At 42.2% G+C, this 72,089-nt stretch overlaps 2 protein-coding genes across 2 annotated transcripts; one reads left to right on the top strand and one right to left on the bottom strand.

Annotated features, from left to right (window-relative positions):
* Nucleotides 1–14,388: 14,388 nt before the first annotated feature.
* On the top strand, nt 14,389–29,811 carry LOC306928173 (thrombospondin-2-like). Its single transcript, XM_079508098.1, has 15 exons — nt 14,389–14,451; nt 18,494–18,571; nt 18,720–18,896; nt 20,943–21,109; nt 21,243–21,395; nt 22,638–22,856; nt 23,252–23,359; nt 23,933–24,059; nt 24,945–25,063; nt 26,525–26,759; nt 27,272–27,499; nt 28,043–28,314; nt 28,707–28,804; nt 28,954–29,093; nt 29,261–29,811. The coding sequence occupies exons 1-15, from the start codon at nt 14,409–14,411 to the stop codon at nt 29,266–29,268; spliced, it is 2,172 nt and encodes a 723-aa protein (XP_079364224.1). The 5' UTR covers nt 14,389–14,408; the 3' UTR covers nt 29,269–29,811.
* A 10,575-nt stretch (nt 29,812–40,386) lies between these two features.
* On the bottom strand, nt 40,387–59,502 carry pou2f3 (POU class 2 homeobox 3; the record flags this gene model as incomplete). Its single annotated transcript, XM_079509038.1, has 10 exons — nt 40,387–40,437; nt 41,609–41,773; nt 42,746–42,879; nt 43,188–43,329; nt 44,034–44,210; nt 44,927–45,015; nt 46,353–46,452; nt 47,879–47,983; nt 53,414–53,448; nt 59,451–59,502. 10 exons carry the CDS (start codon nt 59,500–59,502, stop codon nt 40,387–40,389), a joined length of 1,050 nt encoding a protein of 349 aa, XP_079365164.1.
* Between the last annotated feature and the right edge of the window lie 12,587 nt (nt 59,503–72,089).

Raw genomic sequence — 72,089 nt, 5'->3', positions numbered from 1 at the left:
GGGATTGTGGAAAGGTACAACAATACACTTTCAATGTCTCCCGTGACGTCACCAGATCCATGAATGATCTGGAGATTGAAATCGGCATCCACAGGTGACCTCAAATACAAAAAGGCCGTTTTGGCTGACCTGCTGGGCTCTAAGGCGCAGGGGGTGCTGGTCCGGTCCCGGTTCCAGAGTGAAACTCTAATGGACTCACCATCTAGGTTTTTTTTTTCAAAAGGGGCAAAGCAGATTTATTCACGCTCTGCGCTCCGATGAAGGACATTTATTGACTGACAGCAGCGAGATACGGAAGAGGGCTGTGGACTTTTACTCTCATCTGTACAGAAGCGAGTACAGTGAGGATGAGGTGGCTTTTAATTCTTTCTGCAGTGGGCTGCCAAAGGTCTCTGAGGGGACTAACAAGGAACTGGAGGCTCCTCTCACTCTGGAGGAGGTCTATGCAGCACTGCAGAGCATGCAGGGGGGGAAGGCCCCTGGCATTGATGGATTACCGCCTGCATTTTTTTAAGTGTTCTGGAACGAACTGAAAGGACATTTTTGATGTTTTTACTCTTGTCTACCTCAGAGCTGCAGGAGAGCAGTTCTGACTTAGAAGGGTGACCTGCAGGACATTAAGAACTGGCGACCAGTCTCTCTGCTATGTACAGACTATAAAATGCTGTCTAAAGTCCTGGCCAATAGGCTGAAGAAAGTGATGGACCAGGTCATCCACCGGACCCAGACATACTGCGTGCCCGGCAGGTCCATAGTTGACAATGTGTCACTAATTCGGGATCTTTTGGACGTCTCCGGTTCTTTAAGCATAGATGTTGGTCTGGTTTCGTTGGATCAAGAAAAGGCATTTGACCGCACTGAGCACTGTTACCTCTGGAAAGTGTTACGGAGGTATGGCCTCAGTGATGGTTTTAATGCCAGGATCAAGGTGATGTATGAAGACATTGAAAGTGTACTGAAATTCAATGGGGACCTGTGTAAACCTTTTAAAGCTACACGAGGAGTAAGACAGGGATGTGCGATGTCGGGCATGCTCTACGCAATTTCCACAATATTGTGCAACAAAGTTGCACAATATTCGGAATCTCATTGATGGTTTCTTTTTATCAGATTTTAATGCACGTTTTTATTTGTCTGCATATACAGATGATTTAATTGTTATTGTACAACATCAAGATGATGTAACTAAGTTAACAAACATAGTTGAGACATTTGGAAAAATATCATCTGCAAGAGTTAATTGGGCTAAAAGTGAAGCTTTAGCAGTTGGGAAATGGTCCACAGGTCTACCTCAGTTGCCAGGAGGGTTATTGTGGAAAAGGGGTGGTTTAAAGTATTTGGGGGTTGTGCCGCCCTCGTTAGAGTGAATAGTTTTATGTTAGTATTGTTGACTATTGTTTCACTATATTAAATAACATGTAACATGGGAGAGAACGACTACAGTTCCCAAAAATGTTATGCGTGTGAATAATACACTAGTAAGTAATTTCCTGGTGCCAGAACATCAACCCACTTGTTGTGAGGCCAGCCAACATGGTGGCCCCAGGCCCAGCCCCAGCTCCAGGCCCAGCCCCAGGCCAAGCCCCAGCCGACTGCCCGGGGTGTCCACCAGGAACAGCAACCGGGTGTTCAGCCCCTAATTGAAGTCATTTTCTGGTGTTCTTACAAAATAGTAGAAAAAGCTTTGTTTTTATGTTGTAGCATTTCTTGTACATCCTGGTTTATTTTGAAATCCTGAGAAAGGAGAGAGGAGATCCGCACACCATTTTAAAAGCTCATAGTCATTTATTGAAGATAGAGGGTGCAAAGAAATAGGCCTACAACGTTTCGCTAAAAGACAAAACTCTACATGTTGCATAACTGTACTGCTTTCATCAACTTCCAGTTTCTTATTCCATTTGATCTAAACCATGTCTTTCTGTGTTCACTCTGCAGATCTGAAGAGACGGAGACCACTTTTTTTTGTTTTGTTTTTTGTTGTTTTGAGGTCTGTTCTGTTATGACCTCCATGCATGTTCATGCATTGTTCTGTTCTTTTTTTGAGCAATACAAATGTTCATGTTTATCCTGTCTCTTTTGCAAATATACATATGTACAAAAGGCAGGCTGTGCGACAGTGGGCGAGTGGGCTGTTCGCCATTCAATTCAAAATGTATTTTGCTGAAGGGCCTTATATAAAAGGCCAGTTGTTTTACACTATAGTCAGTATGGAGCGTTTTTGTGCCCTAAATATCTCGTGGACATTTTTGGTTGCAAATTAATTAACACAGTGAAAGTGAGTGGATCAGTAAATCGATTGTGTGTGCTGAGAGGTCACTGCTTTTTTTGTTCTGTTCTTGTTCTGTCTGAGCAATAAAAATGTTCATGTTTATCCGGTCTCTTTTGCAAATATAATTTTACCTGATTAGTTAAAGTTAGGGTAATTTCTTTTTTAGTGTTAAATGGCTCTATACTGACTAATCAATAGACTGTTAAGTAACATATCTCCAGGTTTTTAATAAACCTAGTTTTATGAGTATGGTTAGTGGTTTACCCTTTATTGCCCTTGGTGAGGGGATTGACTAAAGAACAGAGGATGTGATAAATCATAGTTATATCATGTTAATCCACTAGGTGGCAGCAGAAGGTAATTGTATAATCTATAATTGTACTAGGCCGCCCTAAACCTAACTATGAAAGTAACACTAGTGTTTTAACCAACTCTGGGTTTTAACTGTAAAAAGACCAAGTGAAATACTGGCATACACCAGTTATATTGACCGGATATATCCTAGAAGTCGAAAATCCTTGAAATATTTCACTGCGGACATTTTTACCACCAAATGGGATCCCCCATTGTGTTAAATTCTCGTTTCCTCTTCTAGAGACCTTTCCTCGGCTCTAGAGAACTATATAGTATTTACCGTTGAAGGTCTGGAATGTTTGAAGTGCTCTGGAAATTTATTTGGCCATGCAATGTTTTTCGGCTATCAATTTTGTTTAATCAAAAACATTATAAAAACCCCACCACTCTAGGGGTCCACAGCCATACATATCCTTGGCACTAACGTTTGAGAACTACTTAATCTAAGCCGGCATTGGTAGAATCAGGAGGACAGCACAATTAGACGGAAGCACCTGCCAATGACTTAGCCCTGGGCCCTGGCACTGCTCTGATTCACGCCAGTCACTCTCATGCCATGCACTTCAGATCGGTCAATCCACTGAGGAAATGAGTGTGGATGAGGACAGAATGACTAATTTTAAAGTAGAATTAAACTCAGGAGTCAATCAAGAAAGAAAGATAACCAAAAGTGACTGCATATGTCAGCCAATAAGGGAGCAGAAAGAATAAGCAGCAGTGCTTCGTGGGTCCTTACATATAGAAAACATTAACATGTGCTCTTTGGAGTTTGTTTTAGTTTCAGGACAAAACAATCAGTGGGAAGAAAAGGGACGGTGCCAAACTAAGGTCCAAGGCAACTCCGTTCAGTTCAAGTAGAAACATCCTTACACATGTTGCCTGAGCAGGGTTGATTTTGACAGCAAAGTCTGATTTAGTTTTAGTCATAGTCTTGAGTAAAATGTAATTTAGTTTTAGTCATCTGAAATGTTTTAGTGCTAGTCTAGTTTTAGTCGACTAAATATCACAAGATTTTAGTCGACTAAATCTACAGTTTACTAAGATGTGTTTTGGTGGTGCCTTGATGGTGTCGCAATGGCTGATACACTTGGTTGCATGCTGAAAATAGTAATCTACAAACTGAGCTTGAAGATCCGCTATTTTCAGAGCGTAACACCCGAGGTGCAACCAAACATAAAATGACTTGTCTTTTAGTTCTACTGGATCTCTTCTCCACTAGTCTAGTTTATATTTGTTGACGAAATTGTATTATAAATTGTATACATTTAGTCTTAGTCATCAACTAACTAACATATAGCCTAGTTATTTTGTTTTTAGTTTGTCAGTGAAAAAAGGTAGTAGACCAACATATTTCGTCATATTTTTCGTCGACAAAATCAAACACTGTGGCTGTAGTCTGTTGTTGAATGAGGGGACTTGAGAACATTTAGACCAGGGAATACTGTTGCTTTAAGAGTGACTATCCAGAATGTTTCTTTTTAGAGTTGCTTTAGTCTGTCCCCCAGGACTAAAATGACCGCAATGATAAGTGATTTGAAATGTTCGCTTTTTATACTATTTGTTGTTGTGATTGTGACATGTCCAACACACTGCTCTGCTAACTAAAGTGTGTATAATAGCTGATTAAACAAAACAGTTATTTGATAAAACGGACAGAAAGAAACATTCTTCCAGACTTTGACCACACTGGTCCAGCATACTACTTTAACCCATTAAAACCGGGAAAGCATCTGTCTTTTGGGATAGCAACATAATGATTTTCAGAAAACTCTTTACAACAGTGCATGGCTCTGAAAAAATAGCCGTTGTACAAGCTCACAGCACTGCACTGAAATTAAGGCTGTAGATCGGCTATTGTTTAACTTTTTCTTTCACAAACTATGTTGAATATTGAATCAATAATGCTCACTTCTGGGGGGTCCCGGCACAAATATTCAGATGGGGGGTCCACAGCCATACATTTTGAGGGTCCCTTGGCACTAAAGCTTGAAAACTATACTGAAGGCATTGGTAGAATCAGGACAGCACAATTAGACAACTGGAAGCACCTGCCAGTGACTCAGCCCTGGCACTGCTCTGATTCACTCCCCACTGCAATCTTGAGTTTACCAAAAAACTAATGCCAATACATAGATTTTTATGGATTTAATTTGGGCAGAGTGAAAAAGATGTCTTAGTCACTCTCATGACATGCACTTCATTCAGAATGACTCATTTTAAAGTAGAATTTAAACTCAGGAGTCAATCAAAGAAAAATAACTAAAAGTGACTGGATATGTCAGCCAAAACGGAAGAGAAAAGAAAGGAGAGGAGCTAGGCAAGTCCCACATAGGACCATTCTAACCACTCCTCAACTAAAAACCACTAAACTAAAAATCACATGAGTGTAACAGGACAATGAGGACATGCCGCTGTTCTGTGCTGCATTGACTGAGTGAGAATTTGAGAAAGCAGGAGTGTGGTACTGGAAGGCTTTTATAGGGGTGTTGGGCGGGGCAACACCTGCAATCAGGAATGAACAGCAGGTGTGCAGCCTAATGAGCAGCACAAGCTAGTTAACCAGAATTTAACCCTAGCATGATCTGTCAGTTGCAATGTTTACAAGTTTCAAAGGGTTAGTTTTGTATTTGTTTCTCCGGCTTGGAGTATACTATAGCACTGAACCACATACACTAAGAAAGGCCTTTCAAAGACGCGTCTGATGCCATGAGTGTGATTTCATATGGACTTGTACAACTTTGTCGAAAATTCAACAAAGGCCACAATCACATGGTCAGAACGTGACCAAAAGTCATATTTCTCTGCGTAACACTACTACTAACCATAGGGTTAGCTTATTTAAAATGAAAAGGTCTGAAACACGTGCTTCTAAAGGTGCAAGAGACATATTTCTCCGACGTTTGGTTCAAGAGATTCAGAATGTCTTTGTTTAATGTTAAAACCCACTCCCAATGGGATTTCCTTTTTTCAATGTCCACAAGTCTCAGAAACTGTTCCTAAACCCCCAAACAGGTGTCTGTGAACACCCTTATATTGGGAATTTTGGCCTCTGACCACTAGAAGTGGGTGAAAGTTTGATTTGATTTTATTAAAAAAAACTGTGCCTGTAGTTCCGTCCAGGAGGGAGCGGATAAACACGTTTTTAAAACAAACATTGAACTAAAAACAAACATTAAACCTGCGCCCCTCAAAAATCACACCAGTGTGAAGTGAGGGGCGATGTTATCATTATACATCATCATACATCATCTCACTTTTGTTTTGTTTGTGTTTACAAACGCCAGGATCCTGTTTGTAGACTTTTCCTCTGCTTTTAACTGTATGCAGCCCCACATCCTCTGCACTAAGCTGAAAGAGCTCCAGGTGGATCCACACATGATCCTCTGGATAATGGACTTCCTCCTCAAGAGGGAGCAGTTTGTTAAGATCAACACCTCCTCCTCTTCAGTCTTGATTACATCTACCGGTGCCCCCCAGGGGACAGTGATTTCCCCAGTCCTCGCTCTATACCAACAACCTGAGGGGCTCGGACAGTGCGAGCATGGCCGTGAAGTTCGCAGACGATACTGCTCTGGTCGACACCTCAAACAGCCCTGCTCACTTTGAGGAGGAAGCAAAGAAGCTTCACCAGTGGTGTGAGGAGCACTACCTTCAGCTGAATGTGAAGAAGACCAAGGAGCTCCTCATAACCCCCCGGAGGAGGGACGACCTCGACCCTATTCCGCAGCTGACACTCGGTGGGGAGGTGGGGGAGAGGGTCGGCAGCTACAAGTATCTCGGGACCACTATTGACAGTGGGTTGACCTTTAATGACAACACACAGGCCATCTTCGCAAAGTGCCAGCAGCGGACCTACCTCCTACGGAGGCTGAGATACATGGATGTTGCCCCCCCCATCCTCCGCAGCTTCTACATCTGCCATATAGAGAGCCTCCTTATCTTTTCTTTCCTGGCTTGGTATGGAGGGCTCTCAGAGTCCAACAAGGCTAAGCTGCGGAGGGTAACCCACGTGGGGTCTAAACTCTGTGGGATGCAGTGCTCTGCCCTTCAGCATCTCTACAACCAGAGGACAGTGAAGAAAGCAGGAAAGATCGCGAGAGACCCAACTCATAACCTCAGCACCTGCTTCAAGGTCCTGCCCTCGGGCAGGAGATACACTGCATCGAGATTCAAGAAGGCAAAGGGCAGTGCCAGTTTCATCCCCTCTGCCATTAGGCTCCTTAACAAACACAAACCCCCAATACCTGATTCACCTCAACTGGACCTGCTTGCCAGTGCCCCCGGCGCACGCATGCACACACACACACACACACACACAAAGGCAGATGAACTGGACTGAGCGCTGATAATGGACATGCGTGCACGCACGCGCGCACACACACATTATGAGTGTTTCATGGTGTGGAGAGAGACTTTGCTTTCTTTTAAATAGCTTTAAAAATGTTACTAGTACTGTACTTTGCTGGGTGTTTTATTGTATTGTCCTGTATGTATTGTCCTAAATGTATGCATTGACCTGAGCAAAACAATTTTCCCTTGTGGATAATAAAGACATCTAATCTAATCTAATCTAATGGTTGTGTTTACACAAACACTCCAAACTGTCCATCCATTGTCAGCCATACATATCATTTTGGGGGTTCCTTGGCACTAAAGTTTAAGAACTATACTGAAGGCATTCTGGCATTGGTAGAATCAGGACAGCACAATTAGACAACTGGAAGCACCTGCCGCCAGTGACTTAGCCCATGGCACTGCTCTGATTCACTCCCTGCTGCAATCTTGAGTTGACCAAAAAACTAATGCTAATAAATAGATTTCATGGATTTAATTTGGGCAGAGTGAAAAAGATGTCTTAGTCACTCTCATGACATGCACTTCCTTCAGAATGACTCATTTTAAAGTAGAATTTAAACTCAGGAGTCAAAGAAAAATAACCAAAAGTGACTGGATATGTCAGCCAAAATGGAAGAGAAGGAGGAGAGGAGCTAGGCAAGTCCCACATAGGACCATTCTAACCACTCCTCAACTAAAAATCACATGAGCGTAACAGGACAATGAGGACATGCCGCTGTTCTGTGCTAGCCTGGCTAATAAGCCAGACTCAAATCACACTGTGTGGTATTTGAGTCTGGAGATGCTGTGTATGGATCTTGTTTCCCGGGGGGCAGGTTCAAACATTTTCTCTTTGACGCAATTGGTCAGAGCTACTGTCAGTTAAAGGTCTCAAGCATTGAACGTCACTGTACCAAAGCCCGCCCATATTGCATACCGTGTCCCGATTGGCCACACCAGTTCTCTGGTGTAGGAAATGGGCGTACAATTGAGCCTCTCCAGACCGTAATCCGCCGGCACGTAATGTCTGACGTAATGAAATCACACCCGTGTGAACTAGGTGACCATAGCAACCATGCTCATTTTTTGGTACGAACAGACACGTAAACTCACTTTTTGGTACGAACAGACATGTAAACTAACAAAGCCAGTTGTAGGAGTGGTTTACACCACTCAAAAATCACAAGGAAGAGGAAGAACATCCGCACACCAGTTTGTAGAGCTCCGAGACTTACTTTATTTAAGGCAGCATTTAATTGTTGCCTTAAATAAAGTAAGTCTCGGAGCTTTACAAACTGGTGTGCGGATGTTCTTCCTCTTCCTTGATGTTTGCCTTGATGCCTGATATCCAGCACCTGGCCTGAATAATATTCAATATCTTTTTATTTTCACAGATTGTGTGCACATCTCAATGCCTATATTATAGGCATTGAGATGTGCACACAATCTGTGAAAATAAAAAAATCACACCCGTGTGAAGTGAGGGGCGCTCTTATCATCGTACATCATCATGACATAACACTAAATTCTCCTTTCATTGTCAATGGCATTTAATGTTTGTGTTAGCACAAAAAGCCGATTTGCTCATTATGACGTAAATTCACCCTACATTGTGTATTGGCGAGCCATTTATTTATTTATTACTTGCGCAAGCAAGAGTGTGCAAGTAATATTTTTTGTCCGGTGCTCCAATGCGTATGTCCCGTGGCAGCGTATGACGTAATGATTAATTTGTGCTTGATATGGTATTGGTGTCAGATTACATACACCATACGCATCAAACGACCCAAGTAACCACAGTATACTGCTAATAAATTTACAAATTACATGTATACATAGGGCATTACATTTAATCCACCCGACATTGAAACATATCATTATTACGTCACCATCGAGAGCCAGAGCCCTGGCATTGGTACATACTGTATCTTCATCACGTCATATGCTGCTACGGGACATACGCATCAAACGACCCAAGTAACCACAGTATACTGCTAATCAATTTACAAATTACATATGTACCAGTGGAGCAATGCGCTGATTATTATTGATTATTGATTATTATTGACTCTGAGTTTGAAAGTAAAGAAGAGTTGTGTTTAAGCTGTCATGGTCCACTGATTCACAATAGTAGCTGAAAGATTCCACGTAAATTGCACGCTGCCTTCATGATTTTAGTCATTTTCAAAAATCCACCTGTCTCCACGGCTCGGGGCGAGCCGTCATCACTTTTCGAAATTCTGTGGCAAGCCGTCTTCACTTTTCGAAATTCTGTGGCGAGCCGTCTTCACTTTTCGCGGGGGCGAGTTGGAAAAGGGGCGAGACGACCTGGTACCCCTTCATCCAGGGCGCTTTACATAGATTGTGCATTACATTCACCCGTTCACATACACATTCATACACCGATGACATGGCAGAAACCATGCAAGGCACCAACCAGCACATCAGGAGCAATTAGGGGTTCAGTGTCTTGCTCAAGGACACTTTTACACTAACTCTGAGGGAGCCCGTGTTCGAACTGGCAACCTTTCCAGCCACTCTACCCCTGAGCCACCGCAGGAAAAGTGGAACTCAAGTGGAACCCATAAAAATTGGTCTGTGACCCATGGGTCCCCTATCCATTGGTGTTTGTCTTGCTGCTATTTCTGCATATCAGACGAAGACTGGGTCTGGGTGTTAGGCATTAGGCTTAGGCTTCACCAATCACCACTATTCTGCTCCTGCTGTGACTGAAGGACAGTGGCATCAGGTTAGTAGTAGTAATACTAGTTGTCACGGGGCAACCTGTGCCCTATAGTCACTGAGGGGCGATTCACACTATGGTCCCGGGTGCGCACTCGGGACCACTTGGAAGATGTTGTGGTAGTGTGAATGATGCGTACCGTTCCCGGGAGCGGATCGCCCAACCGTCCCCGGGACCGCATGGGGGGGCGGGTCTCTGGACCGTTGAAGTGTATTCAGATACGGATCGTTCCAATGTGAATGCATGCGTACCTATAAGTGGACTGTGTTTTTTTAGAACGTGACATAATCTCTAGTCGACGAGCCAAGCGTCAACAAAAAAAAACACACAGACGCTGCACGACGCGTAACACCAGCGCATTTCTCAACGCCGCCCGTCTGCTGTTGAATCTGCGTATACGCGCAGCACCGCAGTACGCACTGATGTTATTCTGCAGACTACACGTGGCTCTTGGGCTTTGCTTGGCATAGTTTCCAAATTAAAACAAAATAATAATAATGCTAAAGTAGAATCCATAGCAAACTAATATCAAACACGACACTGGAGCACATAACTGACTGACACAGTGAATAGCAGGCAGGCTGACAGTGAAGTAGTATAACGGCAAAGAGCCAAAGAGGCAATGCAATGCAGTGTGTCTGGATTTATTGGAGACAATGTCGCAGAGTTGATGGTCAGTGTCTGTGCCCGCCAGCCATCAAGCACACCACCATCTGGAGGATTAAAGTGTGTTATATGCAAGTGTACCCGGGTGCGCTGTTGTGAATCATGGCCATCGGGGACCAGGCAACCGTATTCGGAAACGGTTCCAATGAAACAGATTCAGTCCCTCTTAGTGTGAATCCCCTATAAAAGACCCCCCAAAGTGTGAAACTGACATGACAAACACACTGCACAGCTGTATCCATTAATTGACTGTCATCAAGCTGGCCTGGAGGTGTTTGCCAGGGATGTTTGTTGCCTATAATGGTATCTGTGTTGCCAAATTCTGTTATTGTTTTGGGATTTATTTGATGCCTTGAAATACATTCAGAGTCTGTTAAGGAAGTGGGTAATTGTCTAGTTAGTCTAACTCTGACATGGTTTACCTTGTTTGAGTTGATTATGCCAATTACTAATCATTGTGGGTGGGTCTCACTTGGTAGGCTATATAGGCCTAAGGGACTGGGAAATGCTCAGTTAGATTGAGAGGGTGTTTACACAGAGACGATCCGCAGTCAAACCGCATAACTTTCTAATCGTTTTTCCCTTTCATCTACACTTTGCCGACCAAAACGGTGAATGAATCCGTTCATTTTTTAAACCGGGTCCCAGAGTGGATAAATATGAAACCACAACTTTTGCGCCACTGTGTAGACATCCAAATCCGCATATTTCCTGAACCGATGACGCAAAAGCCCACATGTGTTTTAAGCATGCGCCACCCCCAAACAATAATAAACAAAGATGGCAGCACCCAGCGTTGTATTCATTGCATTTGTCCTGCAGAAAATAGTTAATAGTTAGGGCTTTTACAGCTAAATGTACTGCTCCTACACACCACCACCATCGGCAACAAGTGGACATGGAGAATAGCATTCTCCTGTCTGTTTTTGTTTACATTGGATCGGCTGCAGTGTTGCCAGATCGTGTGAGAGAAATAAGCAACCAGGTCTATGAAAACGAATACAAGACAACTCACCCCGGTGCCTGCCCGTTTTTCCTCCCGGAATTTTCCCCAGCGAGGGGGATAACTTTGTAATATGCTATTGGCTGTTTGTATTCTTTTTGGAAAAATATAAAAAGATACTCCTGTGGAAAGGCTATATTATTTTACTTATATTGACCCTATAAACAATTTAGTATTATTTAGTATATGTAAGGTTTTTCCCACTCAAATGGTACCTCGTCAGATAATACCCACATAGCCTACAACAACTTCTGTGAGCAGACTTCACTGTAGTAGCTTTTCATAAATATATTTGTACTTAGGCTGTCTGCTGTCGTGAATGTTTATAGTTAGAGAAACACACAAAATCTGCTCTCCCACCCACGTCATGTGTCCGTTTATCTCCAGCCGTACAGACTCCATTTGACGCGTCTTATCTACTTTAATACCCACATAGCCTACAACAACTTCTGTGAACAGACTTCACTGGAGTAGCTTTTCATAAATATATTTGTACTTAGGCTGTCTGCTGTCGTGAATGTTTATAGTTAGAGAAATTCAAAGTCCAGCCGTCTGCTGTCCAGCCTCTCCCACCCCTCACTGGGGAAAATTCCGGGAGGAAAACGGAAAAGGGGTGAGTTGTCTTGTTACCTATGAAAACAACCCCAAAAGCGACCAGGTTATTTGACAATAGCAGATCTACAAGTTTGCGTCGTGTTACGACGCGTTGTGAGCTTGTAGATCTGATATTTAAAAATATATATAGTGGAAAACAAAGTGACAAATGTGGAATATTTTTGAAACAGAACAACAAACGTTCTGATTGACCAGATGACAATACATGTCTTCTTCTCTCTTTTTGGGGTTTTGTGCCAGCTAGTGCTACAGCACCACCTACCGACTGGCCATATATACAACAGGAGCATTCAGGGCCGGTGGCCGTTTTGGTTGTTGTAGTGTAGACACATAATTGATTCGATGAAGTGTATACGGTCAACTTTTTGACACAGACTCCGTGATATCTTTTAAAACGTCTCTGTCTAAACAGAGTCTGAGACTAACATGTAGTCAACACCAAGGGAGAGCTGTATGGGTTAGCGCCCCAGCCTGCATCCTCCGTAAGGAGGAAGCCCAAAAACCTTCGATGAGGCCTTTAGGAGGGCAATTCGGGCCGCAAGTGGAGCCTGCAGAACCATTGCGGCTCAATAATCCATCACTCCTGAATGAAGTGTCTGGTGCTGGGAGTCTGGTGCAACACACAGGTCCTCGCTATACTCCTGGTGAGAGCAGGAGTGGACCTGGTGAGACGTAGGAGGGGCCCGGACAGGAGGCAACCCACAGAGCCTAGACCCTCCACATACCAGAATTGTACCTCTCAGTCCCGGCATAGTAGTTCCGGAGTTGTTCCAACGGATTGTGTGGCCCTGGTCTTTCCCTAGTGGGTCTGATCGAGGGTAACTACTGGGACGTAAGTCGAGACTTGATCACCCCGGCTGGGTCACCTGAGTGAGGGGTATGATGTTCGCGAGACCCGAAACCCTGATGACCTTGGGATACATCACTGAGGATACGTCCCAGTTGCATCCATGCGATGTATGTTCGTTCTGAAATACGAAACATCTACATTCTTGGACTTATGAACTGTTCTTTGGAGCCTTGACCACTCGGCCAACTGTTACACTAGTTATTATACACAACACAAAATGTAAATGGTTATTAGTTCTCTGAGGTTTTGTCTATATTCCTTCTAAGTACTATAAGTAATGTATGTTGTATTCCACCAATTTGCAACATTTAAAGGCCATTTAATTCTCTGGAGTTGCTTTTAGTCATAATGTAACCCACGTCGTTATTTGGAAATAATAGCGACAGTGGCTCAGGGGTAGAGTGGCCAGTAGAACGGCCAGATCGGAATCACAAGGTTCCCAGTTAGATCCTGGACTCCCCCAGAGAAGTGTCCTTGAGCAAGACACTGAACCCCTATAATTGCTCCCGATGTGCAGGTTGGTGCCTTGCATGCACATTATACAACAGGTCGTTTCGAGGAAGAAATCTAATTGGTTGAAGTAGCCATCTAGCTGATAATTATGTGCTTAATTTAAATGGACGCCTTTCCATTTGATTCCATTTGTACATTCCCAGAGTTAAATAAACAGATATGAAGATATTTAAATGGGTGTTCATGGCCTATTATCAAACCGGAGGTCCTTGAAATGAAAAAGGTTGAGAGTCATATAGGGCTAAAGGAGCTTTTCATCTACAATGCAAAGGGGACATGCAGGTCTTCAACACCTAGTCAGTGGCTATAGGACGTCTACAGTTACATAATGACACAGCCTGACACAAACTGTCCGCCATCAGGCCTTAGGTGTTCCTTTGAAGAAATAGGCACAACTTTTTGTGTTTCTCTTTTGTTTTTTACATTCTGAGAAACGACCATAATGTTTGCTTTTAGAAGATGCTGATCAGAGCACCTTTTCTGGTCATTGGGGGAGAGGATGTGGTCACAGAGCAGGCTGTACATCATGTTTAGGTGTGAAACCTTCAACCTGACGACAAGCCTGAGCCTGGCAAAAAGCACCTGCCTATCTGCAACCACCATCTCTGCAGGTATCTGCACAAACATTTGTGTGTGTGTGTGTGTGTGTGTGTGTGTGTGTGTGTGTGTGTGTGTGTGTGTGTGTGTGTGTGTGTGTGCGTGTGTGCGTGCGTGCGTGCGTGCCTGCGTGCCTGCGTGCGTGTGTGAGCGAGAGTGAGAGAGTGTAGTGGATTCATTGACATGTACAGATGTATATTGTGTGAATTATGCTCACTGTGACAGCTCACATACGGTATGTAAAGTTCATGTTGTCATCATCATGTTTTGACAGGAGGAGCTTTAGCTTGTTGTCCACTAGAAAGTTGTGAATTTACATAAAAAGCCACATCCCAGAGATATGATGAGCTGTCACTAATAAAACACACAGACGACAGAGAGTGTTGACCAGAATCCCAGCCAGAACCAGTCGGTGCAGATCGGTGAAGTTCCAGTTGAGAATCCAGTGTGCGTGATTCCAGACATGGATGAGACCGTGATAGTGTTCCTCCTGCTTTGGAGCTCAGGTAAACCAGCTTGATGTGGTCCTGAAAATACACTGAGGCTCAAAGCTAAGAAAAGTAATTGTGTGTGTGTGTGTGTGTGTGTGTGTGTGTGTGTGTGTGTGTGTGTGTGTGTGTGTGTGTGTGTGTGTGTGTGTGTGTGTGTGTGTGTGTGTGTGTGTGTGTGTGAGAGAGAGAGAGTGAGAAGAGAGTGTAGTGGATTCATTGACATGTATATTGTGTGAATTATGCTCACTGTGAGAGCTCATATATACGATGTTGTCATCATCATGTTTTGACTTCTTGTACAGTTTTGTTACGATGCTCCTGAAACTACGTCTCAACAGTGTGTGAATTTTATATTACAGCGCTGCAGCCGCTGCTGCTCAAAGGTTTTATTTTATTTCAAGGACCCCCATAACTCTGAGTACACGTGCAACCAAATGAACCCTTTTGGTTCCATTTGTACACTCTCAGAGCTACTGATCCGTAAGGGCCCATTCGGTTCCAACTGTAAGTGTCAATCATTTGGCTGGGGAGCCTACAATTATAGGCTATAGGCTGGGTGTGGCTGCGATCACTCATTTATTGAAAATCTCCATCCATTTATTTATCGAATCAATCCATTTCTCCATAGTGATGTGTACGGCTCTAGGTCTTGGCATGTTATAGTTTGTGAATCACAAACCAACGGTGCTTGTATTGACAGCCCTGTAGACTAGAGAGACAGGAAACAGGTGCAGCAAAGGAAAGCTCCCGCTGGGCTCTGGAACATCACCTCGTACCCACTGGGTACGTTTACATGAGGTCTTTCAACCCCTCTTAATTCCGAATAGAAGTTAAATCCTATTAAACGTTGTCATGTAAACACCTACAAAAACTTAAATCCGAATGAAAATGCTCGATGCGATTTAAAAACCATTCCGATGTCACTGGCCGGATTATTCCGATGTTCAATGCGATTGAAAGAAAATTGGACTCATGTATACACTGCTTCGGATGTAAATTCATTCTGGTCTTTCTGAGCATGCTCATTTCCAAGGCGCTCCAACTCCAAGGCGCTCATATCCAAGGCGCGCCGAGGAGTTTGCACATAGAGCGCGTTATTTCGTGCATTTTGCAGATCCGAAATCTGTGAGTGTTCAAAGATCCAACCGTCCCGAGTTGGGTATCACTCTGATAATTTTCATGTTTCATGTTTGAAAGGCCTATAGGTTATATAGCCAGCCTATATGTATCTGGATGCTTCATGCTACTGTAGGCTAAGTGCATCGGGGGACTCACAGAAAGACGGAGGAGAGAGAGGACGAAATCCCGTCAGTCCGCTGTTCAGTAATCTCTCTCTCTCACACACACACACACACACACACGCACACACACATTCCCAAGAATACGCTATTATCGCTATCCTATGTGCATCCTATCCCTTTAAACTTTTATAACTTGCCTATTCCAAGTTGCAACCAAAACGTCATGAAACATAACGGCTTTGCAGTTTAATTGTATTGATGACCAGCTGCCTGCAATCAATCTAGTATTAAACACCCAATTGGTAGCCTACTTTATGCCATAATGATGCGGCGATGGTGTATCGTGCAGATAAGCTATGCATTATATGCTTTATGCGATGTACAGATGGGACACGTTGTCAGCCTGTAGATCAGCGCTTACAACGCTTGGCGTGTGTTGTAGGGAGAGGGCACATATGGGGCTAGGCGTGTGTGTGTGTGTGTGTGTGTGTGTGTTCAACAGTCTCTCTCTCTCTCTCTCTCTCTCTTCACGTGAATTAACATGTATCATGTCTTATATCACATCTCCTTGTAAACGCTCATTCAGAATGACCATTTCCCATGTAAACACGCAGCAAAAAACATTACTTCGGATGCATTTTATTCGGAAGTATTTATTCGGAATGATCAGCCTGCATGTAACCGCGGCCATTGTCAGTCATCAGAGCATGCGATTTAAATAAAATAGCAGACCTACAAGCTCGTATAGCGCGCCACTCGGTGGCGCACTATGAGCTTGTAGATCTGCTATATTCCTTGACAAGTACAGATGTATATTGTGTGAATTATGCTCACTGTGAGAGCTGCGTATGTACGTTCATATTGTCATCATCATGAACACCATGGAATATGTTTGTTTTGTTTTGTTGTGATGCTCATGGTTGAAACTAGGTCTCTACAGCAGTGGTTCCCAAACTTTTTCCACGTCAAGGACCCCCGAATTGACACTTATTAGCCTGCGGACTCCCATTAGAAAATATATGCCAGTCTAATAGTCTATGGCTGGCAGCGGCGTCAACTTTGGGAGTGCCTGAGGGCTTGGGCGCCCACTGAAAAAATAATAAGCCAAATAGCACCCACTGAGATTAAGGCTGAAGATCCCCTCCCCCTGGTCATTTTGTCACGTAGGCACACACCTTTACGGTGTTCACAGAACAGGTATTCAAATGCTAATACGGTGGCTTTGTTCCAGTGACCGCACGGTTCATTCACACTCCGTCTCCTGCAGCAACACAACACTAACACAGTCAGCGGAGAGGCTGCTGTCTGTGTACCGTCGGCCCGTCTGTAAAGAGCTTATATATATACTCTATGGTAAAGAGCCATGACTTGAGACTTGACAAACAGAGCCATCTCAGCCAAAATATCCCAAAGCAATGTCCGGGGAACTGTTCCTTTTCCTCAGACTACTTTTACTTTAATTAAAAGGTAAGATGCAGTGGCTGTAATTGGGTCAAGGATCTTGCTTTCGTGAGCAATGGTGTACGAGATTGGTAATAAATTGGTCAAATCACGACATTGTTAGACCATCTGGGGGAAATAAATAAATAAATCTGCGTCGTCGTCGTCCCACCTAGCTAAAGGTAAAATCCACCCGCCGCTTATGGCTGAAACAATTTAATTATTTACTGTTGATCATGCTGAAATGTTGAAACAAGATGCTGAAACAATGTAATGTGTTCGTTAATTGTTGTGAACTGAAAGCGTGCACCACTGTATTTATTAGCAAACTGTAAATTATAAAGTACCAAAAAAATGTTTTTTTCCCCCGCTGCGGCGGGGGGGGGAGGGCAGGGAGGCGGGGCGGGGGGCACCCACTGCCGTTAGAGGAACCTGCCGCCCCTGATGGCTGGAACACATTACCTTAATCACTTTCATTGTGATTTAAGATAATGTGGGTGTGTTTGATATCCTACTACACCAAGAACAATTTTCCTGTCACTCGTAATGCACTTATATTCCTTAAATGAACCAGCTGGAGAGTTTGCTTGAGGCTCGTGATTGTTACTGGTTGGCTTACATTATCTTTTTGTTGTTGTGGTTTTTTTCAGCCATACCGACTGATACCATGACCCTGGAGAATCTCAATTGCTCCTCAGCAATCAGAACAGAGCACGCTGGCAATAAGACTAAAGGTAAACACTGCTGCTGAGGCTGTGCCATGTGAATTCACACACTGTTCCTCAGCCAGTCTGCTTCTAACCTACCTGACTCCGCCAGATTGCGGCAGTACTGAGTTCCCTCCACTCAGCTGGCAGAATGCAAATGTTGTCCAGCAGGGGGCGTGGTTCTACCAGGCTACTTCTAATCTGGAGTAAAGACAACAGTTAACGTATAACTGACCACACTAAGCCCAAAAGTAAAAATAAAATGAATAGTAAAAATCACACCCGTGTGAACTGAGTGGTGTAAGGTATTATATAGCCTGATCAGCTGTGGTCTGATCAGGCTATAATGTCTGACGTAATGAAATAATGTCTGACGTAATGAAATCACACCCGTGTGAACTGGGTGACCATAGCAACCATGCTCATTTTTTGAGCACAGACAGACTAACAAAGCCAGTTGTAGGAGTGGTTTACACCACTCAAAAATAAAATAGAACACAAGTTCAACAATAAGCAAGAACGATTTACTTTTGAAATGCACATGTCAACCAAGCAATCACCAAGCAGTGAAGCACTAACGTGTGTGTGTGTGTGTGTGTGTGTGTGTGTGTGTGTGTGTGTGTGTGTGTGTGTGTGTGTGTGCGTGCGTGCGTGCGTGCGTGCGCGTAGATCTGCAGATGGTGTGTGGCTTCTCCTGTGAGGACCTGGCCGAGCTGAAGGGAATGGTCAAAGAGCTGTCCAACCATTGTGAGTTAAACATGCGAACCCCACTCACATCCACGATGCAGTCACTGCTGTTACTGAATTTGACCTCACTTTGCACTAGCCCTTCCAGACCAGTCTGTTCCCTCTGACTCCTAATCTCTGACCTTCGACCTGTTTTTGTGACCTCCAGTCAAGCAAGACGGCAGCTGGAGCCACTGGTCGCCATGGTCGTCCTGCTCCGTCACCTGCGGCGCCGGCGGCATCACCCGTATCCGCCTCTGTAACTCCCCCACCCCCCTGCTGGGAGGCAAGGACTGCGAGGGAGAGGGCCGGCAGACTAAGAAGTGCCAGAAATCTCCATGCACCAGTAGGGCCCCCTATTGATTTAATTTAACTCAGTGATGATAACTCAGTGATTCCCAATTGTCTTTCATTTCGAGGAGTTTCAGGTAATTTTAACTCGGAGAGTACACTCTTGGAGTTACAGACCTGTAAGAGTCCATTTGGTTTCCAACTATCAATCATTTAGCTGGGAACTCCCTGGAACCTGTTGAGAACCACTGATTTAACTTATTTACACTCGTTTATATTCCTGGGTTGCCCAACCAGCTGCATTCACATGTTCAGCATAACAGATTATCATGTCATATCTTCCTCAGTCAATGGCAACTGGGGACCATGGTCACCGTGGGACACCTGCACAGTCACCTGTGGAGGTGGGGTCCAGGCACGTAAACGTCTGTGCAATGACCCTGGTCCCAAATACGGTGGCAAAGAGTGTGTTGGTGATGCCAAGGACACCCAGAACATATCCACAAGCTGTCACAGCCATGATGTGCATAGCTTGTAGGCCTATGTCTCTATTTTGTTAAGTAACTTGCAGTGTTCATTGGAAAGTCATTACAGCGGCGCAGCCATATGCTAAGGGAGGGAGATATACGCACATCATCACTTCATTTGTTTCTGTTCTAAGCATGAAAAACAGCTGTAAAAATCTTTATTCTAGTTCATTTGATTCATAAATGAATAACTAAGCCTTTGAAATGGCACCTACCTATACCTTTCAGATCGGAATGGAACTGCGAGTAGATACGCAGCATTGGCTGGCAAATTGGCAATCCATGCGTAATGTTCCCAGAATCGTCTAACCCCCGAACATACAAGTTCGTTTGATATTGTTTAATTCGATAAAAATAGAACCATATACCATACAGCGAATGAAAGCAAGATTCCTAAGGAATGTGGGGATTTTTACATTTTAAAAAACGGCTGAGAAATGAGAGAACCATGAGTGTTTATAATATCAAATATTATAAGAATAATATGAAAGACAAACGGGCTGTGAAGAGCTAAGCTCACCATCCCGACAAGGAGGAAATATAGCCTATAGTGCATGCACGTATATGCACTGACTGTTGCACACACGCTATTTATTTGTTTCTATTGAAAAACACCAGTAAAATAACGTTTATTTTATTTTATTTCATTCGAGTCACGACGAAGGAATGAGTTGAAATGCCATACGTGCGCCATGCGTATTGCTGCGGCCCCAATGTTATGGTCTTCGCTCGTAGCATTTTATTGAAGAAGAATTGAGTCGGGTGTGATACAGCGTATGAAAGCAAACTACCCAGTGATTATGGAGATGTTTTAATTTTTAAAAAAGGTTTAGAAATGAGCGATATATAACCCTTTATAATCTCAACGAGAAAGCCAGAAAGCTCGCTGTTGCCATGTCTCATAGAAACAAGTAAATAGGTCTATAAACATACTCCCAAAATAATCGCATATAACAGGGGTCTACAACCTATTTTAAATGAAGTGCCATGTTTTTATTTTCTAGATAGTGAGTCTGCCATATCAAGATTCCTTTTAATGACACCACATTAAAATTTCCAGCATATTTTGATTGTCCACAAATATAAAGTTCTTCCTTCTTTTTACATATTTTCTTGCACATTGTTATAATGATCATTATAAATATATATCCCCCTGCAGTCAGAGTTCATTGTTTTAATGAATGAATGTGATGCATTGTGAGCTGGTAGATCTGCTATTTTCAAAAGTAATCTTTGAAAAAAGTGACAATAAGAATATTTTTGAAAAATGTTATTGAAACATTTAAAAACACAAATCTGTCATGGGGGTCACTGGCTTAGTTGGGCAAATGCATTCATCTGGGGTCCTTGACATGGGAATGTCGCTGTGTGAGGATCACTGGTTTAAACAACATTAGGAGAAAAGCCCAAATAAGCACTTTAGAAACAAGAAAAGCAACCACAACTACCAATATTTACAAGCAACTTTGCAGAAAAAGAAGCCGCTTATAATAAACAGCAAACAGACATGGCAACACTCCAGCAGCACTCCAGAGCCGCTCAAGTGTAAAATCAAACTGCTTTTTGCTTTTAAGACGTGGTCAGATCCAGGCGGAATCGGTATGCGCTGACAGACGGGTGTCTGTCAAATCCGTGCTTTGCTGGAGCCAAGTGCACCAGCTTACCCGATGGTTCTTGGAAGTGTGGGGAGTGTCCGGCCGGCTATACCGGCAATGGCATCGAATGCAAGGACATTGATGAGGTGAGATTTCTTACACTTTCAATTATTTGTTTGTGTAAGTGTATTTGTCCCCCTTCGTTATTTATTTATCTATCTATCTATCTATCTATCACTTTGTGACAATGCAATCTGTGGTTTCTAAACACAAAAACAGTGCAAAGAGGTCCCTGACGCTTGCTTTGAGTTGAATGGTGTTCACCGCTGTGAGAACACCATCCCTGGTTACAACTGCCTGCCCTGCCCGCCCGGTTACTCTGGATCCCAGCCCTTCAGCAAGGGAGTGGAGGAAGCTGCTGCTAAGAAACAGGCATGTACCATTCTTTCTGTCTGTCTGTCTGTCTGTCTGTCTGTCTGTCCATCTTGTCTATGGAGCCGTCTGTCCATCAATTACATTGATTAGTCTGATCAACCACTTAGTATTGTACTCTGTGGTGCAATGGTGGCGACAATAGAGCGTCGCAGTCCCGCCCCCTACCATGGACCAGGAAATGAATCCCAATGCATTTTTCCCATAGACATTTCTTAAAGTATTTATTTAAAGACGGTTACGCCGCGGACAAAGCCAACTCGAGTCGTGACAACTCATGACAACACAAACAATATTTTGGACCAAACAAATAATTAAAAAGAAGAAAAACAACAAAAGAAGTGTTGTAACCTGCCGTTTTTTTCTTCTTTCTAATAATTTTTTCGGCCCCAAAAATTGTGTTTGTTGTCATGATTTGTCACGACTCGAGTTGGCTTTGTCCGCGGCGTAAACGTCTTTAAATAAATACTTTCTGAAATGTCTATGAGGAAAATGAACGGAGAATCATTTCCTGGTCCATGGTAAGGGGCGGGACTGCGACGCTCTATAGCACCGGTCTACAAGATCCCATCATGTAGCATCACAACACGTTGTGAAGGTGTAGATATTTCACTATTTCAAAAAATAAGAATCGTTCAATTAACGTACTGAAGGCAAACGTTTGAAATAATTGTGATACTAATTTGACCTACACAAACTAATAGAATACGCACATCACTTAGTAGAGGTGCTGGGCTCAAAAATGACATTAGAATAAGAGAAGAGAACCTGCACACTCATCTGCTCCAAAAGTTATACTTTACTGACGACGTTTCGAGCCAAGGCTCTTCATCTGGTCAAACTCGAGATGTGAGTGATCCACCCATTTAAATAGACACCCACGGGTCACGTTACTAGTCAGTGGGTGGAACCAACACAACATGGTCATCAAATCAACTAATCAAATATCACTATATACATTGTTTCACATTTTACAAATCCACAACAGTGGAAAAAGCATAAATGGACATCATGATTAATAGAATCTATATAAAATAATGATTCACATAATCAGGTATTATTACTTAGGCACTAATTTCAACTCACATCGCCCAAGCCTAGTTTATGCAATGGTGGACAGATATAAACCTGACATAGTGCCCAACACACTCCTTCATTTTGATCAATGGGTACTTCTCAGAGCCAAGAACAGAATGCTCTGGATCTGAACCCTCCGTAACAATCCTTCACCTCATCTTCCAGGTGTGTACGCCCCGCAACCCATGCCTGGACGGAAGCCACGACTGCAACAAGGACGTCCGCTGTAACTACCTGGGACACTTCGCTGACCCAATGTTCCGCTGCGAGTGCAAGCCTGGCTACGCCGGGAACGGACACATCTGTGGGGAGGACACTGACCTGGACGGATGGCCTAACGCTGACCTGGTGTGTGTGGAGAACGCCACCTACCACTGCAAGAAGGTATAGCTACCAATGGTGAATTTACTCAAGTATGGTACTTTAAATGTCAATGCCACTACATCTCAGAGGAAAATATTGCACTTTTTACTCCACTACAAGTATTAGATAGTTAGAAGGTAGACACTGTAGATTTTAGTGGCAGTGGTGTAAAGTACCGTAACTATGTAATTAGGGGTATGGCGAGGTTTTCGCCCCAGAGCATTTTAGGTCTGAGTTAAGTCTAGGAGAGTCAGATAGAGACAGGCTTTGTTTTCCTTAAGGTTAAGCCAGCAGGCCAAAGCTGTCTATTGAGGGTTAATGGTTAAATGCGCTTTACAGAATATAAATGATATATGTCTGTTATAATGTCTGACTGTGACACGTTACGTCTAACCTGGTGTTTTCCTCTACTCCAGGACAACTGCCCCAACCTCCCCAACTCAGGTCAGGAAGACTATGACAAGGACGACATTGGAGACGCTTGTGATGATGACGATGACAACGATGGCATCCCTGATGACAGGGTAAGCAGCTATTGAATAGTCAAGTGATGATAAAGGTTGGGTTTAGTCATTGTCGTGTGTGTGTGTGTGTGTGTGTGTGTGTGTGTGTGTGTGTGTGTGTGTGTGTGTGTGTGTGTGTGTGTGTGTGTGTGTGTGTGTGTGTGTGTGTTAAGGTTTTGGCGTGTGTGTATGGGGTGGGGGGGGGGGGGGGGGGGTCGTTGGGGGGGGGGGGGGGGGGCATTCTCCCCCTCCCAGCTGTAAAATAGAGCCACAGCAAGTGACGCGCACCGAAACCAGAATCTGGTGTGATTCCAACCACATGAACCACTGCGGCCCTATTCTGGGGCGTACATTCGGCAGAAATAGCCATTCTACAAGCTTGCAACGTATCAGACCAAGTGGCTGAAGGTACAGAGTTGAGTTTGAAAGTAAAGTATATATAGGGTATAAGATGTTAGGGGGCGGAAAGTGTGAAAGTGCACGTCCGTTAATTCTCTCCCTGGCTGAAAGTCAGCCATCTGCCTCGTTCCCCGTCACTGTCCAAACGACTTAACCTTGATGTCTTTTACATCACCCCGTGTCCCTCCAAAACAGGACAACTGCCCGTCCATCTACAACCCCCGGCAGGACGACTACGACCACGACGGTGTGGGCGACCACTGCGACAACTGCCCCTACAACGGAGAGGGAGATGCCTGCGCTGTGGACATTGATGGAGATGGTGAGGATGATGTCTGTGTCTGTGGACATTGATGGAGATGGTGAGGATGATGTCTGTGTCTGTGGACATTGATGGAGATGGTGAGGATGATGTCTGTGTCTGTGGACATTGATGGAGATGGTGAGGATGATGTCTGTGTCTGTGGACATTGATGGAGATGGTGAGGATGATGTCTGTGTCTGTGGACATTGATGGAGATGGTGAGGATGATGTCCTGTCCGTGTCTGTTGGCAAGGTTGATTTGCTTGGGGGGGGGGGGGGGGGGGACACTGACATCGCTGATCAGACTATATAAGACCTTGCACCACTCAGTTCACACGGGTGTGATTTTTAATTGCTGGTTGATGGTTATTTTTGCTATTTGTATAGAGCTTAAGTGTTATTTATTTTGTACAAATCAAACTCTGTTGGAACCAGTGTTGTAACATGTAACAATGTATAACACCAAAAGAGTGAATGGATTTTCAAAAACTGAATAACTTCTTCCGTATGAACTACTTTATCTACTTTACCTAGTTTAGATCAAATCAGACAAATAATTGCTGCATATCATTCAATCTGACCCTGGAACTAATATGAGTCAAAACTAAAACTGAATCTAAATTATATTACAAACCGAGACAGAAATACAGTATGTTATAGCCTGGGTGGCAGTGGACATCTGAGAATGAGAAGGTTCCCGGATCGGCCATCACTGCTTCCGATGAGCAGGTGGTGCCTTGCATGGTTGCTTTTGTTGTCAGTGTGTGAATGGGTGACTGTTACGCTTTGTAAACCACACTGAAAACTAAAATAATTATATAATCATTAAAGGTATAATAATAGTGGGTGGAACCACTGAGTAACTGTGTCTGTTTTAACATAAATGCTATATTTATCCGTCAGGCATTCTGAATGAAAAGGACAACTGTCCAAATGTGGACAACATTGACCAGAGGGACACGGACCTGGACGGGGTTGGAGACATATGTGATAACTGCCCCCTGGAACATAATCCTGACCAGGTGTGTACACACACACAGGCAGGCGCGCACACACACACACACACACACACACACACACACACACACACACTCCACCCTTCTGTTTCATTCCGGTTCACCCGCCTTTCTCTATAGCTCAGCAACTCTCTCTTTTTCAGCTGAAAGGGAGCACCAGATTCATACTCACACTAGGTCTGGTATTTTTGGCATGCGACAGAGCATACATTAAGCATTACTGATTGGCCCTGTGTAGCCGATTAGGCTTTAGCATGTTACGTGGAAGGTTGGCGCAAATCCCATGCGAAGCCCAAGGGCACATCAGTTCAATAAGGCGTGCTAGGGGCTGGGGGACCTTTTCAATGGCCCATTGACGTTAGTTGATGTTGCCAGAGTGCGAGAAGAGGTCCTTGGCTGGTTATTGACCATAATCAGACAAGGTAGGGTGTCCTGCAGCCCCCAAGCATGACAAAAGAATAAAATGTCCACCACATGAATATGGTAAATTGCTGTGGAAAATGATGGCCTTGTGCTGTGTGCATGGTCCATCGGCAAACTATGGCCTGGCCCAGTCCACCTGTGCCACGGTACACTGAAGAGTAGGAATGCTGGAACAGTAGACCTCTGTAAAAAGAGGGGGGGGGGAAACTACACACGTGTAGTTTCAAAGGGTTTTGTTCTTTGAAAAGTACATGTGTGAAATATCTTGTCCAAATGTTTTGGCCCTTTATAGACAATGCCCCTCGCAACACTCTCATTCCTTCCCTCCATCACTTAACCCCAGCTGCATTACACCGGGGGTGGGGGTGTGTGTGTGTGTGTGTGTGTGTGTGTGTGTGTGTGTGTGTGTGTGTGTGTGTGTGTGTGTGTGTGTGTGTGTGTGTGTGTGTGTGTGTGTGTGTGTATGTGTGTGTGTGTGTGTGTGTGTGTGTGTGTGTGTGTGTGTGTGTGTGTGTGTGTGTGTGTGTGTGGTTCTGCATACTTGTAGTAAGGAGGCTTCTATTGCCAAGAAAATTGTTGTAGGAGAAGCAAGGAGTCGTGTGATGGTGTCAAGAGATACATTAACCCATTTTGGATTGAGGCCGATTCTAAAAATGCCTTGAAAACCTGACTTATGGGTGCAGTACTTAGTTATACCAGCATCAAATATTTTTAATTTTGTAATACTGTACATACTGTACAGAACCCCAAGAGGGGTTCCCGTCCAACACCAAAAGGGGTTCCCGCCCCGGAATGGGTTAAAAGTCCATAGACTTGGCTGCCATATGTCGTCATTTCAAACGCCAGACGTTGCTCAAAAAGCATCTGTAACATAATTAATCTCAAGGGGAAAAAAAGAGCAGGGAAATACAGAGCCGACCCCCGATTGACTATTAGTTCACTAAGCATTTAAGAGTACTAAGAGAGTTTAAGTGGTTAATCACCAATGCCAAAGTAACTCATTTGGTTGTGGTGATGGTCTCTCCTCTACTCCCAACGTCTCAGGTGGATTCAGACGACGACCGCGTGGGAGACAAGTGTGACAGCAACCAGGACATCGACGACGACGGACAACAGGACAACCTGGACAACTGCCCCTACATCCCCAACGCCAACCAGGCTGACCACGACAAGGACGGCACGGGAGATGCTTGTGACCACGATGACGATAACGACGGCATCCCCGATGACAAGGACAACTGCAGACTCGCCTACAACCCTGACCAGCTGGACTCTGATGGTGAGTTGGAGTTAAGCTATTGTTGACCGACGAGACTCAGCAGGAGACGCCACTGGTCATCAAATCATTGGCTTAGGAATGCGACAAAAACATATCCATCAAGTCAAGGCTTCATGGGATGTGTAATTGATAGAAAATATGTTGTTTTTTGGGTGAACTACTCCTTTAACCCATTTTGGGCGGAAACCCCTTTTGGTGTTTTAAACATTATGTTATAATTTAGCTATTGAAAAATAGCAGATCTACAAGCTCATAGCGCGCCACCGAGTGGCGCGCTATGAGCTTGTAGGTCTGCTATTTTTGAAAAATCGTGAAAATATTTATTTCAGAAAACGAAAAGATTTAGAAGATTTTTTTTAATTTTTGAGGTCAGGCCTAAATGGGTTAAGTATATTAAGTATTTATGTTTAGTACATGAATTAGAGTAAATTGGACACCTCCTCAACTCTTAGGATACCAGCGCAGAGAATATATTTAATGAATATACTACTGTAATTATGTAACTTTTACAGGTGACGGCCGTGGAGATGCTTGCAAACCTGACTTCGACCTGGACAACGTGCCAGACATCTACGACGTGTGTCCGGAGAACGACGACATCAGCGAGACAGACTTCCGCAAGTTCCAGATGGTACCGCTGGACCCCGAAGGCACCTCCCAAATCGACCCCAACTGGGTGGTTCGCCACCAGGGCAAAGAGCTGGTCCAGACGGCCAACTGTGACCCTGGCATCGTCGTCGGTAAGGCCGATTCTACAAATGTCATGTCAAGGACCACTGAAATGATTTGTATTTGACCGCAGATCAAAGTCAAAGTATAAAATAATAGTTAAAGTGGTTCAAATCTAAAAGACACTCCCGATGCATTCCCGGTTTTAGTCAGTGGATAAACTGAGTGATTGATTCTCCAATCAATATATCATTACTTTGCATTATACAGTCAACATTCCCTAATCAGACGATACTAGTGTATTACAATTTACAAACTGATCACCCAAAACAAGTTGACTGACAAATTATGAACACAGTCAGACAGGATGCAAAAAAGGGGCATGTTTTTTTTGTGACAGTGATATTTGTTACAGACACACAAAATAGCTCTATATTCCCATAGTAATCATTAGAATACAGTAACAGTGAAGAGATCTCCCCAGCTCTTTAGTAAACAAAAATCCATCCAATCAGGAGAGAGAACTCATACAGAAACAGTACTGAATACAGTACAAACAAGTAATGAAACAAAACAGTGTCATGTTCTCACCACTGTTGGTTCTCTCTCACCAGGTTACGACCAGTTCAACGCAGTGGACTTCAGTGGCACCTTTTTCATCAACACTGAGCGAGACGACGACTACGCTGGCTTTGTGTTCGGCTACCAGTCCAGCTCTAGGTTCTACGTGGTCATGTGGAAGCAGATCACTCAGACCTACTGGTCCATCACGCCCACCAAGGCACAGGGTTACAGGGGCCTGTCCATCAAGGTGGTAAACTCCACTACTGGCCCAGGAGAGCACCTCAGGAATGCTCTGTGGCACACAGGCAATACCCCAGGACAGGTATAAGACACAGTCTATATAGTCTAACTATAAATGCACCACATCTCTGTACGTCTGTACATGTGTACGTCTGTAATGCATGTACAACGTAACTCGAGAACCGTATATATATATATATATATATATATATATATATATATATATATACGGTTCTCGAGTTACGTTGTACATGCATTACAGATATAAAAAGAAAAGAAAAAAGAAAAGAATATATATATATATTTTGTTATATATATATATACAATACAATATATATATACAATATATATATAAAATATTTGAAAAAAAGAAAAAAAGAAAAAGAAAATCAATATTATTTTTGTAATAGTGTAACTGTGTTGGAATCATAGTGAATAAAAATCAACGTTGTCCGGTCATGTCTCCTTCCTTAGGTGCGCACTCTCTGGCACGACCCGAAGAATGTTGGATGGAAAGACTTCACCGCCTACAGATGGCACCTAATCCACAGGCCGAGAGCGGGACATATTAGGTGAGCTAGAGGCTAGCGCTGGTTCCATGTAGTTGGGTGAAAAAAAGATTATGAGAGATCCGAAAAAAAATTACTTCACACTCATTATTCAAGTCGTTATGTGATTCCGTGTAATTTCACACAACATGTAATGTGCTTTACTTCTACAGAGTTGTGATGTATGAGGGTAAGAAGATCATGGCAGACACTGGTATCATCTATGACAAGACATACGCCGGTGGGCGACTAGGCCTTTTTGTCTTCTCACAAGAGATGGTATACTTCTCTGACCTCAAGTATGAATGCAGAGGTAAGGATTATAGGTTTATATTGATATTGTGCTACATTGGTCATGTATAATTTATATAACAAAAACAACATGCTCATTATACTGGCCATTAAATACTCAATAAAATGGCAATCAAATAGATCATGACTAAAAAAATACTTTTACTAATTATACTTTTTTCCTCACAGATGCGTAAATGCGCTGCACAGGACGCTCTGAGGAATGCACCTTTCTGTATAAAGTATGAACTCGAGGTATTCCAATGTAAAGGCCAGGGACAGATTTATCTCCGTAAATGATACGTAGCCTGCGGAGTTAGTTCAGTCAGATATACTCGAGGGGTTCATGCCGTGCTCAAGGGCGCATTCATATACTCAAGGGGTTAATATGCTGTGTGTGCAAGACCCACATGTAATTCGCTGATGTGGCAGTCAGCTGACCAATTGGGCGGGCTACTTAAGCTCACTAGACTGCATGCTCTTCCTGCCTTCCTTCTGCTTATGGTTCCTGGTTGCTGTTATGTGATGTTTGCTCCCAGCACCACCTCAGCACCACCGGTGGGCTCTGTTATTTATGTTCCCCATGGGGGGTTTTATTGTATATCTATCTCCCTGCTCTTAACGTTTAATGATGGTGTTTGATTGTGCCGAGCAGGGAGAAAAATGTAGCAGAGCCGAACGCCAAGATAAAATATTATATGCACACATTCTTATTCTATAATAAATATTGGTTATATCTATTCGTGAGTTGTCTGACTGAAGTCTTTCTTCTGCGAGCACGCACACACACACACACACACACACACGGATGAAGCGAATATGGGCACGTGTTTTCTGTCACAGAACACTTTTTTCCTTTTTTTAAGAACCCATTAGGAGTGAGCAAGAATTGGAGGGAACATTATGTTGCGTATGTTTGTGTGTATGACTGTGTATGTGGAAGAATGGTTATAAATGTAACATGAAACCTGCTTGCTTTGACCCATCAGGGCAAGAATAGATATAGGGAAGAGTTTGCGGAGAATTATTAAAGTAACATGGACATTTGCTTTTAAGTGTTTTTGAAAACATATCAGGCTTTCAGTATCACTGGCTTTGTGGCAGATATTAGAATGATCTATGTTGGTTGACTGAACAGTATTCTCAGGGTGAGATGGAAATAACCATCTTAGCATATAAAACCAGTACAGAGAAAGAAAAAAACAAATGTTTAACAAGACAGACACGGAGCCGGTTATATTTAGGCCTCTGAAACACTCCCCCCGACTCAGACATCAAATAAGGGGCATCTCCCTCAGCTCATGAGGCTTTGAATTTGAAAATATGTAAATAAATGTAATTTATTAACTCTTGCCAATGTACAATGTAGGCAGCAAAATAAATTTGAATACTTAATTTAAAAAAAAGTGAGACTCCCCCAAAACCTCATGTTGAACAGTGACCCAAATTCAGGTACAGTCAGCCATAATGGTGTCATAAATAAGAAGCACGCTCTGGACAATGTCTACCGTTATCATAGGAGGCCTTTGCTATGTTTCACCAGTTTCAATTGAAACGGGCCTCCACCCTCAAGGGGGCCTCCGAGTTACGACTGACCACCGGACGTCATTCAACCCTCCACCACCCTTGGCCCTCTCTCTCTCACTCACTCGCTGCCTTGCTCTCTCCCACAATGTTAAAGTTATACCTATTTCCTGGTAATTACCTGGGTGAAATGTGCAGCATTGGGAAGACAACAGAATAATTAGGTATATATGGGGGCCCCATTTGGTCATGAAACGGGCCTCCAGATTCCTAAGGCCGCCCCTGACCGTTATCATATCATTCTCTACAAATTATGGTGATTCTTAAGGTAGGTCTACTTAGTGTAATACGTATGTGACCTGTGTGCCTTTTCTTCAGAGAGAGATGGAAAACAAAGGATACTTATGATGTACAAATATTACCTCATTGCTGTTATATAATTCGATCAAACAAAACAAAAAGTACTTTTATTCATTAGCCAAAATGATTGACATCTTACTGCTACTGTAACATGAGCTGTAAATAGTATTATGTTTCTTTTAAAACCCCCACTTCCTAGTTCCTACCCCATGACCCACTGGTGTGGAACGTACAATATTTTGCTTTGTGAGATACAGTGGAGTTGAAATGTAAAAAAAAAAAAACATTTTTCTCAGGTACAGCACTTGCGTAAATGCACTTACCGGTATGGTTATACTTTCCACCACAGAGATTACCATCTATTCTAATTATAGATTTCCTCCTCTCTGTGAAACTGCTTACTGTCGGTAAACAGTGGTATTGGTGACACACATAGGAGGAGATATGTGTTTGTCTGTGCAGGCTGCAAAAAAAGAAGAAGAAAAAAAAGAAACTTGGAGTCAGATTTGGTTCCGTTGACAATTTTAAGATGTATTTCTATTATTTTTTTCATTAGAGAAAAAAACATTAACATTAAAGAAAAAAAACATTAATTTCCCCAATGTCTTAACTTCTAATAATAATAATAATAATAATCCATACCAACTTTTCATACAGTCAATAGAAAAAGCCAGGTAAAAGTGGAAGTTTGTAGATTGCTCTGGGTAGGCTATCATGAACTATAACCCTCAGGAATTAAATGATAGATCAAATAATTAATGGGATGGGTTATATGGTCCCTTTAAAGTTATTTCAGTGGGTAAATTAACAAACATTTTATATTTTAAAATGTTAAGTTTAAAATGTAACTTTCCAATTAAATTAAATAATTTCATGCATGGGGGGAAAAAAAGAGCAGATGAAGTTTTGGGTATAGTTCCGGCAAGAACTTGAAGCTAATTTCACCCTTGACTATGAGAAGCTAAAATTAAATGCATTCATCCGTTTCTGTGCATTTAAGGCTGCTCTGGTAACTCTGAGAGTGTACAATTGGAATCAAATGAACCCAAGTGGAAGCTTTGCTCCCCACACACTTGGCAAACGTGGCCTAATCAAATTTCACGGGAACAAATGATGTTGAAAAAGGAGGACATGATGATAAAGCAGTATGGGTTATGTATAATTGTATAATTGATACCATTGCTAAACACTGCTTTGGTGCTTAGTACTAAACACATGTATTAAACACATGTAGACTAGATATGTATAGCCCCAGGCCCTGTCCAGGATCCCTGCAAGAGTATAGATCTGGTCAGTTGTTCCACGGCCAGGACGGAATCCACATGGCTCCTCTTGAAACTGAGGTTCGACAGCCGGACCCTCCCTTCCAGTACCTTGGCGTAAACTTTCCCAGGGAGGTAATGTGATACCTCTGTAATTTGGCACACACCCTCTGATCCCCCTTCTTGAAAAGTGGCACAGTGCCACTCCCTCTGCACTGTCCCAGACTTCCACGCAATGTTGAAAAGACATAATGAACCAAGGCAGCCCCTCAACACCCAGAGCCTTCAACATTATACACTTCTCTGCCAGGTCATAGTTGACCGGTAACAGCACAGATGTCACTGGGGGGGGTCAGCATAATATCATGAATGGAGAGGTCGTGCCAGGATTTTAAAGTGCCTGCTAGAATGCATAGTATGATTACACCATATAGGCACTTGGCACCAACACTGTTCAGGGGTCTGCCATCAGAATAGTCATACATGGGGCCACGTTGGGAGCCCCCGGGGGCCACAGGTACCCCGTTGCTCCCATCTGCAACAAACGCTATTCAGGAGTGTGCCATGAAAATAGTCACAACCCAAAAGAACAAATTGCACACATATGGGGCACTTCAAATGGCCAAAGTATTCCCTAAGGAATCATCACGTTTTGTTTTGAGTCATGTCTTCTTCCACTGAAAATGTACTCTCTCAATTATAGTAATCTAATAAAAAATTTACTTGAAGTTCCTTAAGTTATTGAATCTTTATTTAGTCAGTTAGTTAGGCAGTTGTTTTCCCACTCCAGTGATGACAGTTGACTATATTGACATTGACAGAACATTCAGTTACGGTAGTTAAACGGAGCTGTATGTGCGGGGGTGTAGAGGACAGCATGCACTAGAGCAGAGGATGTGGTCACAGAGCAGGATCTTGTTTAATGACGAGAAATGAAACGTGTGAAACCTTCAAGCCGACCACAAGCCTGAGCCTTGCTAAGAACACCTGCTTCTCTGCAGATCTCTGTACAAACGTACGCTGCACACACGCTCACTGATAAAATCATCATCATAAAAAAACTTGAACAGGTAAGCTCTGTTACTGACTGTCACTCACTGCAAGAATGTGATGTTATTAAAAAGAAGTTCACCTAACCTGATTATATAGATGCCCTTGTCTTAAATAGTGCTTGTACTTGGAACTGTTTGGCCGCTGTAATAATAATAATAATAATAATAATAATAATAATAATAATAATAATAATAATATGATACTATTTAATACAAATAATTATTTTTGGAAATCTATATGGGAAATATGAATGGGGTCTGGAACGATGGCACCAGAAAATGGCCACCACTGCTATATGCCCTATACCTTATTGATTTAAACTAGAATAGAGAGCAGAACATTTCCAATTATATCTGGTTTTGAATGCTAGATAGATGTATCGTTTACAATATAGGACATAGCCTACATGTATGAGCCAATATTACCATGCAAGTCGCTGTGGATTTAGAGCAGATTGATTGAGGAGAAGTTACTGTTACTGTGCCTTATTGTATCATTTTGTCACCCTCGGCAGGTGTGCAACCCCTTTTTTCAGTCAGTATCATGACATCATGGTCACTATCGTGGTCACTGGTCAGTATCATGGTATAGGCTACGTGGCATGGTCAGTGGCCTTGTGGTTAGAGTGTCCGCCCTGAGACTGGGAGGTTGGGGTTCGATCCCCGGCCGGGTCATACCAAAGACTCTAAAAATGGGACCCAGTGCCTCCCTGCTTGACACTCAGCATCAAGGGTTGGATTGGGGGTAAGTCCCTGCGACATACTAGCGTCATGTCCAGGGGGTGTACTTGTACATCAAGCTGCCTCACGCTACAGAAACAGGAGATAGGCTCCTGCCCTATGGGCCTCATGGCTTGGCAAGGCTACTTACGTGGCATGGTCAGTATCATGTCAGTAAGTTTTTTTGAGGAGCCCCTATAAACCACTTGAAAATAGAACAATTCAATTTCAAAATGCAATTTAGTAGGGCAAACATTGTAAAACAAATGTAGGACTACTTTAAGGAATAAGTCATTGACATTGAAGTGGTCCACATTCGGCCCCAGGGCTGTGAGCTCTGCAGCGTCCCAGGTAGTGTTTGGAACCCATTCTGGGCGGGAACCCCTTTTTGTGTTTTAACTAAGCATTATGTTATACTTTAGCTATTGAAAAATAGCAGATCTACAAGCTCATAGCGTGCCACCGAGTGGCGCGCTACGAGTTTGTAGGTATGCTATTTTTGGAAAAATCATAAAAGTGCGGCACAAATCTTTGAATATCTATTCTTTCAGAGCGAACGTTTTTTTTATTTCGACGTCAGGCCTAAATGGGTTAAACGTATAGGAGGGAGCTGCCTAGTTGTCTAGTTTGACAACCTGTGGATATTTATTACAAGGTAAATAATATTATGAGGGCAGATTCTGCCAATGCATTTCAATGGGAAAGGAGCAGTTTGCTGCCATTTGCAGATTCCTGCAATACATAAATAAATACATAAACGCTCCATTCCCATTGAAATGCATTGGCAGAACCGCCCCCATAGGCAGAATAAATGTGTGGTGCGACCGTGCTCTAAATGAATAATAATGCAACAATGTGATCATTGTGATGATGCTGCCGTTAGATCTACAAGGAAATTTTGTTCGTGGTGATATGCCGGAAATATTTGAACGTTAAAATAATAATGATGCTGACAAAACACCAAACACACACGTCCATGATTTGTTTAATAACATTAAATACATGATAACAGAAATGCCAGGAGTTAGTGAATGACTCCCTGAGATATACTTCCTTCGAAAGCCTGATGTTACTTACAGTTGGAGGCCATCGATATTGTCCTTTTCTTTTTGCTGAGGTTTGCGTGATCTGCGCAAAACCCCTTTTGGTGTTTTAAACATTATGTTATAATTTAGCTATTGAAAAATAGCAGATCTACAAGCTCATAGCGCGCCACCGAGTGGCGCGCTACGAGCTTGTAGGTCTGCTATTTTTGAAAAATCGTGAAAATATTTATTTCAGAAAACTGGTGGATTTAGAAGGATTTTTTTAAAATTTTGAGGTCAGGCCTAAATGGGTCAAATGATAAGGGACAATATCAGTGGCACCCAACTGTAGTCGTACGATGCTGTTGTACGCCAAAAATAATCAAGCTTATTGGCTATTTTGGGCATGCGATACCATCATACAATCGAGCATAAATTAGGCACAATGGTTGAAAGGAGATGAGGATGTTATTATGGAGATAGCTCGAAATGCAATCCAGTACAACACATTTTATATTCATTTACTGGTGCTTTGAAACTGTATTTTGAAGGCTTCTTTTTCCTTCTACTTCTTTTCCCCATTTATTTTTTTACCAAGCCATTCAACACAGTAATTACTCAACAAACAAAAACACATTTAGGCAAATATTAGGGTGGTCTGCTAGTGCTAGGTATAATCTAAAAAGTGTCTCTAATTCTGTATAAAATGGACAGAGGGACCCATTAGTTCTGTATAAAACGTATAGGCAATCAGCATAACAAACTATGACAGCAAATGTGTTTTACAAAAACGTAGAGGGAAAGACAAAATGTACAGCCCAGCAGTAAGCATAAACAACAATAGCTAGTTGGGTTAAAGCGGCACTTCTTTTTTATTAATTAGCGGCACTTCTTTTTTATTAATTTTATAGCAAAGGGCCGATGCACACCTCAAAAGGCTGGTGACAGGTGCGTAGGGCAATAGAGCATACTTAATATTCGTATATTAAAAAGGGTATCTACAAAGAAGAGAGGTCCCGCACACTGTCAGACACTTACCAAAAAATGTTGTTCTTTATTAGGCCGACGTTTCGGTCGATTAGACCTTCATCAGGACAGACTGATGAAGGTCTACTCTAAGCGACCAAAACGTCAGACAGTGGCCTAGTGGGTAGAGTGTCCGCCCTGAAACTGGGAGGTCAGGGATTCGATCCCCGGGGCGTGTTATACCAAAGACCCAATGCATCCCTGCTTGGCACTCAGCGTCAATGGGTTGGGTTGGGGGTCAAATCAACTAATGATTCCCGAGCGTGGTGCGCGGTGCACGCTGCGGCTCACCGCTCCAAGAGATGGGTCAAATGCGGAGAACAAATTTCACTGCGGTAACGTGTGTGACTAATCATACGACTTTGACCTAATAAAGAGCAACATTTTTTGGCAAGTGTCTGACAGTGTGCAGGACCTCTTCTTTGTGTGTATATATATATATATATATATATATATAAAATATAACCTATAACCTATACAATTGGGTTGGTTTTGTCTCCCTGCTCTTCTATTGAGACATGTAGATCGTGTCAAAGGTCATGTCTCACCTAGACACAGGATCTGTCACGAATATTGTTAAGATTCAGGCTCTACAGTGTAGCTTAATGGTGAAAATGTCAGCACATGTTCAGGAAACCGGGTTCAATTCCAGGGAGAGGAAAGTTACATAGTGCTGCTCACCAAATAACCACGTAAACATTCAGCAAAAATAGGCAATCATTGGTGAACATTCGGCAAAAACAATCGCAGATTTATACGCTCAAAGGGTGACGTGTGAACTTCTAAATCACTCATGTATAACAACGTACAGTATATAGGTTGTCAACAAAATGGTAGATTCCGGCCCAGACCGCTGGCGTAGCAGTCCGGGTACCTAGGCTACAATGTAGCCTGACAGCAGTCCGGGTACCTAGGCTACAATGTAGCCTGACAGCGCGATGCCGCGATCCCTAACCCTTTGCTGCGTGTCACTCCCCATCTCTCTCTCCCCATTTCCTGTCAGCCTACTGTCTATCTATTGTATAGGCATAAAAGCCCCCCAAATAAATCTAAAAACAAACTTGGTAACTATGTTTGGATATCAATATGGCTCAATTTGAACGTGCCAAATTTGATATAAACCCAAACAGGCTGGGTTTGATTTGATTTGATTGAGAGTGTAGCCAAATTACTCAAATCTGTTTAATGGCAACAACTTCTTATACCGACATTAAACATAATCATTTCATGTATACATAGACATATAACTATTTCAGGCTCTGCATAAACATCAGCATAATGATGCAAGTCCCAAAATGAACACAGGAGGTCTACACTACGCGTGTGGTGTCTATGATACAGTCATTACAGTGAACTATCCCCTTTCAGTAATTCAAACTGCTGTATAATGGACAAATCAGAGGTGCTGGGGAAAACAAATAATCCATGACTTCAACCTCAGAAAGTCGGTCTTAGAAAATTGATGTCATGATTTACGAACAGGTTTTATTCCACTGACTGTCCAGCTTGCTTACGAAGTCCTTCTCAAATATTAACTGCACTTAGAAAAGGTGTTTCTTTGTTGTTGTTGTTTTTTCCCATTAGATCCTTCAATGTGCTGTGCATCCTTCCCAAATAATACATCTGTGCGTTCCACTTCAAAAGATTTATACAATACAGTACATGGGTCTCTCTCTTTCTCTGCATTTTGGAGGGCACAAAGGGTGTCTCAATGGTGATATGTTGTTGGGTTCCATGCGCGGTACCAAGACCTGAAAGACAAACACAATATCTTAGTTCTCATTATAAGTATAATGCTATGAAGCTATAACAGTTCATTTGTTCCCAAAAGGCCATGATCTAAGCATTAACATCAACCAGTAAGCCAGATATCATTGAAACTTGAAAGACAGCTTTGTTTGTATTATTATTATCATTATTATTATTATTATTATTTTATTATTATTATTATTGTTATTATTATTATTATTATCATCATTATTATTATTATCATTATTATTATTATTATTATTATTATTATTATTATTATTATCATTATTATTATTATCATTATTATTATTATTATTATTATTATTATTATTATTATTATTATTATTATTATTATTATTATTATTATTATTATGTGCTCTGATGCACATGTAGTCGATAGCCACTTCTTTTCACTGACTCCACCTGACAGTCATTAGTTTCACCAGGACTTAACGCTATCCTCCCAGTTGCACTCCCTGCTGAATACGTGATCATGCACCAGCTCTACCAACCTGTACAAGTAGCTGGCAACTCATACAGAGATGTACTGTATTAGGTATGATTGATTCCATTGAGAAATTTGAGATATCTGTTTTGATCAACACTCACACTGAGGAGCAATGCTGTGTGTGGACTTGTATTCCGTTAAAGTATCATGGTCAGTATCATGATCAGTATCATGGTCAGTATTATGTCAGTATCATGGTCAGTACCATGATCAGTATCATGGTCAGTATTATGTCAGTATCATGGTCAGTACCATGATCAGCATCATGGTCAGTATCATGGTCAGTATCATGTCAGTAACATGGTCAGTATCATGGTCAGTATCATGGTGAGTATCATGGTCAGTATTATGTCAGTAACATGGTCAGTATCATGTCAGTATCGTGTCAGTAACATGGTCAGTATCATGTCAGTATCGTGTCAGTATCATGGTCAGTATCATGGTGAGTATCATGGTCAGTATTATGTCAGTAACATGGTCAGTATCATGTCAGTATCGTGTCAGTATCATGGTCAGTATCATGGTGAGTATCATGGTCAGTATTATGTCAGTAACATGGTCAGTATCATGTCAGTATCGTGTCAGTATCATGGTCAGTATCATGTCAGTAACATGGTCAGTATCATGTCAGTATCGTGTCAGTATCATGGTCAGTATCATGTCAGTAACATGGTCAGTATCATGTCAGTATCGTGTCAGTATCATGGTCAGTATCATGTCAGTAACATGGTCAGTATCATGTCAGTATCGTGTCAGTATCATGGTCAGTCAATGTTCCAATGTTCAATATTCCTATTCCTATTGAAAAGTAACAACTAACAAGTTACTTTTTACAAGTTGCTTTTTGAGAGTAATAACTAGTAACTACAACGAGTTACTAACTCACTATACAGTACTTTTCCCAACATCTATATATGTGTCAGTGGTGTGCAGGGAATCTCCTACCCTGGTGGTGAGCTGTAGGTTTGGTTGATCTGAGAGGAGAGCGTAGTGGAAGCTAAGCACAGGGTGTTAGGCGAGGCTCCGCGGCTTGCACTGTTAGGAGATGAACTGGATGACACTAGAAGAGAGCGAGAACAAAACTCAATTCACAGTGATCTTGTCACTGTGTACACATACCGCAAACCAGAAACAAGAACTTTGATAGTATTTCATTCCTTGAAACACACACCTTTTTTTGTTATTCAAGTCTGGTGCCTCTCAAAACATATCTTTGTTTTAGGGCTTTTATACATTTATTGATAGTACAGTAGTTTGACAGGAAACAGGGACTAACTTCATCAAAATGCTATTCTGGTGATGGTGTTCTCACTTAGATTGTGTGATGTGGGCCTAGTGTTCCGTAGACTAACCACCCCCACCCAGTCCTATGCATATTCAATTCAATGACATTTTATTATAATGCCAAATCACAACATGTTGTTTGAAGACACTGTAAATATAGAGCAGAGGCCGACATTTCCCTTTTGTGCAAGCATTTGTTGACAGAAGACATATAAATGCAAATGGAACTAACATGGATTATGACACATTTTGGACTTTAATTACAAAGTCTATTTGGGAACAAAACGTGTTGTAACCACTTAAACCCTAAATACTTCTTGACTGGGGTCCCCCGTGGGTCTATACTTGGCCCCATCCTTAACCAACCCAATACAAGACTCTAAACTAAACAACCTCGCCGATGTTAGCCACATGATAGGGATGCTAAAGGGCAGTGGTTCCCAGAGTGGGGTCCGGGGACCCCTAGGGGTTCCAGGGGAACTCCCTCAAGGCTAAATAATAGTTAGGAACCAAATGGACCCTTATGGGTCTGTAACTCAGAGTGTACAAATGGAACCAAATGGACCCTACAGGTCCATTTGGTTCCATTTAACTTTCAGAGTTAAATTAACTTTGATTACAATATGAATTGGGGTCCCAGAGATAGAAATGCCATTAAATATGGGCCCGTAGCCTAATTCAGGTCAAACCGGGGGCCCTTGAAATGAAAATGGTTGAGAATTGGCATATATTTTTCAAATGGGTGGCTAATGAGTGGTTAAAGGAACACTCAGGATATTGCTGTGCAGTATTACTGACAAATGAGCTAAAGGCACTTGCCTCCTCCTGAAGGACTGTAGGACCTGGATGTCGTGGCCTGAAACAACATGAAGGTGTGCATGTCAATACGTAATGTCACATGACAATATGTAACAACTAATATACTGTTTTATTATCATAGTACCGGTATCTCCAGAAGCAGCAGTTTTCTGCTATTTGGTTAAAAACAACACACTCCTCTATGAGAGTGGTTCTCAAAGTGGGCTCTGGGCTCTGCCAGGATATCTGTAATGGGGTTCCAAGGGATCCTCGGCAACACTGAGTCACAGTTTAAATTAAGTCACATTTTAGGCTATATCAAAAGTAGGCAATCTACGTCTGTGGCAATCTACGTCTGCGTAAGTATTCTCTTATGGGGGTCCCTGTACAGCATCTTTCTGGGGGTCTGCGGCCAAATACATAATCAATTGGGGCGTCCTTGACATGAAAATGTTTGAACCATGATGTTCTATGGTGTGTAAAGATTGCAAGGTGCTTGGAAATGTGGCCTGCTCCAATCATTGCAATTTACAGTAGTACAAACTGTCAAATGCAGAACATTTCTACAAGATGTTCTATTATTTTATAATGCTTAAAGATGCTTAAAGTATTGTTACTGTATATGTTACAGTTCTGTATTCAGATACTGTAGTAATCATTGCTGTACTGTGTTCACACAGGGGTCTCTCCAACATGCTACTAAACAGAAAGTATATTTTCAGTTAAGGATACTAATTTAATCCAAACAGAGAGGAAACCCATACAGGATACAGAATGTAGAGAAAAATTGCACTCAAATTAAAGTATTGTTACCTTAAAATAATAATGAATCAACAATCAAGTAGACGTAAGTGATCCAAATAATTACTTGAGCAAGAGTAAGACAGTATCTAGTGAAAAATAACTCAATACTGAGTTCATCAATCAAACTGTCCCTTATATTACTTAAACCTTTACTTTTACTCCTTCACTGTACATGTGACCCAAAGCGAGTAAAAGTTAAAACAAATTCACATACTTAGTTTAAAGTATGTTGCATTAAAACTACTCTAACAAGTACAATTTATTCAAAAAGTTAATTAAGTAAATGTAACTCGTTAGTCGTTACCCACCTCTGACAATGGCAAGTAGTAGCATTGCAGTAGTAGCACTGTGCAGTGGTGGAATGGTAACGAATTGACAATATATGAATATAACTTATATAATGAATGACGTGTAATGGAACTGACCATTCTGGAGTTGAAGGTGTGTGATTTCATGGGCAGGTTGGCCACTGGGCAGTAGATCCTCTTCTCTTTCTGTCGACGGTTACAGAACCACACTCGTACTACCTCCTTCTCCATGGCCAGCTGCTCTGAGATCAGTGTTATCTCCTCTGAGTTGGGCTTGGGGTTCTGGGAACAAAATTAATACATACATGTCTCACGTGCGTCAATTCGTTTTGGAAAAAAAGGTAGGATATGCACATATCCTAACACGGTGCTGGACCCAAACATTGTTCCAGATTCTTGGTTAGAAAATAGAAAAGACAGGAGAACAGTAGGCTATATCCTGTGTGGCCATTCCCTTCTTCTTCTTCTTCACTCAATTCAGTCTGTTGTTCACTGTTATATTTGAGGCATGTTCTGCTTACGTTATTCTCTGTTGTACGACCACCATTTAACGTCTTAAGAAGTATAAATTGTTCTTTCATAGTTAGAAAAGAGAAGACTGCAGTATGAAATTAACATTGCAGGATGTTACAATGATGGGGTTTTGACAATTACAGTATACTTCAAAATCAAATAATTTATATTATAGCCTATGGTTGCTGTTGGGCAAACACCTTGTATATCCACGTTTCAACTTTTAGTTCTGAATCCATTCCAAGCATTAGTTTTGCACGAAAAACACTCCTTGTGCTAAATTCGTCCATAGCCACTTTCCCAAATGTGCTGACCTAATCACATTTGTGATGACGGCTATGGCCGTTTTATAGCCCATGGAGTGTTTTCGTGCAAACCTAATGCTTGGAATGGACCCCAAATCATGAAAACCCCCTAATTTGACACCTCACATGCTACTTAAAGCATAATTCAATACATTTTGCCTATACATGGTACAGATGTATAATGTTGTAGCCTACATTTGTTTCTTATTTTTCAGTTAACCCATTTAGGACTGAAGCCGATTCTAAAAAATCCTTCTCAATCCTGACCTGACCGTATTTATTCAAAAAAGGATGTTGCTATATACTGTACATAGCAACCCGTCTTGAAAGGTAAAAACCCCAAAGGGATTTCCTGCCCCTGTGCTCTTGTACAAGGAAGCCTGACATCCATGTGAAAGTTATGACACCGTCAAACAGAATGAGTGAAATGACTCACATCGAGAAAGCGTTTCTCCAGTGTCAGCTTGATGTTGGTTTCAATACTCGTCCTCTTTTTTCTCTTGCGTCCGTAACCTTCCATTAATGGTGGCAGGCTGGCAGAGTTGTTCATCGAATCATTGGGCGAGTTTTCTAACATGAAAGACAAAATGGACTTTAATCATTCATAGTAGTTTCCTGTTATTTCAGCAATCTTTTAGCATTAACCGGGCTCATTCGGTCGCATTCATGTTACCAATTACCATTGCTAACTTTACTCACGGGGGGATTCAGTTGAATTATTATTATTATTATTATTTTTTTTATCCAAGCCCAATACTACAGAGCTTATCTTGTTTGAACGAGATATTATCTCGTTTGAACAAGATATTATCGGAAAACTATTAAACCCGTCCATCATTTGAACCCCAAACAATCTATTTCATTATTTTGTACAGTACCTGCATCACTGAGCCATTTCTCCAGTAGAGGCTTCAGCTTGCACATGTTCTTGAAGCTGAGGTTGAGAGCTTCAAAGCGGGAGATTGTGGTCTGGCTGAAGTCATTACCATACAGTTTCCCCATTGCAAGGCCTACATCTCCCTGTTTGTAGATACACATGTTTTTATAGTTGAATAACAGGAATTATATTATGAAACATGAACAAGGATTTTTAAGGTCGGTATAGCTTGTGTAAACCTATTTTGCCATGGATGAGCGGGATTTAATTTAACATCTGCATGGCCACAAACCGAGGATTCACCAAAGTAGGCTACTTCCTGCCACTGCATGGATTGAGTTGGGTACTGAGAGTAGAAGTCATTATTTTGAGGAGAGGATGTGATGATTGGGTTTGGTTTGACTGACTGTGTACTAATATTATAGTATAACTATTAACTACAGAATGGATGTCATATTTACTCCTCCAGGGACAGCTGTGTCATTCAGTTCATTGGCTGGGGTGAACTGGCACGATCAAATAGAGACATTTTAGTTCTCAAAGAAATCATGTCAAAGACACCCAAATTAATTTGTATTTGGCTGCAGTCAGACCCCCATCAGAAAATATTAATTGTGCCAGGGCCATGCAAGATTTGTGTTGTAAAATAAATGTTTCAATGCATATAGCGTTAATATAGCCGATGGTTAAATTGGTTAAATCATGCTACATTAACACATTTAGCTGGGAACCTATCGGACCACACTTTGATAAACCATGCAATAGACAAGGAGAATTTCACATCTCAAATGTTCGCTCTAGAACTCCAACAATATTAGTCACAAAACAAACAGCCACAAAAACGGACCTGAGTGAATCCCAGTTTGATGCGTCTCTGTTTGAAGGCCTTGGCGAACTGCTCCAGCTCCTCCAGGTCACTGGGCTCTTCCTGCTGCGTTGCCGTCATGTGTTTGGGTATCTGCAGGTGGGACATGTCCATGTGGTTGTCCATCGACTGGCCTGCCAGACCTGAGCGACTCATGGCCTGAATGTGGCAGAGAAACAAGAGACACAGGTCAGATGTGGACGTTAACATCGTTTGAGGTCTAAATAGGCCTAATAAAAAAACAGTAATAATTAAAAATGTAAATATTAAGAATAATCCCCTTTAATGCCAGGTTTATACTTGCATGCCGTAGCACAGGGGGTTCCCAAACTGTGGTGCGTGCACCCCTTGTGGTGCGTGAATGCCCTCTAGGGGGTGCGTGACATGAAAAGGGTAATGGGGGTTTTATGGTGTTATATTTAGCACAAAAGGGAAAATCTGGTAGACCACTGTTGTAAGGAGATGTATAGAGCAGCTTCGGGAGTATACAGCAGATGCATACCTCTCAGTGCAGTAACATTCTGTGATTATTTGCCATAATCATATTCAAAATGTATCATTTTCGGACAAGACTTGGTGTTGGGGGGTGCGTTAGCTAGGTCAGGATGTAACTGTGGGTGCACGGCCAAAAACGTTTGGGGACCGCTGTGACCAGTTACGGGACCGCTGTGTTATGTGCTACGCACATACGCACTTAGGCCTAGCACATAGGCCTAAGCACTTTTCATTGCACGATGCCCACGCACAAATAAGTACAACTAAGGCTTAGGGCTATAACTTTGTTTATACAAACAGTATAAATTGTCCTTGCTTGGTGACACTACCTACAGTGACATACTGTATACTGTAAGTGATTAGGCTAAAGTGGCGTTTACCTGTGGAGCCAGAGCCAGTCCAGGCTGGTGTTGTAGAAGACCTGATTGACTCTGGCTGGGGAGGGACAGCAGGTTCTGTTGAAGTAGCGCTACAAAGGAAACACAGGCTTTAACAAATAGAAGCAGTTCTTGACCATGTCCGCCAAGGTCAATGTGAGATTACTGAGGTCAAAGGTCAATGTGAGATTACTGAGGTCAAGGTCAATGTGAGATTACTTAAGGTCAAACGAAGGCCTTCATGTACAACAAGGCTGAAAACAAAAGGTTTTGCGTTGGCTTGCCCTACTCGCATTTATCTGTGCTGCTCCCCCTCCCGATGAGAGTGCTGCGTTATCTCAGATCTTTGTGCTGCTCCCCTCCCCCTCCCCTTATCTCAGCCGCAGAGAAAATTGTTATTTTGAGGGGTCGGCTTGGCACTTTTTGGCACATTTTGTTGCCCCCCCTCGGCGTGTATACGTAGTGAGGGCGCTGAGCCCCTACTCTCTGGAATGACTCACCACTGTCCCTCCCTAAAAAATGCAGAGTCAGTCGATGCCTTTAAAAAGCTGCTAAAACTGCATGTTTTGTATATATTATATTATTTATTTATATGTACGCTACCATTTATTTAGATGTATTGTTTTATGCTGCTTTGTTGTAACCCATTTTATTGTTGGCCTATATGCTCTTGTTTCATTTCATGTTATTTACTGTACAGCACCTTGTAGCATTTGTTTTGAAAGGAGCTTAATAAATACATTTACCTTACCTTACCATTCATTTTCTCTGTCTACTCGCTCTGTGTCTCAGAGGAGGGCTGTGGGCAGTTCGGAAAACCTGCCTACTGCCCAGAGACATCATCAGTATAGGCAGCTTTGAAAATATATATATTTTATTTATTGTATTATTTTATTTTATGAACAATGGGTTCCATTTCAGCATGCTTTCCAGGAAGAGTAATCCCCATCGATGATGTCATTGTTGGCAGGTTTCTGAACTGCCCACAGCCCACCAGTGAGACGCAGAGTGTGTAGTAGACTGCGATTGTGGCATCGTAGTATGAGCAGCATTAGCGAGAACCAATTATATGAAGGTATGGTTGAAAATAGGTGAATTGCCCTTTTAAAGACAATCAATAGATCAGACTCCCATCCAACTGCTTTCATACAGCATGCAATATATTTTCTCCATTCAAAGTTTGTTCATGTGTTTGTTGCAAAACTAGGTTAAACCAACAGAAGGAGCTGGTGCGACATGTTTGGCGTGCATGGGTGCATGTGTGTGTGTGTGTGTGTGTGTGTGTGTGTGTGTGTGTGTGTGTGTGTGTGTGTGTGTGTGTGTGTGTGTGTGTGCGTGTGCGCGCGTGTGTGTGTGTGTGTGTGTGCATGGGTGTGTGTGTGTGTGCGTGTGCGTGTGTGTGTGCGTGTGCGTGTGTGCGTGCATGTACCTTGGTGACTGCTCTGTGACTGTGACAGCAGGAAGGGGGAGGAGGATGAGAGGTGTGATGGAGTCATTAGAACCAACTGCTGGTGAAACGACGGCAGCTCCTGCTGGCAACACAACAACAGATACTAGTCTACTTTGTAACTTTGTACAAAGTTACAATATAACAATCTAATTGAAGCATATGGCATCTATCTGGCTCGCTTCATATTTGACACACACGTTCCCACACCACCACAGGGAGTTCAGTGCCCGGCCTTGAGTTGGTGGTATACACCGTTGTCCAGAACCAGTACAAAAGCCTCTGCCTGGGCTCTGGACAGGGCCCAAATTAACTAATTGATCACACCTGATCACCCCTATACGGAGCTGGCTTGTTCTGACATCACAGACACAATGCTGTTCTGACATTTGAGCATCCCTGACAAATATACTCATGCACATAAAAGGGACACAGACATAATATCTGGGTGGGGCATTCATTTCCAACTTGCATCGTTCAAGTAGGCCAGTCCCCAACCGACACCGCTCTAGTTTATTTATAATATTCAAACAAGTTAAAAAATAACAATAATAGAGAGAGACACCATCACAATATTAAATGTAAGTGTACTAGATTCAGGGTAGAAGTCCAATTGTGTAACACGACCCGAGTATTCATTTTACTAATTTAGTTTGGATTTCTACACTCTTGGATGGACTGGAAATTAAAAATAAATGATCTAAGTATCAATCAATCAATCAATCAATCAATCAATCAATCAATCAATCAATCATTTTGTCAATCTATCTTTCTAAAAATATATATCTAGATAATGCTCTGACAGAAAAAACTTGTATGAGGTGAGTCATTTGTAACTACCTGTATCATGTTCTAGATTTGAACCCATGCAGGTCTCCTGTAGTGTGTATGTGCTGAGATTCTTACCACTGAGCTAATAGAGCCTGCCTGCTTTCTCTGGGGAGAAATTGTATTTTGACCTGCAGTACCACTGACTAGGTCTTGTGACTTGTGTCAAACCAATGTCTCACTAGAAGAGCAGGGAGACCAAATACAACCTTATTCTTATTGTATACGTTATATTGTTCATGGCATATACTACCATGCCATATACCATACAGATTGGACAACATAAAAATGTATTCGCAAAGGAAGTAGTACAGCTTTAGCTTTACCCTAGCCTAGGCACCATTCCATTTCGGATTCATGAACCGGTCGGGAGCGGATGATATCGCTATGCCTATGTTGCCTATCAATCTTCCGGAACCTCCTTTTCCCTCAAACCGATTTTTCTCAATAAACTACTAATAAGCTACGAGAGCTTTTATTCTTATTATTCCGGTTTGAGGGAAAAGAAAGTTCCGTTTGATTGTTCCTGCCTGATGACTGTTGACTACAAAACAATACTACAACATGACATAGCGATATCATCCGTTCCAGACCGGTTCACACGGCACTTTTGGAACAGAGACCAGGCTTTCCTCCGAGGTGGAAAGCCTGGTGAGGCGAGGTTAGCTTTACGCCTTTACCCCAGTCAGCTGTCCAGGCGGAGGCAGCACTGAGCTCTGCGTCAGGTGACATGTCTTGAGTGACGAGGTGGAATGGGGTGAGTCGTTCAAGTCCTCTGTCTTTATCTGAGACACCAAAGACAGGCACACACACACACGCACGCACGCACAAACACACACACACACACACACACACACACACACACACACACACACACACACACACACACACACACGCGCACACACACACACACGTTTTTGAGAAATTTAGCAGCATCCACTAGAAGAACTAACATTTCTGAAACAAAACACTGGAGATGGTATAGACCGGAACGTTTGTCAGAGCATAAAGCAGAGGGGCAATATTCTGATGCAATTGAGCACCCTCCACAGCATTCAGAAGCAATCTTATTTCCCCAAGAAGAGAGTCCAGCTACTTTGTCCTGTTTTGGTCTAGTTTTGTGGAGATGTAATGGGAAAAGGTAGCCAAGTGCATGAAGGTCTTGTTTTTGTCAGTTCAGTCCTTGTAGGGCTACAGTCACGCTGTCAGTGTCAACATGTTTGAAGCATCTACACCTTTTTAAGTTGAAAATACATTGTTTTGTTGTCTGGCACGGCCAGGTCAGAGAGGCAATAAGGCTATATGGTCACATTAGCCGCCTCGGCCTCCCAAAACATGTGAGCACCTGCATGCATGCACCTCTTGGTACCACAGCACCTCATAGGCCCTTAAAACAAGGCTCCAGATGTCCCAAAACAAACTGGTCAGGCTCCTACTTGGCCTCACCCCCCGAACCCACCTCACCCCTGGAATGGCTTAGGGTCGACGACAGAGTACAGCATCTTGCAATGGGTCTGGTCCACAAGATTCGATACACCACCAAGATACCCATGATGTACCTGTCTAAATACTTCCTTAATGTTAACGAAGTCCACACCCACAACACCAGAGGGAGTGCAACAAACCATGTACAACCCAGATTCAGCACAAACAAGGGACTAAATTCTTTTCGCTCCTATGCCACCAAAATGTGGAACGCCCTACCAACAGTCATTAAGACATGTGAATCCCTTGACTCCTTCAAAACCGCTCTCAAAGGGCACCTACGGACGGCTGCAATTCGAAACTGGCCCCTGTAAAATCGCCCCCCCCCCCCCTTTTTCCCCTCACTGTATGTTCCCTTTTTACCTCCTTTATGATGAATTCCTGTTCTGTTCTTTGACTATATAGAAGTGTCTATTTGTACGTCTCTAAATGTTTTGATGAATTGAACATGGTGGACCCTCTTGTAAACAAGTGTAATGCTTAATTGGGTCATCCACTCACAGTTAACAGTCTTTGTATTGAGTTTGTGCTTGAAATGTACTGTAATTCTGCAAACTGTTAATAAATATTTCAATCAATCAATCAATCAAGCACAACGGGTATTATTAGGTTCCCAAGTTGCATCGTTCTCAAGTAGGCCGGTGGCCGACGGGCACGTACAGGTCTAGTAATTCCAAAGACGTGGAGTGAGATATTGTCCTCTAGTCTAACTATAAATGCGCCACGTCTCTGTCTGAGTGTGTGTGTGCGTGCGTGCATGCGTGCGTGCATGCGTGCGTGCGTGCGTGCGTGCGTGCGTGCGTGAGTGCGTGCGTGCGTGCGTGCGTGCGTGTACGGTTGTAATGCACGTAACTCGAGAACCGTTTTCCCCACCGACTTCAACTTCGTCACACACGTTCCACACCACCGCAGGGAGTGTAGTGCCCGGTATCGAGTCGGTTTGACACACGGTTGACCAGAACCACCACAAAAGGCTCTGGTCAGGCTCTGCCAGTGGGCCTATAGGCCAAGTCCCCTCACCTGTGCAATTTCCAGCCTCTGCCTCAGCCAATTGATTGCCATGGCAACCCCCAACCTGACAATTGATTACTTAACCAGTACACTTTTCACAGTCAGTTTGCACTCTTCAGACACGGGCCGACAGGCAGATACAGAGATCACACAGACAGTTAAAATGGGTGCCTATGACAACGCATATTGCATACTACAGAGATCTCCATATACAGTATGGGCACAAAAGGGACACAGATAGTTTAAATGGGTGCTGTATTATTGGTTCCCAAGTTGCATCGTTCCCAAGTAGGCCAGTTGCCGACGGGCACGTACAGGTCTAGTTGAAATAAACTGCATGAACCTCCTCCCCCCCCTCCCCCCGGCTTGTGTGTTAACACATTTTACAAACTGACAAAGTTTAAAACAAAAGATATTGTCTTTATACAGTTGTGGCTATGCATTTTTGTACGTATACAATATTGTTTCAGTTACTTTGCATTTTGTTCTTGTTTAGTTTTTTAAGTCTAGTTTTTCCAACCTATATATTTTTCAGCTTAGTTTTAGTTAACCCTAATAACCTCAGTGAGGAGAAACAAAGTGTGCACATATTCAATACCCTGGGACCATTCGCTCGACTTTTTAAACAAGACATAAGTCCTCACACCCTCCCCTCGGGCAGGACAGTATGCAAATACCCCCTCCCATCCCCTGAACCTGCAGTTCCCATTAAGGACAGGAATGAAAGAAGAGCCGTTCAAAGCCAAGAAGACTATTTGAGGAACTATCTAAATAGCTCTGAACTATTGACGATACGTATTAATTAGACGTCAACAATGTGGAAAAATAAACAACTGCTGGATTGTCCCGAGGACATGGGCAGACCAGAAAGTCAGTTTCACCTGAGGTTCTGGGTTGACTGTCAAAACCAAACATTCGGCTTTTCATATTAGTGCAAGTTATCTATGGACATCTTTAGACAGAAAATATACCAAATAAATGATCCTTTTATTTTCCAACTAGAAATAAACCATGTTCAATAAGTATTGTCAAGTTAATGGTCTTAACTTGTTAATGCTGCTAAATGCATGCATGCTTAACACAATACATTAGGCCGATAGGTCTACTGTAGCACCTCTTTAAACCACCAACTCCGCAGTAATACAGAAACCAGAATACTACATACCTCATTAAAGGCACCAGCCCACTGCTAATAGTTAGGATATAACTCAGGACAAATTTAATGTACAGTATGTGCAGTATATACTGCGTCAAAATAAAAAAATCACACCCATGTGAAGTAAGTGGTGCAACTCCGTGTGGGGGTCCCCGGGGGGAGGTCCAGACCCACAGGAACGCACCCAGGGTGCCGGCCCGATTCCGGCGAGCCGCCCCGTGTCCGAAACGGTTGAGAAATGACAGTTACCGTGTGGGGGTCCCTCTACTGTACTGTACTGTACTGTACTGTACTGTACTGTACTGTACTGTACTGTACTGTACTGTACTGTACTGTACTGTACTGTACTGTACTGTACTGGCACACCTGAAATCACCATATATACAGTTAATATGTGTGTGTTTGTGTGTGTGTTAGGTTGCGCACAGGTGGTGAAAAACAACCATGCTGTTTTCATGCTCATAGCCAGCCAGCCAGCCAGCCAGCCAGCTACCCACACACATACTCACTTAAGGAAGTGGTTTGCACCACTTAAAAACAAATGCCCATATTATATATAGTGGAAGTGTGTGGAGAATTCACTGCGACAGGGACGCGTAAATGACAAATCCATTTGATTTGTTCAAATCTTTGTGTGCACTTAATTCAACAGGTGTGATGTGTGGCTACTACTACTTTGTATGGACATTATTTACATCCCTCTGTCCTAAGTATTCTGGTCAACTTATTTGGTGCCAGAAATCACTCAATATCTTTGATAATGTAAATAAAAAAAGAAAGAAAAGGGAAATACTGTGGTCTATTAGTCTATCAACCTTTCTAACAGGTCTTTCTACTGACGTTGCTTTGAAGTGAGGGTTGGCTCAGGTGACATGATTAATCATGAGTGTGAGACATGAACCTGCTTTAGGCTAGATGCTACAGTAGATAAATACACAATTGAATAATGGAATAAAGACTATACCTGACATGTTCAGTGCTACGACTCGACAAGTTGACATAGTCATTACTGCTGAGCATTTCCCAAAGAATGTTATAGTTTGTTTTAGGGATTCCATTCATTTCCGTTTGTGAGTTAAAACTGCTATAAGCAATAATAGACCTATGTAAAAATTTGAATTATTATTTTTTTTGTCATTTTTTTGTATTCAGACAGCCAGCAATGGATAAAACGCTCCGCCCAAAAACACATCTAGCGGCCGCAATCTGCATTCAAAGATTTTCCTAGAAGCTTTCATTGGTCAATTTGCCTGTCTACTTCCTGATTGGTCATTTCGACCGGGTTTTTTTCGACCGCTAGATGTGTCACAGAGACTAAATGTTTTTGGGGAGCGGCTGTGTGAATACCAAAAAAAATAAAAAAGTCATTCAAATTATTATTATTATTATTATTATTGTTTATAGCAGCTTTAAATGTTCTGTTTACTTTGGCGGGAGTGTAACTTTTCAGAAATACTGTCACTGTAGCTACATCTGCTTTACTTAGGAGATGTTACTGGTCATTTCGAATTTAGGCATTTAGCTGCTGTTCTTATCCATAGCAACTTACATTAAGAGGGTAATCACATACAGAGAGACAGTGTAGTGTAGTGCCTCAATCATTCGAGCTCATCACACACTCCCTTTTTTGCCGTTGAACACACACTAGTGTTGAATCTACAGCACCTAGCTATTTACACAAGCCAAAGCACAGATATGGACCGCTTCCACCCCACTTTCGACACAGTCTCATCAGAAAATGTACAACTGATACTTAATGACCACTTCAAATAGCATCAAGTGCTTACGTATTTCTGTAGCCATTATGTTTTGTAGGCCTATGTATGTAATGTAAATATAAAGATTTAACTTAATAAAGTCCTATATTTTGTTAAATCAAAACAAGTCCTGGCCTATATTATATAGGCCAGGACTATATATATTCTGGCTTTGCTAGTATAGAGCAGCGGTCCCCAAACGTTTTTGGCCGTGCACCCCTGTTACCTAGCTGACACACGCCCCAACGCTCAGTCTCGTTGTATTTGGCCGAAAATAATACATTTTTGAATATGATTATGGCAAATAATCACACAGAATTTCACTGCACTAAGAGACATGCAGCTGCTCTATACATCTCCTTACAACAGTGGTTTACCAGATTTTGCCGTTTGTGCTAAATAACACCATAAAACCGCCATTACCCTTTTCATGTCACGCACCCCCTTATAGAGTGTTCAGTAACTGGAGTCTCCCCATCTCTCCAGCTCTTTAATAAACAGAAAATAAATTTTCAGGTGGACCAAGGTCATCCAATCAGGAACCCATTAATCAGCTTAAATTGTATATTTTTTTAGCTAAACTTTTGTCTATTCATTTATTATTATTTTTTTGTTTCATAATTTCCAATTTCACTTGTTTATCACGTATCCTGCTTTCTCTCCAATTGTAATCACAAACAGACTATAGCAATAATTAGTATACAGTCTACATTACGCGTGGAATTATTTTCCCTATATTTCAGTTGGGAACACTGTGTGAACACTGTGTACGCTTTGTGCATAACGTTCAGCATAATGTTACTTACTTGTCGGGTGTAGTCAATTCCATTTTGTTCTAAATCTGTGGGAAAAAAGGACATACGTGTAAAGATTTAATACAGTAGCACACATGAATACAATTCAAAACAATTCAGTAGGATTCAATAAGATCATTCATCAAGTCATGGTCTTATCCTCAAGCATTCCAGCTATGCCCTGACGATTAGTGTGTGACCATATTTTCCCAAAACCCAAACTGGGACCCTTAAATCACTTATACAGCATGACAAACATGGCATGGCTGTTCTAGTTACTTTTGACCTCTTTTTATTTATTTATTTTCAACTATGGTGAAACAATTTGGTGTTGGACACCAGAACATGTTATTGTGGACACATAAACGTAAAAAAGTTAAAAGTGTTAAATTCACACTCTGGGTTTAATGTGTCTACTCTGTTTATTTCGACAGGAGTTTGAATGTATTTCAGAAAGACTCTATAGCTTCGGCTGCTTTAGATAACGTGATAACGAGATAACGTTACTGGTCACAAGTTCATCATACTCCCTTTTTGCCGTTGAACACAGTGTTGTTGAATCTACAGAAGCAGGCTATTTAGACAAAGCACAGATGAAATCTCTGGTCAAGAGAAAGACTACTTTCCAGGCCCGTACTCTCTGAACTCATCCAACGCTGCATGTCCCCTCCCGCTCCCTCAGAGCCAACCTACTAGAAATTCCCACTCCCATTCCCACAAACATGCAGAGCTGCCCCCACCCTCACCACGTTCAAAGCCACACTCAAAACCCACCTTTTAAGACTTGCACTCCCTACATAATTCCCAACCCCCCTTTTGTTTACTTTCCTCTGGTTTTCAGTTTTTAAAGGAGTAATCCGGACCAAAACACAGGGTACCCATGTGTTGGCCTTGAATTGTTTCCTCCCACAGTAAAATGCAGTTAGAATGGAGCTAGTTGTCTTCATTCTAATGCAGGTATTTTAGTAGCTCCCAACTTTTTATTTATTTTTTCCCTTTTTTCCACAAATCGTCTATTTGCGACCGCAGGTCACACACAGTTAACTATGCATGGTATCTACCATTTCCCGTCAGTGTGTGTTGGTTGGTTGGTCACCCCAGGCAAGCCCCCCAGGTCATCGTGACATCACGTGACATCAGCCTATACGGTGCCCAGGTCATCGTGACATCATCAGGGATGCATGGATATCCCTGATGTCATAGTAAATGTGACCTGCTGTCGCAGTTAAGACCATACTGTATATGGAGATCCCTGATGTCATCAATATTGGCCAGCAACTCTACATCTGACCTCAAACATCAAACCCTTAGATCTCCATATATGGATATATGTCATAACCTGTTCTGACATTCCATATGTCTCATCACACCCTGTACACTCAAGACACGCTCCATATATGGTCAGACCTCGCCCTTTGGGGGCGCCCTCAGTGTCTTGGAACTCAGGACACTATTACACACTCGAGCTGCCGTTCATATAGAACCCAGCGGTAGAGTTCTCAACAGGCCTGTAAATTAAGGCACGGGCCGGGCCTTGGTTCTGTATGAACGAGGGGGGACAAATAGTGTATGTGTGAGTGAGTGAGCAATGGCACAACACTGAGGTCTGCGGACAAATACATGCTTGAGAACCACTGGTTTGAACAACATTTGGAAGGAAGCCCAACTAAGCGACAACACTGCAACCCACAACTACTGTACCAATATTTACAGAAAAACAAGCCCAAATAAGACTTGGCAACACAACAACAGGTCTTTCCACCAATCTTATCAGAAAATGTACTTCATGACCACTTCCAATAACATCAAGTGCCCTGTCCTTAGTGCTTACGAATTTCTGTAGCCATACGTATGTTTTGTACATAACATAGCATGTATAATACAGCAGCTGTATATTATGACAGAAATGGGCTTGCGGTGCAATGGCCTCGTTGTTGACTATACCCCATACAACTTGTATACCGATAGGGTGGGAATCAGTTATAATATACTCCCAATTTGCATAGTGCAATTGTTTTTGTTTTTCTAATCCCACAATTTTGTTTCAATTTAATATATTTACATACCGGTATGTATAGAACTGCAATTTTTTATTGTCGTTATTTCAATATACGGTAAATACTTCCACCATAACAACTTTCATCTAAAATGAATGGAAAAGTAGCATATCTAAAAGCTCACAACACGTGGCATCACAGCGTATAGATTATATGTGCATGCATAAAGTGAATGGGAAATTGAGTGGCAAATCGAGTGGCAAAGTGAGTTTAATGTCGCTTAACGTCGTTTAATGAAATCAGATAGGACCTGAAAAATGACAAATGTTTTCAAGAATTGTGAAATGAGACATTCTGCAAAATGTGTACTTTTATGTTTGTTGTATTTGTTATATGTATGTTTGTCAGTAAATATTGATGTGAATACTAAATACTACATTTTTGAATTACTGTATGGTATGTAAGACTTTTCACTTCTACTCTATTAGGGTATTGCTCGAAGTACTTCTTCCTCTGATTGAAAGAAGCACAAATGACGCAGTGGTTCCCAAACCTTTTAGCTCAAGACCCCAAAGAGAAAATTGATGTCTCCCAAATTAGTGAAAATAATGAATCTTTTCTGGACCCTGGCCACTCCGTGTTCGAACTGTTGCCATCAGGTAGACAATAAAGCGCAATCAAATTAAAGACAAACCGACTCCGAACAGTTTCTATCCCACAGCGATAATCACACTCAATGCTGCTAAAACATAATCTCTTGTCTTGCTACAATACATGTTTCAAGTGCAATGTGCTTGTGAGAACCGAAGGATGTATGGTTCTGCTTATTTATAGATTTTTAGCATATTTACAGTATATTATCTTAGGGATTTGATGCATTGATCGATCGGTTGGCACTTTTCGTTGTACATGTTGCAATGACAATAAAGATCTATTCTATTCTATGTTTTGATTATAATTGTTTTAATTTGTGACCATATTTCGAATGATTATTTTGTTACATCATCATGATCTTTGTAATAATCAGAAATGTATGTATTGACAAATATTTACTACTACGCACATTATGGTAAAAGTGGTAGTTAAAAGCTGGACGTGAAATGCAGGAGAGAACAGTATAGTTCAAAGGTCTGCTTTTCAGAGGTATAATCTTGCATGATTTGAATGTCAAATGAACCTGGGGGTGTCTGGGCTGGGCACTGTGCCTAGTGGAAGCCATACTATGAAAACTGACCAACCTGCACTACCCTACCCCCAGCACCTGTACCACACACACACACACACACACACACACACACACACACACACACACACACACACACACACACACACACACACACACACACACACACACACACACACACACACACACACACACACACACACACACACACGCACACACACACACACACACACACACACACACACACACAGGCAGAGCGAGCCAAAACTTCCAGTATGGAAATGATCACAACATGCAAATAAGCTTGTAGCCTTGGTAACCTCTTCTTTTAGGCTCTTAACTTGGCCTGTTGTGTTGATGATGTAGTAGTATCACACACACACACACACACACACACATACACACACACACACACACACACACACACACACACACACACACACACACGCACATGCACATGCACACCACACGTGACTTTGGAGTTCATACAAAGGCATACATGTTATTGTAAAGCATGCTTTTCTATTGCAGTGGTTCTAAAACTTCTTCATGTTACGGACCCCCACCTGAAAATGTTTAGTGCCAGGGGACCCCCATAGAAGATTAGTGTTCTATAGAAAACTATTCAAATTGTAGATCTGATATTTTCGAATAGTCGTCGTATATACTGTAGAGTCAAAGAGGTTAAAGTGATTTTGATGCCACATTAACTAATTTAGCCGGGGACCCCCTGGAACCTCCTCAAGGGGATACCGGAGAACTCGCCAGTTTACCAAGTCGCCGCAGCGAACATTCTTCATCAATGTCTTCATCGTTATGCAAACATGCTGTCTTCATCAGTGTAGTATATGTCAAACCCACAGATGTTATCATTTCCAAAGTGATCAAATTATTTTGTGCAATTAAATGGTCAGCTAGAGATAATGATAAAAAGGTGAGTATGTGAATACCAATGATAAGTAGGCCTACCTATTTCAGGATATTGTTTACTAATGAATTACATTGTTTCGGTACTTTGGTGTTTAAACTTTTAGCATTCCTACTTTCTCTAGTGCTAACTCTAAACAACTATCCTCTCTCTCTCTCTCTCTCTCTCTCTCTCAATTCAATGCAATTTAAATGAAGGTGAAGTAAAACTAAAATGCACTAAATTGCGGCGAGTTGGTAAACTGGCGAGTTCTCCGGATACCCCTCAAGGACCCCTAGCTGGACCCCACTTTGAGAACCACTGCTACTGTTGGGCTGGACTCTATAGTGAAAGTGAATGAGTGTAACTCCTCAAAATAGGAAAGAATTATAATATAATGTATATAACAGAATAATTTCAATACACATTTCTCTAGCCTCAGCAGACTTTTCTCCCAAGATATTTTAGTGATGTCTTTATTTGCTATTCCATTTTACTTGATATATTGTTTCCCATTGTCACTGCACTTTGTAAAGTTCTCAAGTAAAGGGTTTTATAAATAAAGGTGTGGTGATTCATGGAATTAGCCAATGACCACGTAAACATGACTTTTAGATTGAAAACCTTCTCATTTAAGAAATACATTTTCTCTTTTTTAAATATACAAACAGTGGGTTAGAGCATGTTGCAGGGAGAATGTCATACTGAGCAAGGTTGCATGTGAGCCACAGAAACGGATGTACTAACACACGTTTGGCATTTCAATTCGAGGTCTATAGAAAACAGACAAGCAAAACAAAACATCCACTTCTCTCACATGTGCACAAGCTCTTTCCAAATCTAAAGTTCCACATTTTCCCAGCCGGGTTCCGTATTTGGCAGACTGGTTTGTCTCGGCGGCCGGCCTCAGGACACGCAACGTTTGGTTTGCAAACAGCCCCAGGCGACATCCTGGTACGACACATACCAACTGACACACTGCTAACATGTCGTTGCTGTCGGCCATGAAACCTCTTATCTCCACTTATTTCCTTTTTGTGTTTTTTTATTCGTAAATGAATGTCCAAATGGTAATACACTGTCATGTTGGACAAATGGCAACGATTGCATTAAAATTCCCCTTCTGAACTAAATAAGCATAGGGTTTTTTTTTTTTTAATTATATATATAATTTTTAATTATATATTTTAGATTTAGATTACTAAAAGTATGATAGGCTAATAGTTTTCATAGAACAAAAAATAATGTTGTTGGAGAACTGGAACCTTGCTTTAAATTATACTGTGTACAGTATGCATGTGATATTCTGACTATTCACACTATTGTAGGCTATTTGACAGAATTCTCTAATCTGTTAATCTTTGAAAATCTTGCGAACAATCTCCATGTCTAACAGAAAATCCTCAGTGTTAATGTATCCACTTGTAGGACCGATAGTGTACAAATGGAATTAAATAACCCATATGGTTCCATTTGTAAAAACGTTGAGCTAAAATAAGCACTCAGGATTTGACAGTGAAGGCCCGGCAGATGATAATATGTTTGTATATAATGCTCATTAACAGAACAACAAACCACATCATTTTACTTACTACAAAACAAAAAGCTTGCTGTCTGTGCAGAAGAAAAGTCAGCATTCACCCTCAACATTACTAAAGATTTAAAGAATTAAACCTCGATCTTGACCACAATGTTCTGTAAAATATATGTCTCTATGAAGTTAACCACTTGAACCCCATGCAGCATAGATATTCTGGGAAATATGCAAAAATAGCAGATCTACAAACTCACAATGCGCCACTGACTCGGCTTTAAGATATTTGTATACCGGGGGAAAATAGCAGTCCATTAGTAGAGATGTATCCAACTCAGGTCCAGTTTACTATACAAGTCTAGACTAGAGGGTTTAAGTGTCTTCACAGGTGTAGAGAAAGGAAAGCAGATTGAAATGCTATCGCTCACCTGCTTGCTGGACGGCACTCTCTGAGTGCTCCGCTGCCTCTGTGCTGCTCATCTTAATATCTGTAATGATAAATATGGCTGATTTTCCTAAAGGATTGTAACTTTACCGAGGCCGGTGCGGCACTCTGATCAGCCAGGAAAATGATCTGGAGCTCATTCTAATGCGGTATACCCTTATCAGCATATATGACACACACACACACACTGGCACGCACACACGCGCGCGCACACACACACACACACACACACACACACACACACACACACACACACACACACACACACACACACACACACACACACACACACACACACACACACACACACACACACACACACGCTCACACATATACTGTACAGATAATGTGTAATATTCACGGGCCAAGAGCATATCCCAGTAAAGCACTCGACAAGTTGCCCGTCCACTTTGTTCCTGCCCGCGACCTCTCACAGTCACAGGCACAGCAGTATAGGCTCCCATAAGTCACCTTCCAGACACTGTCACAGGGATGGTGACTATATCATTGTAGCTCCCAAAGTGGCAAACTTGCCATTTTGCCACTTGTCACAGTTGCAAAACCTGCCACTCTGTATGTAACTTTGTACACACACACAGTAGCTCCGGTGTCTATATGAATGAAACCGGAAGGTTCCACTTATAGACATCCAAGCTACTGTGTATATGTACAGTATGTGTACATTGAGGATTTTACTATGTATGACTAATATGTAACCTTACTGGATATATTATAAATGACCTTTTTAGAGTGTACATGTGTGACTCACCCGAGTTGAACAGAACCGCTCGCTTATCTCTGGGATTGTCTCTCTTCGGGTTTATTTAAAAAGGATGCTAATATGGAGATCTGGGAAAAAAACAAAACAAGAAAGAAGTGTGATGGGAGACTCCACGGAGGCTCATCTGCATTTTGCTCAGTGAGGGTTTTAAGTGGAGGAACGCTGCAACCCTTTACAGTACAGGTTACACAAACACGCACACACACACACACACACACACACACACACACACACACACACACACACACACACACACACACACACACACACACAGACACACACACACACACACACACACAGACACACAGGCCTATTTGCATAAGACTGTGCGTGTGTCCTATCCAGCTCTAGACGGTTTGCATAAAACAACAATGGGGTTACTGCTAAGAGAAGGGAGTGAGTGAGCTCCTCTCTGAGTGCGTGTGTATGCACGTACGCGTGTCACGTGTGTGTGTGCGTGCGTGCTTGCGTGCGTGCGTGCGTGCGTGCGTGCGTGCGTGCGCGCGTGCGTGCGTGGTGTGTGTCTATCTCTCTCACTCTCTATCTCTGTCTTTTTTGTGTTCATGCGGGCGTGCGAGCCCACATGTTTCGGTGCATGTTCATACATAGGGTTAAGGAGCCGTTTATGATCATCAGAATGTGGCAGGATATAAGAACACATAAAACGTCTTTTCAGGACCCATAGGGGAGGGGACATTGTTTTTACAGCCTCACCCAGCTGATGGCTGCATGCTGATACCGATATGGTTATGATGAGCACATGAGGAAGCTGTCGAGGGTTACTGTACTGTAAGTGTCTTGCTCAAGGACACAACAACACATACAGTATACTGGTTGAGTTGAGGGTAGAAGAACCGGCGACCTTCTGATTCCCAGACTGATTCCTCTAGTATAGTCACTCAGATACAGATGCACTTACTCAACTCCCCATGGTGGCTTCTGTTCCAACTGCCAATAGTCTGGCTGTTGTCCTCCCTCTCCTCCTGATCAGTGAACTGTCCTTCATGTCACTCACTCCTGTCGGTTTACACACTGTAAAGGATTAGACCCTTCCTCATACCCAGGAGTCTGCCCAACTCCTTACCCAGGCCTCAAGTCATCTCAAAGCTCGACTACTGTACAGTAACTCCCTCCTTACTGGCATCCCGGCAGGCCGGCCAAGATGTTCACGTCTCCCCCATTTTCCGCTCGCTCCATTGGCTCCATTGGTTGCTGCCCGCACCAAGTACAAAACACTGATGTTGGCCTGCCATGCAGGCAACCAAAGGCATGGCACCCGCATATACCTTGATTTAGACTGATTGATTAATACAGTATTAAGATTATGGTGCTAAATTTGTATTCTGAGTTCAATTTCCAGCAGGTCCTCTGTGCCTTTTCTTATATTTGTCGTGTTTCCCGTTCAACATTGTGACCAAGATCCAAAGTTCCAAGTTTGTATAATTCCTGTGCAATTGTTGTATTCATTTGGGCCAACACAGTGGCTGTGGTTCTGAGACTCAACAACACATCACATCCAAAAATGGATTCATCTGATCTGTGATTTACACTGAATTCCTTATTCACCTGTCTTGTGATGAATGGGCCTACAGTAAATGGACCTGTACAATTACAATCTGGATTGTTAATATAACTTTGAAAGTATAAAAACTGAATGCTATACAAGTACCATAAGGGTAATTTTTTTTATACTTTCTGAATTAAACTCCACAAACCATAGTGTGCTGTGTACAAATTGTATGTTGACTGGCTAGAGGTCTGGCTAATCCTTATACTGACAGTATTCAAATCCTCTCAAGTCTATATATAATAGGTTGATTCAAGTTGCAATGCGATAATAAACACTCTAACATTATTTCCTCTGATGATAATGAGTGGATGTATTTATTTACGGTTGGGTTAAAAGGGGATGTGACACAAACCTCAAACCACATGAGGTTTGACTAAATGCATGTGACAACAAATACACAAAGGAGACACTGCCAATCCCCCTTCCTCCTCCATTATCTGGACCCGAAAGGTAAATAGTAATATGCTGTACGAGTGTACATGCATCAATGTTTATAATGAGTTATAAACATTCACACTTATAATGCATTATAATATACGTATAACACTGTATAGTTATAAGCATCATACATATTCATAATGCTTTATAACAATCATAACGTGGTATAAAGCATTGTGTAATGACTTATAATGTACCAGTAAGACGCCCTAAAGGGCGAGGTCGCATGCACACATCCGCCTGGGTGACGGCAGACTGCTGGGCGAGCGCTGGCGCTTTGGCATGGGGGGTCAGATCAACATATGGAATGAATTCTGTACTGGCCATATACAGTATGGAGCGTGTCTTGAGTGTTCAGGGTTTGATGAGGGCCTGTTGAGAATTCTAGTTTTTGCCGGCTGCCCGGCGCAGCCACACTAATACATTATGGGCAAACCCGTAGAGTTTGAATGGACAGGTCTGACAGAATGTCAGAACAGGTCAGCTATGTATATATATATACTGTATGTACTGTATAGAGATCTAAGGGTTTGAGGTTTGATGCTGGCCGGCTCCTATGCAGATCTATAGGTGATAATCCAGTCTTCTCCATGTATGGTTATCCAGGGTTTTATGAGGCCAGTGTCATGATCTTCATATATGGAGACGGCCATATATGGTGGCGTGACGTGTCACGAGGCGTGATGTCACGTGGCGTGACCATGGAGGCCTGATGTCACGAGGCATGACCTATGAAGGCATGATGTCACAAGGCGTGACCATATATGGAGGCGTGATGTCACGAGGCGTGACCGACCGACCAACCGTCCGACTGGCGGGTTTTGCAAGTTTTTTCATAGTAATCTGCGACCTTCGGTCACAAAATGCAATTGTAATCTGTTTATAACACTGTATTATTACAGTTCTAAGCATTCATAAGTCCTCATAATGCCATCACAACATAAGATAAACAAGAGCTGAGCACGGGCAACATCCAACAAGGCTAGATGTACTGTTGATGTATCAATTGCAAAGAGAACCTTATGTTTTATATAAAAGTAGTTACTATTGAATTGTCTATAGCCACAAATTATGTTCACAACCTCATTATATATTTATTAGCTCAAGACCCAAAAGAGAAATTCGACGTTTGCTTGGAACCCAAATTATGTTGTTATTTAGGAAACAAGAGGAGATATTTTGGTGTATTTTGGTGTCCCTGTTTGTAGAGGGAAGCTTTCAAACATTTTTGTTATATTCAAAACTGTAGAAAATGTTCCAAAATATTTAGATTAACAAGCTCACAAGCTTCCGGATTTGAAACGTTGTGGTTGTGATGATTGGCTATATTTTTGCTGTATATTCAGGTATATTCAGGGCTTAAGTCGTTAAGGGGAGAATGCGTCATTATGGAATGAACCCTCACATGTGTTTTTGAGTGGTGCAACCACTCCAAGGAACAGCAATGTCCCTATGTCCATCCCTGTGTCTGTATGTCCCTATGTTTAGGGTACCAACAGGGGCCGCTGTTTTCTTGTGATGTCTGCAGGTTACGTGGGGCATAAAGGACAGCAACAACCACTAGACTTTGAAGCAGGCGACAGAGGAGTGTTTGGCTATCGGAGAGCCCACTAATGTCACAGTACCAAGAAAATATCTCCTCCTCACCTGCCTCCATCGAAGGCCCAGTCAAATCTCATTGTCCTGGGGTATGAAACATTAAGTTATTAATATTCATTAATAGGTTATATGCACAGCAGCCATATTGCAACGGAATTGACCTCCTCGGTTTCCTTCACAGGTCTTACCAATTATACTAATTAAGTTTTTGTTCCATTCTGGTCAAACAGTGTCAGGGTGCTGATATAGTGCATGTTGGCTCAATGGAAACACTCTGCTACACCAGGGGGAAACAAAATGTGGTCCAGCTACCGTCATGGTTCCCTGAGGTGCTTCCAATTGTTTCGAAATTAAAAGGTTTGACATCCACTGTGCACTAAATGGAACAGAGCATTCATTAGAATCATTGGTAACACATGAAGTAAGGAAGCGACTCAACTTCTTTCCAATACATAGCTGTGCACAGCCATACATAGAGATTATGCACATGCGTCACCTTTCTACCGGGTCACACCCCCTCATCTAGACTGAGTGAGCAGCATGGGGCATATAGAGTTTTGAAGCGCTCATTGGAAATCACTCAACGGTCCTGCGTACCACCTGTTTCTAAATTGCACATAATGCAGGAGGCAGCAGGACATTAATGCGTTATTGTAAATGAGCGCTTCCAAATTGGATTCAGGACTTTTCCGTTTAGATGTATGGGCTGCCAAGGCCAGAAAGTGTTTTTCTTTACTGTACGCGTTCCCACATAACTTCCGGGTACGATGTCACGCACATAGCCTCTATTGACCATGTTCTTTCCCACTGCGGTAACTCATCAGCATTATAGGCCACCCTCAGCCTACAATAACAGCTTAATGGCCACTGTGTGAATGTGGTCAGTGATTTTGTTTTGCTGAAACACAAATGGGTCTTTTACAGCATCGCTTAAGTGATATGTTGGTTTGGTTGCTTTGGTTTACTGGACTGTTTTCATGACTGAATTCAACTACTGATTGATTGGCATTTGAGACTTATTCCTTATTAGTTCAAGGGGATTTCAATTCTCACCAAAATTACATAAATTAAGCTATCAATATTCTTATTTTCAATGCAAATGTTGGCTTCAAATATATTTATTTTAAATAATAAAACAAAGCGAACTTACTCCAATAATGCCATTGGTTGCCGGTAACAGTGGTGTTGCTTTGACCAAAGGCTGCTCAAGCAAAGAAATGTAGCGTATTGGTTTTACATTCATTGCTGTCAGGCAGAAACCTTCCATGTTTCATTATTTTTGGTGTGATTATTAATGCCCTACATTGTCACACAAACGTGGGGAAAAAGTAGAGAAAATAGCCAATCTTCAAGCCCACACGCCACACGGTGTCACAGTGTGAACGTGTTGATTTGACTGTTTTCACTAGTGAAAGTGGTTTAGCTTGTCTGTTTGTTGTTGACAAGAACTCATGACTTAATAACTATAGATTTTTTTTGTATTTGTATTATTGACAAGTCCGGTTTCGGACAGGTTTATACCGACAGTGACGATATTGCAGTTGGAGTGGGACTTGTGTAATGTTGTTGGTTTATTAGCCACCATGGAGGGTAATTTGGGAAAAACAACAGTGAACTCTGCTCGTGTTTACTGCAAACTTCTGTTCGCAGGTACGGCTTCCTGCCCAGCGGGGACGAGGCCAGGATGAAAAGCGACTTCGCTTTGTGCCAGAGACCCACGGCCAACGGTGTGCAATCAAGCACTGTACACATGGACTGCAACCCAAAGGCAGCTAAGGTACAGACACTGGTGAAGAAGCACTCAGATTTGGGATTCTAGTAAAAGTAACAAATACCAAAAAGTTCAAAAGTATTAGCATCATAACAATACTTTTTAGTATGAAAATGCAGCATGGCCACTTCAGAATCACACACCATGTTAGAGGCAAATCATTATTGGTCATTAAACATTTAAGCCCTATTTTATACTTAAATCATTCAAAAAGCTCAAAAACTCATTGAAGCTTGTAAATAGATCTTACTGACATGAACACTTAAATATGCTGGAGAGTCTTAAGTGTTTGAGTTCAGCACGACTTGTAAAATAACGATTGCACATAAGATGGTGGTGTTATTGACTTACTGAGGTTGTTGAGTCCTTTGTGAACTGCTCTGTGTTCCATATAGGCGATCAGCATCATAGACCAGCACAGCATATCCTACACTGTCTCCCCAGTCTCCATGGCCGTGGTGCAATACGCTCCTGACAGCGACACAGACATGTTTCAGGTCCGTACGATCCATTGCACATCATACATTATATTTAGCACTAGTATAGCGATTTGCAACCTGTGGGCCGCGAGAACATTGTTGCAAGAGGGCCCCCAAGTAATTGCCAAAACACTAACATTCTATTGATAATATGACCAAAAAAGGTATATAAAGGTATATACACTACGTTAGTGACTACTGATCCAATTAGAACACAATCGATTGATTGATCATTAATAAACATGCTCTGCTCTCTGTACTTGGATTGGATTGGATTGGATTGGATCTGTGCATGCTGTATTCTGATATTTTTTCAGCACATATATTTTCACCAAACAATGAGCTGACAAAATTGTAAGTATAGAACATCAATTTGAAGCTGACGAATGGTGTTTGTGGGGTTCTCTCTCCTGATTGATAGATGAGCGATAAGTGTCCTGCTATATAATGACATGCCCAAAATAGGGACACTAGGGCCCAAGTGGTTCTGTGGTTATATTAATACAGTGTATGAATGAATGATATGACACCTTTTCATACAGTTACAATTATTCAGATATACACTTCTTTTTTACACTGGTTACCGGCATTGCTGATCGCCTACAGCATAAATACAAATACAACAAATCAAAGCAAAAGAAAACAGTGTACTGTACACAAGCTGTGAGTACTGTGCAACCCCTTGTGTGTTTGTCTATAACAGATCAGTCGGTCCACGGAGAGTCCCATTGACTTTGTGGTGACGGACACAGTGCCCGATGGCGACAGCCAAATCTCGCGATTCGCCTGCCGCATCATCTGAGGAGCCCGCCCTACTCTGCACGCATCTACGCCGCCGGCTTCGACTCCTCCAAGAACATCTGGGTGTAGGTTATGAAATGTCAGATGGAACGTCTCATACACGATTGTATCTGTGTGTGACTGCGTGTGCAGGGATTCATAACTTAATTAATAACTGATTAATTGAATGATCCATTATGAACAAAATGCATTCAAAATGAATACCTCGGCAATAGGCAATCACATTGCGTTGCAATGCGACGTGTTGTTAAATCTGACTGCTATTTTGAGAAAGTGTGGTACTTTTATTTACTATAAGTACACATATTTGGATGCCAATACTTTTGTACTACTGCTGTCGGGAATAAACCACCTAACTCCAAAAATTTTATTTTTCAGGAAATGATAAATATAATTTGTTCAGGAAATGAAGAAAACCTTATATTTTGAAAACGAAGCAATACTGCCTCATCCAAGTTGGTGTTGTGACTTTATATATTGTCAATTACTTGCATGAGAGGGGGAGAGGTGGTGCAGTTAGTTGCTTTAGCTTAGCAGACAGGTCCAATGGAGTTAGGAGGTTTTGTCCGAAGCGCTTCTTTACTTCTTTTCATTGGTTCAATATTTTTTAACCAACACACAGACATAAAAGGTGTTCAATAGCACTTATGTATGCAAAAAAGTGGAGTTAGGTGGTTTCCTCCCGACAGCATTAACAAATATAGTATTTTGTGGTATTGCTTTTTTTTAAGTAAAATAATCTGAGGATTCTTTCACCACTGTCATCCTCCCCCTGCAGGACAACGCAGTTACATGGAAGACGCCTGATGGACAGATGGACGGACTGACCACCAACGGCGTGCTGGTGATGCACCCGCTGCATGGCTTCACTCAGGACTCCGAGCTCGGCGCGTGGAGGGAGATCTCGGTGTGCGGCAGCGCCTTCACCCTCCGGGAGGCAGGCTCGGCTCGGCAACGGGGGACGCTGGTGAGGATTATATACATTATACATGTTCACAACCAGCTCAGTGGCCTTGTGGTTAGAGTGTCCGCCCTGAGACTGGGAGGTTGGGGTTCAATCCCCGGGCCGGGTCATACCAAAAGGCCCAGGGACCCTGAGCCACCCTGCTTGACACTCAGCACCAAGGGTTGGATTGGGGGTAAGTCCCTGCGACATACTAGCGTCATGTCCAGGGGGTGTACTTGTACATCAAGCTGCCTCAGGCTACAGAAACAGGAGATAGGCTCCTGCCCTATGGGCCTCATGGCTCGGCAAGGCTACTTAGTACTTACATGTTCACAACAAAACAGTGTAGCCTATACGTACACTTGCACACACAAGTGATTACAATAAATCTACACTATATTTGGCAGAGCACATCATTGTGCAAAATCTAAGTGTGAGGTACGCCAAACGGAAATCAGAGGGTGACACAAACTTCCGTTTTGACTTAGTTTTAGTGCACCACATTTCTCCCTTTGTTTCATACATAAATAAAGAAACAAAAAATAAAGCACACAGGGTGCACATCCACTCACTAATAACCAGGTGCTGGGCTGAGATCAGAATCCAAAGAGAATAAAGTTTGCAATAAAGTCTACTTTGGATTTTGGAACATATATGACCCTGGTAGAAGATCACATAATAACATGTATGACCCTGGTAGAAGATCACATAATATTAATAAAGGTGTTGCTCTGCTCGCTGATTTATGTGACATGGATATTTTTTTGACTGCAGCACTGATGTAAATAAAGCAATGATGAGGATGATTATTTTTTTTCCCTCTACACAAAACCCTTTGGCCTGTTTTCATCGAATGTTCGCCTATTGTGACATTCCGGTGGCGGTGGCTCAGGGGTAGAGTGGCTGGATGGTAATCGCAAGGTCGCGAGTTCGAACCCGGGCTCCCCCAGAGCTAGTGTCGAAGTGTCCTTGAGCAAGACACTGAACCCCTAATTGCTCCTGATGTGCTGGTTGGTGCCTTGCATGGTTTCCGCTGCCATCAGTGGATGAATGTGTGTGTGAATGGGTGAATGTAATGCACAATCTCTGTAAAGCGCCTTGGATAAAGGCGCTATATAAATGCACCATTTACCATTCCCAGAATAGGAATGATCTGGGGGTTCATGGGGTTAATATCAGCTAGGCCTAACCATCATTTATACATCATCTCATTCCGGTCAATCATTATTTGCGTCCTCACCTTCGTCTTCAATGTTAATGTTACACAATGTTTGTGTTTATACGAACACTCAAAATTGTCCATTCATTGTCAATGACATTTAATGTTTGTGTAGGACTAAGTTTGTGTTTGCACACACAGTAAAAGCTGGACATATAGGAGGGGATAGCACCCCTCAAAGATCACACCTGTGTGAAGTGAGGGGCATCCATACTGGGGAGAATACTTAAAGCAATAGTCAAGACTTGGCTGCTACATGAAGTCACGCGTGGCACACACACAAAGCCAGGCGTGAGAGCGGCTAGCGCGGCTCAAAATAGTATGAAAGTATGTATGTATTTATTTATGTATTTATTTATTTATTTGTATTTTATTACCCTCCACAGGTGCACATACTGTGCAAGCACTCAAAGTATACTACAACATGGAAATAAGCTCCCAAATTTATTTTATGTTGTTCTTTTGACAAATGATACGTTCATCAGTATATGCATTATTGTCTACAAAAACATCAACCCAAATGTTCTCATGTTTCTGTCCAGGTGGACAGCGAGTCTCAGGAACTGGTGGACGGCTCGCTGATCGACCTGTGTGGTGTGACCCTCCTTTGGCGCACGGCCGAGGGCCTGGCGCGCGCGCCCACGCAGCCCACCATGGAACACCTGGAGGTCCAGCGAGGTCCCGAGATTTACGCCGGGCGGCCCTGTTCTGTTTACAAAGCCAAAAAAAGTACATTTGTTTATTATGTTATTATGTATTATGTCATATATTTTATGGAGCGTGTCACGAGACGTGACGGACTGACTGACTGACATGAAATGCAGGTTTTCATAGTAAACTGCAACCTACAGTTGCAATTACTTTACTTTACTTTTTTCCAAACCCCAGTATATTGCATGCAGTTTTATGAAAAATATTTTTCATCCTCTATTCAGACATAATATTGAACAATGAAGCTCATATACTGTACAATACCATACTGTGCATGTTGTTGAAATGAAATAACATGACTGTGTTCAGTGTTGGAAAAGTTACTCAAAAACGGTTTCCTATTTCAGTTACTATATAAAAAAAAGTAATATTATTACTTTACTTATTACTCCCTGCCAAAAGTAACTAGTTACTTATTACTTAACTTAACTATTACTTTTCCTCGCCCCAGTAATTGCATGCAGTTTTATGAAAGATATTTTACTCCCAGGTGTTATATATTATCATTAACCAATGATTTTTGTATAAATTGTTCCTTTGTCTGTCACTATAATACTGATGACACCCTAAAAGGTTGAAACATTGTGCCAGTAATACAGTACGTTTGTGGAGCTTAAAAACAGTGTGCAGACCTCTACAGTCTACTGTACATCATGCTATGCACAGATCGCATACTTATAGTGCCCTCTAATGGTGAGGTTGTGTGACGGACAAGACAAAACATCTTTTCAAGCTAATTCTCTGACCTGCTTTCTGATACTGTACTTATACCTGTACACTACACTTCATACATAGAGGACTTTCACTGATGGAAAAGTTAAAAGTAAAATAGTTGGAAGCACAATAAGGGTATATTTGCAACACTCCCTTTCCTTGAATCACTTTTATTACTTTATTACTTAAACTAGTACATTTTTCTTACTTGAACAATCTACCATCAGATTGTTCAAGATTTCGGAGTTGACATCCTTAAGCCTTGTTTATGCTTAGTTACCCTGACTCCGTCCAGTTTGCATGAGCCTTAGCCTTTATAACCATGATTTTGTTATAGGGTTCATTTCAATGTTTAAATTACAGCCATTAATTAGTAAGAATACAGCTGTAAAATGGATTTCATAACCAGTTATTGCATTATACCACTTGGCTAAAAACTAAACAAAAACACAGCTGTTTTAGGGCACCGCACTTGTATTATACCTATGGGGGTGGATTCTGCCCGTGCATTTCAATGGGAATGGAGCAGTTTGCTGCCATTTGTGGATTTCTAACTAAACTAAAACAAAAAAAACTAAAACAAAACGCATTGGCAGAATCCGCCCTCATACGTAGGTAGAATAAAAGAGCTGTAACAGTGTTTTTTTACCCTCCTGCCCAACAGAGACAAACAGCTCACACTTTATTGGAAAACAAATCAGTCTTCAAAATGATCTGTAATAAATTGTAATAGGCCTAGCTATGTGAAAGTTATTTTGGAGCTCTCTGGGAATAGATTTCAGACTCAAAATATATTTCTCCTGAATGTCTTCCAAATCTATTATTTGGGTTGTTTTGTTGATATTTCTTTTAATCTTTTTTCCTCTCCGGGTCATTTTAAGGCAAGACACCGAGCCCGTCCATCAGCCGCCAGGCCAGCATGGAGACGGACCGGGTCTCCAAGGACTTTATGGACTTTTTGAAGAACCTACAGAAGCCTGGCCGGGAGATCCACAAGGAGTGCCGGGCCTTCATCGAGAGCATGGCCAACAAAAAGGTCTGCCCTCATGCAAAACTATAACCAGGCCCGGTTCTTCCTACAGGCCGACGAAGCAACGGCTTCGAGCGCCATGGGGGAGGGGCGCAAAAAATAAAAATAAAATAAAACATTTTTTCTTTTTTTTACTTTTTTTTTCTTTTTTTTAAACTCTGTCCCAACTCTGTCCGCACCGTGTCCCCCCAGTGCCCCCCCCAGTGCCTCCCCAGTGCCCCCCCCCCCAGTGCCTCCCCAGTGCCTCCCCAGTGTCTCCCCAGTGCCAGTGTCCCGCCAGTGCCTCCACAGAGCCTCCCCAGTGTCCCCACAGTGCCTCCCCAATGGACCCACAGTGCCTCCACAGTGTCCCCACTGTCCCCCCAGTGCCTCCACAGTGTCTCCTCAATTTTTGGGACAGAGTTAAAAAAAAAAAAAAAAAAAAACTTTTTTATTTTTTGAGGGGGGGGGGGGGGGGGGGGGGGGCGCCGCGAAAAATCCTGCTTGGGGCGCCAGATTGCTCAGGACCGGCCCTGACTATAACCACTTAAAAAAGTTGACCGGGGTCCCACAGGGCTCTTTAC

The sequence above is a fragment of the Electrona antarctica genome (assembly GCF_951216825.1).
Source record: "Electrona antarctica genome assembly, chromosome: 8".
Classification (NCBI taxonomy): Eukaryota; Metazoa; Chordata; class Actinopteri; order Myctophiformes; family Myctophidae; genus Electrona; species Electrona antarctica.
The sequence above is the reverse complement of the archived record's forward strand: the minus strand, read 5'-3'. Positions and strand labels throughout refer to the sequence as shown.

Coding starts and splice junctions, on each gene's coding strand:
- LOC306928173 (XM_079508098.1), top strand. CDS start 14,409: ATGGATGAGACCGTGATAGTGTTCCTCCTGCTTTGGAGCTCAG. Junction 14,452..18,493: donor CCTCCTGCTTTGGAGCTCAG/GTAAACCAGCTT, acceptor GCGTGCGCGTAG/ATCTGCAGATGGTGTGTGGC. Junction 22,857..23,251: donor CCACCTACCACTGCAAGAAG/GTATAGCTACCA, acceptor CCTCTACTCCAG/GACAACTGCCCCAACCTCCC.